Raw genomic sequence first — 72,089 nt, 5'->3', positions numbered from 1 at the left:
CTTCTCGACTAACACTGCCAATGGATCCATCATGCTCAGCTGTAGTGAGTTTGTCTGGGCTTTTTTGATAAAGACGCAGATGCACGTGAAATATCACGTAATTACTGCAGCAGGGCACACATGAAGTGTATAATTCTGGCAGTTTGGTTATCCCGTCTGTATGTGCTCTTGCTGCAATGCCAAGCTTGTGGAAGTCTATGAGGAAGTCCTGCTGATTAGTTGTGGACCTCACTGTACTTACTTATTAGTTGTTCCTTCCTTCTCTGTAAGAGCTGACTCAAAATATTATTTTAAAGTTGTCACAAAAAATACTTCAGTTGAAGGACCAGCACTTAGCTCAAGACATTCAAACCTTTGCTGTTCACAAATTTTGTCCTTTAATGGGAGTGTGAAAAGCAAGTAAAACCATCTTTTGGCACTTCTTGATTTTCAGCTCCACTTTGCTATCAGCTAATGAGTAATCCCTTCACAACTGAGCTTGTTAATGAGTGTCTGGCAGGAAACACTGAAAAACATGTAGCAGCAAATGTTCATGACGTGGATTCATACAATGCTTGGATTTGATCTCCTAGAACAGGAGTTCACAGGGTTTGCCTCACTTTTAATTATCCCCAGAATGAAACACCGAGATGTGTTTAAACAGCTCTRTTCTGACAGAAACTGATTGCACTCAATAGTGTGCCTATATGTGCTAATATACCTTACGATGACTGTGCTTCTTATTCTGTCAATACTGAGCCCTGGAACAAAGCATAATGGCAGCTGTGTATATAAGCATGTGTGTAAAAGCTCATTCTGATGAGATCTATACTGAGTGGATCAAAAAAACAGGATCCTTCCCACATGAAAAGAAGCATGATTACAGTTTTATTTTGATTTGGAAATCAATTGTCCTAGCTAACCAACAGCATCAGACTTCTGTTCTTTTGTGCTTCAGACTCTGGAAAGTCCAGTCTTGGATTGGCGCCTCTGGGTAATGGCTAAAGACTGCCACTGATCCAAAAACCAGACAGAATTGACATAATGGCAGGGTTGGAGCTAACCAGACTAAATGAACCTCTGTTCTTCAGCTGTGACTTGGACGGAGCTGTGGAAAGAGTGAGCAGATAGTCCAGTCTCATACTGAAACTAGGGCAGGCTTCTGATGACATATCCACAAAGATCTGAAACTGATGTCAAATGCTGGTTATAATTTGTATGACGTGTCTTCCAAAAAATCTCATTTCCTATTAGGAGAGTAGGTCTTCATTCTAGGATGCTCTTATAATTCAAATAGACCTTATTCGAAGCAACGGTGAGTAGATAAGCAAATTTTGTGGCTCCGAGTAGCTGTATCCTCTTATTTTTCACGATCTGTTGTAAAAAGCTTGTTCTGAAAGTAAAGAGTTTTCAGARTTTTTCTGTTTTCAAGAGCTGTAACTTTATAAGAATGGAACTCAGTAATAAAGCAGCATTTCCATTTTGGTGATATTCATGCATTTTGATGGGCTCTTATGCCTTACAAAGGAGTTTTTCTGAAGCTCTTTCATTTTGGCATTTCGTCACACTGAACATTCAATTCCTGATATCAAAACCACTGGAATCTGTGCGTCTTTGATGAGCACCTCCAGATCTATCCAATTGGGTATATGTTAGCCTGCTGAGAACAGGCTACATGACAACTACATGAATTCTGTGTGGACTAKGCATAAATAAAGACTATAATTAAAGCAGCACTTCTAATGTTCTGTGGTGTCTACCTCTATTAGATTGATATGGTCAAAATGCTTCAATTTTTAAATAATGTATTTTTTGGAGAGTATATGGATTTTTCCAGTGTTGTAATTTCCACCACCAAGTGTAGCCAGTTGGCTGGTCTAGGCCCATTTTTGATCACTTGAGTGTCTATGAATCAGCTGATTAACCACTACTGTCATCATCACACATTATAGTGGATATTCAGGAAGGGTATGTTTTCCCCTGGTAGGAACTCATGTTCTGTAGAAGWTTCATCTCATTTTTTTCCTTTCTCAAGCCCATTTTTTATAATTCTTGAGATAAAAGGACATCCAAACTATCACCTATGTTTACCTTTTTCATTATTACTCTACCAGTGACCAGCACTCTGGAAAGTATCCTGCGGAGTTCATGTGAACTTAACATTAATGGTTCAAGAAGTCATCACACTATTTTACCCAGATGGTCTTCATTCTCCATGCTGTGAGATTTTGTTATTGGTCTACTTATTAYTATTACATGATGCTCTGTTATTTTATATTCTGGAGTGGACAGTGAATGGGTTTATTTTTTAGTATCTTCAGTTGTTGTAAGAAGACCTGAGGCCAAGTTCAATCCCAAAGAATATCCATCCCCGTGCCCTCATTTGCTAAGTTCACAATTAGTTAAGGACATTTGTGCTATTTAATCTAACTAGCTTTTATGACCTTATAACGAGGCAGGCAGTTTCCTCCACTTTTCTTTATTCTCTCCTGAAGCATGATTTTTTCCTGGTTTTGTTCATATGACAGTAATAATCCATCATTATAAATTTCAGCTACAGTCCTGTGCTCTTTTTCATGCCAAGCCTCCCCACATATATCTTTGCCAACTTTTTTATAGGACTTATTTCCCAAAATATACATAAGAAGGTGGTTTGAAGGTTCCATGACTTTTCTGAGCCCACTTTCCCTGTGCTTATACTGCTAGAGAGAGATATGCAAAAGCATTACATAATACACTGAAAATTGGAACTGATCCATATAGTCCTTCTCCTTTCATTACACTGCTCATCTGAGCTCAGCAGTGATCASAGAAATGCTGGTGGTCTTGAACATAAACTAGTATGTTTTTTCCAGTTGTCAATTTTTGACTGGGAACACAACTGGCCCAATAATGCTKCTTCTGGGCAGAATTTTTGCATGCAAAGCAACAAATGCCACCTCTGGTCAAAAAATAATGTAACCATTTTCAGTCAGCTATTTCATCCTTATGCAACTATCTTTCAACACTGCTGTGTGGTACAAGATGACACTTGGATGGTTTCAAACAGATTTGTTTTTATCATTCTGATTATGACACAGCTGAGGACTTTGATCAGCACAGTAGGCAAAAAGATTGCTAGCAGTATGGAGAAGCCATTTTTTTAAAAAAAATGCTCATAAAATAACAAGCTGTGAATCCCAAATTAATCTTCTGACTCCCAGAACCCCCATATGACCCTCAGTTATAGTCATAATTCTTGAAGAAATAACATAACATACTAACACAGGAACTAGAAMTAAAATCACCTTCCATTCATTAAACTTACAGCTCATGCTCCTGTCTCCATCTCCAAAGCCCTACCAAGTGGCAGAACACAGAGAAGAGAAGAGACAGCAATGCACTGCCTCCTCCTATGTGTTTGCTTAGTAGAATAGGACTTGCTTCTTGGCTGGGCCACTGATCATGACTGTAGCTTAAATATTAATGTGCTTTTAAGCATCCTCTTCTAATTTTGACATTGATTCACCAGAATTCACTTCAGGAAGATATGTTTTTCCACCATCAAGCTCTTACAGAAGAAGGGGTTGCCACTGTGCAGCTCCACTAGTGCCCTAAACCAGCCTCTATCCCCCGTAACAAAAACATTTGCCCACCTTCGGTATGGACACATGGAGTTTCTGTGGCAAATTGCCTGCCATTTCTCCAGGGAGAGCAGGAGTGGGCTCTAGCCAAAGTGGACAAAAAGSCAACAAGTCTTCTCTTATGGTAGGCCAACCTCATGAGGAAGAACAGCAGCTGCTGTGTAATCAACCAAGGCAGAGGCTCTCCCAGGAATGGCCATTCTATTTGCCAAAGTTATTCTCTTGGTGTTTTACTCTGYCTGTGACCACATCTGAATTGTCATTTCAAAGCAAAATCAGACAGTCTGTCTTCCGGGACAGGTCCTACCCTTGCAACGCCCCACCGTACTGTTTGCTTGCCACCACAGAAAGCCCTCTCTGGCTCTGTGACAGTACCAACAGTAGCACCAGCCTTGCTGGTGAGTGCTCACATGCKAAGTATCATCCACTGGTGGTTCAAGATTTGGCTGCTCATTTGGGGCTGAAGCAACAATGTCGGGTTAGATCAGATCCCACTTGCTTTCCAAACCCACATGGAGGAAATTGCAAGAGATGCACCTAGATCTGCAGTGTGGGCATATGCTTGCTAGTTTGACAACAGCCCTGACAAGGCTTTGAAATGAAAACTTCTGAGGCAGGGAAGGCATTCACACTTCTGCTGCTCCTGCTCTTTTTTTCAGTTGAGAAAATTTTCACTGCATCTGAGACAATGGGCAGCAGAAAGCACTTGTCCTTCCAAGCATTTTTACAATGTGTTTATGTGATTCTTAAGGAGGAGAGGGCTCTTTTCCTTAATTGACACGTTGCACCCCATTGCATTTCATTTGACTTTGCAGACAAGCTCAAGTAGCTGCCCTTGCTAACAGGAGAAAGTGCTAAAAGTCATCCTTGCCACTTTCAGCCTGTGGTGGGGTTTGAAAATCTCTGAAGGTGCCTTCGGCTTCCTCCTCATCACTCCTCCACCTACTGGAAGGGAATAGAGGACAGTGAGCCTGCAGAGGGGGAGAGAAGCACCAGAAGGCTTGAGAGAAAGTGCAGCTAGAAGAGGCAGAGTGAGAAGCCTGGCTAGGGAAAGGAAAAATAGGTATGCAGAAATACAGGGGGAAAAATAGAAGGACTTTTGGAAATGAATGAGGGAGAAAGTAGGAATAAGAATTGAGCATTTCTGGTCTGTATGTTCCTCAGGCCAGGCACTTTACCTGTCTCTGTGACTTTATAGTGTCCTGCCCAGGTACTCTGAATACTGTTTTATCATATAGATRTCTCAAAAAGACAGCAGGAACTAGTGGGTCTGAGATGAAGGGCTATAGCAGTACATATAGTTCCATTTTGCTAGGGAATATGTGGATATAACACATTTTTCCTTTGCATTGCTTGATCTGTTGAGAGCTTTAACCCAGGTAAAAACTGTTATCTGCACTTAGATAGGGAAAGACATCACAGAATTGGTCCTCATGAGTGAGAATTASGGGGAAGAGAGGCTGAAAATAACACAGGAAGGTAAACTAGAAAATTATCATGAAAAGAGTGAGATAATACCTGCCACAGAACTTAGAAAAAATGTGCCACTGCTCCTGTACTGAGTTATTAATTGAACTGCCTGTTTTTGAGGAGGGTTTCATGATATGTACTGATCATATTCTTCCCTCTTAGCCCCCTTTTCACTTCCTAGCAAAGTACTGTATCTGCTCCTGCTCTGTATTCAGCAAGCTGGATGAGTGGATGAAAAAATAAAGCTTATATGCAGCATGAAATGCTAAAAACAAACTTTCATAAATGGATTCCAGTCTATAATTGTCTAATTAAGAAATTGCAGCAGCTTTACAAATCAAGTGATACTAGACTTGGGCAAGCCAAACAATCGAAGGTACAGCCAAGCCATAGCAAAACAAGCCAAAAAATAGAAGACCAGCCAAAGAAGCTGACTAAATACATAGAGTATGAAAAAGAAAATACATAATAGTTGTATGAGGTCACTGTGGCTGCCAGAAAATGATGCCAAAATATCCCTGCTAGCTTGGCTTCCCTTGGCTCAGACCTACATGCGGATGCTGAGCTGAGCCCAAACTAGGCATCAAGCATGAGCCTGGCTTGATCTATCATTGGCTTAACAGCTCRTCCCTGAAAGGCTGTGTGTGAGTCTTTTGTTAGGGGGATCTGCTCACACAAAAATAAAAAAGCTGAAAGGTCTTGATCTGATCTCTCTTCATCATCCCTGCAATGAGAGGACCTTTCAAGGTTTCATCAGGATCAAACCTACTGCTGCAATAACAGTAATTTCCGTTTCTGAGATTTCAGCTGTGATCTGGTTCCTGAGTGCTAGAGCTAATGAAAACAGCCAGATCTGGCTGTCTTTTTCATTTGTAGTTCTTCCTTCTCACCTCCCACAAATGTTGCAAGATTTGAAAATTGCTGAAATACAGACTTTTTTTTGTAGTATTGAGGCTAAAGTATTTTATTAGTAAACACTAATTTCTTTATTAATTTCGTTAATAAGGATGAGGAAGAGCTTTCATCCTGTTCTGTAGATGACATTAGGTTACTTTCCCATGGGGTATTTTAMCAAAGTACTTATGTGTTAGGGCATATGCTTGTTTGTCCAAGGGGTTCTGTGAAGATCCTCCTTGTATGCCGGGAAACGGAYCCCCTGCAGGATCCAGCTGGAAGGTACTAGATACCAGTCTCTGAGGATCTGGGTAAAGGACTGAGTGATACCTGGGGTATTTTATGGCTGTAGACAAAACTGTTGACCAAATGCTTTACTATGAATACTAGCAAGCTAAGAAATATCACATGTATGAGCTGTGAAGCAACAGTAAAGTATATCAGCTTTTGATATTTGCCCATCTCTGTAGTCACTCAGTTTCCTGCTCCTTGCCTGTTTGCACGAGTGGCTAGTGACATAAAAATAGATTTTAAAAAGGCAAATAAAGAAAAGAAAAACAAAAAATACACCCAAGATCTGAATCAGCAGGACTAAACTCTAGGGGTTCTTTCCTTTGCTGTCAATGAGTTTTGGAGAAAGACTTTCCTGATTTAGAAATGAGTCAAATATATAATGTTTGGCTCTGAATTTAGATTTCAGATACCTCAAGAAAAAGGGCACCCAGATTTGATACTGATATGCAAAATGAATTTTTAAATATWTAAGATTACTTATGTGATAATTGATTTTCTTCAGGGCAAAATGGCAATTGGAAAAAACAAGAGCTATGACTGATCATTTGGTTTGTAATTACCTTTAAAGGTACACGACTGCATGTTTGGTTCTGCCAATTGAAGTTGTTTTATTTGCTTTTCTTTGTGTGTTGTYTGTAATTACTGCATCTGAGTGCAGAAGACTCTACAATGTTGTTTTGTAAGACCAAAAGGACTGGGGGGTGCTTGTGATTTAGTTGCTGGAAAATTTCAAAGAGATGTCGACTATAAGATAATTCTTAAGGAATTGCCTGTTTTGTTAAGTTTCTTTTATTATATTTCTTGTCCTTTTTAAAAAAATGTTCTTAAGGGTGCAATGTGGGAAGAGAGATGGCAAGAGCTTGTTGGCTTATTTACTACTCCCAGAGGAGTTCAAGCATTTTTCCATGGAATTATGGAATGTTGCTAACAATTGTAAATAATTTTCTGCTTATTTTGCAGCGCACTTGAGCTGCACGACTGAAATCAGTGGTTGTTTTGCTATTGTCATGAATGGATGGGGGTAGAGCTCTTAAACAAAAATGTGCTGTTGAAGTGTATATCCCTTCCAGTCATGGGCAAGCAGTCTTAGTCCAGCAGACAAAGTCAGTGGCACCTTCCTCTGCTCTTTCCTGACTTTTGGTAAACAGAGGGTTGAATAGAGAGAATTGGACAAAACATGAGGATTAAAACTTAGGATGGACAATCTAGCAATGATGGCATCATGCTAATGTTTTGTATTTTCACTTTCCCTTGACTTATTTTGAATGTTCATAGAATAGAAGAATTTTGTTCTGTGATCTGGCTCTGTTACAAATACTCATAGCATACAGTAAAGATGTCCAGTGGTTTACTTACTCAAATACTTTTATTTTTAATTTTCTAAATGGAAAGGTCTCTTTACAGCATTCTGGCATGATGAAATGATTCCAACATAGGCATTGTTTTTAAGGACTCCTGACTGATGTCCAGACTTGTCTCATRTTTATACAAAGCACAGGCTTATTTGTATGGACTATCATTTTGCCTTTTTGCCAGGAGAGAACTTTCCTCCATAAAAAAAAGGCTCATGTGTGCCTTTCTTAGACAGCGGAATAAATTCCTCCAAAAACTGATATCCTGCACAGACTTAATCACTGCCTGTCTGCCTTCTTCAAGTGCAAAGCTATTCTTTGACCTGGTCTTCTCTGATCTRAATACGTATTAACATATATAACAACAATTTAAAATAATCCCCTCCAAAAAACCCACTTCACTGCTCATGTCTCTCCTCCTTGGGAATGGTTAGAAAACAGGCAATATGTGCCAGATGTTACATGGGAAGCTTTTAGAAACTGCTCAGATGCTATGGTGGAGGGTGCAGAGAACAGGCAGAGATCCTCTGTACTGCATCTGCTGCTTGCTGTCAGTATGCAAAGCTTTTGGCTAACTTAGGACTCAGGCACTTCTTTGACAGAATCTCCCCCTAAACTAATAAAAGTTTTCGGTTACACATGGCAATATCTAATACATTCTGCCTTCTCTTTGGCTTCATGACAGCCAGATGGGATTTAAATGAGGGGAAGGGCGACCTCCACGTCTTCTCATAGCAGCTTTTGTGGACTTTGAGAAGCTGGTTTCAGAACAGGGTAAACTGAATGGGAATCAAATAGGTAAACTGAATTTACTGGGTAAACTAAATCATATATGACTTTCAATAACCTAGATATCAGTAATAAGCAATTACATTGACTTCCAGCAAATTCCTCGATAGTTGCATCTCAGACATCAGATGCAATCAAAGTCTGTAAATCTGCATTTGTTGCTCTCCTCAGCTACATGTCATTTATAGGGTTCATTGTCTTGAAGTTTGTGTTGGWGTAACATAGCAGTAGCTCTGCTAACTTCTGTACAGTCTTATGAGTGCAGGTTCCTTTGAGAGAGCTGCACGTACAAAAGCAAAGGCTTATTGGGAGACAGTTTCCTGTGTATCCATCCAAATAGGATACATCCTCTCTGCATGTGGGAAAAATGCCAATCAGTTGTAGCTACAGAGGAAGCTGAAGTTTCTCTCAACTCTTCACCTGGGCCTTGCTGTGTCTTTGTATGGACACGACCCATACATGATAGGAGCAAGGAAAGGAAGAAGTGCAACCTATGGCTATAAAACATCCAACTTTCTGCTGTTCTTTGTCTCTCTATTTTCTCTAGGTGGATTTAGAGAATTTCTGTGAATGTCCAGAAAATTCTTAGGAGACATATGATAGCCCTAGGAAAACAGGTAAAAGAAGAGATAAAGGAAAGCTAAATGCAACCACATTGCATTTGGTTATTTACTTCTACCCAAAGCTGTTTCTTTGGCTGTGCCAGTGACAGGTGGAGAGCCCCAGGTAACATAAGCTTTAATGAAACTGCTCCAGGCATCCACAGAGATGCTGTGCCAAGTTTGTGGGCCACACAGAGATTCCCTGCCAGCAGGACAAGGGAAATGCCTTGAGGGAAAAGAAGGATTTTTCCTTAGGTTGTACTTAATAGTATCTGGTTTTGTRTTATTAGTGCACCTTCAGATAGCTTATCTTCAGTCTGTATATATGTGTTTCTCTTTTGCCAGCCCAACATTTTTTCATCTGAATGTGTGAATACTAATCCCTTGAGTAGATATGGATAAAATAAAAGCACATCAAAATCCCAAAATATTCAAGGAAAGATTTTATCTTTTGTTACATGGAAAGATGTCTCCAGTCTGGTTTCAATAAAGGAATAACTTAAAAGGCAGAAAAATAAGCAGTAGTACATCAGCTCTCACTTCAGTGTGTAAACTTTGGAAAGGCCACCTGTCAGATCCCTGGTGGAAAGCAGCATTTTGTTTGGCATCTGGCTGATTGCCACGATGAAATGTTGAAGTGTTTGGAAACTTGTGGGACTTTCTTCAAAAGGCACACTTCCCATCCCCCTTCTCCAAATAATTAAATCCTAAATTTTCTGGCTTGCAGTGAAGGAAAGATAAAACACAACTGCAGGATTATTTCAAACACACTACCTAATAATGTGTAGGCCTTTCATGCTATTTATTTTAGCTTTCCTCACGTGAAATACAAAAGAAATTGCCTCAATGTCACCTTAACATTTCATCCCAAGCAGCCACAGATTGGTATCAGTAACAGTGAAGCAAATTTGAAGTAACTCCAGTGAAATCTGACCTAGTTGCAGTGCATTTCGTACTTATGCCTGTGTAAAATTGGTGCATGAACATGATTCTGATCTTATTAGTCTTATCCTATCATAATGCATATCACTCACTGAAGCTACTCCAGATTTCAGTTACTCATTTGGGCTCTGATCATTCATTTTGACTGTTTTTCCTAGCTTTATATTGTGTTTCAGGGTCCTGTTGGAAGCAAGATGCTTTTGGAAGCAAGATGCTTCATGACTCCAGTACTTTTAGGAATGTAAAGCTCCAGATTAACACCATCTGTTGTTTGAAAACAAAAGTGAAGATGCTGATGTTAGTAGCTAGTTCTCTTTGTAACTGTGTTTCTTTTAAGTAGTAGACTAACACTAAGATAGTCTTGCCTCAGTGGATACCCATTGGGCTCTCAGCAACAGCTTGAGAATAGAGGTTGGATACAAGTTCTGTTACATTTCTTTGTGTTACAGAAAAATTCCCTCACTTTTCATGCTGGATTTAGTGCCCATGAAGACTGAGCAAACAAAAGCCTCCAGGCCTGGAGTTCTCTTCAGCCACAAAGCACAAATGAGGCTGCCAATATATAGGCTCCTCCAGTATGTCTCACTAAAATGTCTCAAACCTTTCTGGGAGAGAAGCATGAGAAGTTAATCTTGTTCTGTTCAGTCATGTCATTTCCAGAAGGGAGGTCACAGAGTAGAGTCTACAGAGACAACTATGCACTGTTGAAATACTCCTCCCCATTTTCCAATGAGTGTTATGCATACAGGGTAGCAGGGTGAGCTTCTGTTTTTTTGAGRGATCTAATTCTTTGTCTTGCATATGTGAGTTGCAAGAGTGCAGAGAACAGTCAGAGGGTGAGTGATCTCATCCCACATGCTAGTTAGCAGTACTGAAACAAGAAATGAATTTGCTCTAGGTGTAGGAGCATGGGAAGAACCAGAAACAAGGCTGTGATTCTCCAGCTATCTCTGCACAGGTCTGACAGTGCTTTGGCCTAAATCCCCTAGAACTCGGAAAGACCCTCTCTGACTCTTCCAGACAACACTCAGCTACAGCTTAGGGATAGCATGGGACAGGGACTGCTTTCAGTAGTGCTTTTTAGTGCAACCTACCCTGTTTGGAGAGCAAGCAATTCAGTTTACCCTATAGTTGTGCTGTGTGAGCTAATCTGAGAGAATGGTCCAGAGAATGGACATTGAGCAGGGGTGGTTCATTTTATTTACAGTCTCAGAGGCGGGTTAGGGGCTCTTGTCTATTTATGGAGCAGCTCAACAACTACAAGAGACTTGTAGCAGAGTCACTTTTGAGCTACATGAGGTATTTCCCATTGGCTCCCATGAGCTATAAGTCAGGTTCAGCTCCCATTAATGCCTTGAGTCAGTGCTGAGAAGTATTAGTTTTATTTGAGATTCAGGCAGATGAAGATGCATGCAATCAGATGGTGACCACCAAACTGAACTCACAAGGAACTACTGACATTTGCTGAACTTCATCCAGGAATCTTGGGGTCCCATATCTGCCTCTGTCATACATCTTCTGATAAAATTTTAGTTTTTAATTTTTTAATATCAAGTCAATTCTTTTCTGTTTTCAGTGAGGTCCATTAGTTTTAAGAGAAGATTTGTCCAAATAAGAAGCAAGGGAGTCCTTCAGGACATGAATGTTCCTCAGTATTTCAAAACTACTGATATTTCCATTATTTTAAATAAAAGCAGAGTATTTCATTGCTACAACATGATTTAAAATCTTTCTGCATAACAAAAAATGTCAGAAGCAAAAATCCATTTATCACATACTGATGTATGTGGTCTGATGTATTACAAAATCTTTGGAATACAGAAAACATTGAGAAACTCTTCACTTTAGTATAATCTCTTGCCAACTCTTGGAATGCTTACTTGGGCAAAGCCAGTGAAACTCATGAGAGGCTTGTTTAAGTCGGGTCTGAAAGTCAGTCAATTCACCTAAAATTTCCTAAGGAAGTGCACAAATGGCTCCTGAGTGGAACCAAACACAGAGTAGTTGCTTGCTCACATTGTCWTAAATTCTCTCTCACTTATTTTCAAACTCTACATTCTCTGCTGGATTTTTTTTGTTTTGTTTTGTTTTTTTAATCCCCATGGAAGGGAATGGCTCTAAGTTAACCGCATCAAACTACTTTTCCTCTTTGACCATCCTTTACTTCCTCTTTGAACACACAAGGGTAAGGAGAACCCCAGTCTCTCATAATTGGCTTTCATGGGAATTATGCTGCTACTATTTTGTAGGGAAAACTGATGGGCAGATTAAAGGACTTCTGCCCAGTTTAGGATTTGGAGACAAACCTTGTGGCATAGCCTCTGGAGAGAAAGCCAGTGCCCCTTGTGTAAAAAAAGCCCTAAGCTCCCCCAAAGTTGTGTGAGGGTCTTTCCTCACAAAGGTTTCCTTCTGAAGAGCCGCTTCCTTTGGGTTTAAACTACAATTGGCATAGTCCAGAGCACTGTAAATGTTGATACAATTGAAGGAAAACAAGAATCCAGTTTGTCCTTTCCTGTCATGGAGTCATTTCTTCACTCTGAAAGTGATGATTGAGCCATGGTCCAAAGAAATCCTGAATAGTCAGCAATTCACATTAAGAAGCAGAACAACAAGCAAAATCCCTCCTTTATTCTGGCATGGCATTTTGGTAGCTTTTCAACATGCTGTCATCTGGTGACAACAAAGACTCCATATCTCTTTTCAAAAACCTTCCTTTTGACCTTGTACTAATTAGAGTACATGTAAAAACAATTATGAATTAAAATGCAGAATAATCTCTGTGTTAGCTAAGGAAGACATTTCTGAAAATACAGAGGAATGGCAAAAAGGAATATCAAGAMAACAGCCTAGCATAAGCTGCTTGTGATTTGTAGATGCCTGTGGTTAGCCTGCAAACTCGCACACATTTTCTGACCTTTATGAGATCATGTTTTCCTATGATTGCTAGTCATGTGCCTAAAAAAGTATTATATTGACTTTGTTTTCAAAGTAAGTATGGAATATACAACTCCAAGGCATATTTTCATCATTCAGTACAAGGTTGTATACATTCCAGGAGGTACTACTTAAAAAGATATTACTTGAGAACAAGACATGGACTTGCTGGAGTTTYGTGTGTTGTGAGAGAACGCGTGTGTCCCAGAAGGAGTGATGTAACACCAATATTTGGGGTTTTCCCTGAGGTTAGTGTAACACTATGTCCTCCTGAGGTTCACTGAAGAAATGCCTAGCTTCCACTGTGTTCGTTAGGCACTTAGGACATATAAGCACCTAATTATGATTAAATTTATAGGAACTTGATTCTTAACAGCTAGTTTTGAAATGTTAAGTCCTAACACTGTAGTGATTGTTACAATGTGATAGCACAAGCAGAATAGGGTCCTATTCACTTCTTGAAGGATGAGGGTGAAAATTCCTTGAGACAAAACCTAATTATCTACTTCAGTTATGCATATATCTCTCACTATTTCTCATTGCTATGACTTGTAATTTTTCACTTTTATTCTCACAAGGTCCCTGTGAAATAAAGGGTTGGTACCTAATTTCTGCTCATTACAGTAAACAGTTGAGGTATGCTTCTGGCTGAGATTTCAGGCCTGAATAGCCTAACTCAAAAAAATTGTGGTTGTGACAGGAATTTGCCATCACCTGATGTTTCATTTTATGGTCTGCAAGTTATAAGGATTCAAGTAAGTATAGCAAGATCCTTATCCAAGAAAGACTCCAATGATCAAGCAAACAATGATCCAGATCCACAATGGTACCTATCAACTCACTGTTTTTGGCCAGTGGAAATTAATGGCAGCTGTGAGAGCTCAGCACTTCAGATGGTTATACTTTCACTTGGAGATACTCAGTTCTCTCACTCATCTGTCCCACTCTTCTGGCCTGTGTCTCTATGTGATAAAGATGTATCTAGTCTTCTGAAGGCAACCTAGGGAAATAAGCAGCCCAGGAGCAGGTGGTTGTCCCTGAAAAAAACTCATCTGGCCCACCAGCCTGCCTGGAACCTGCTCGTGATGACCTGAGGGCCAAAAATCAGTTGCCATGGCAGCAAAAATGTGCTTGTCCGCTTTACTGAGTCACCTGGGAGTTGCTCATGGGCAGCTAAGGAGCAAGCACATCACTTCAGATTATTTATGCATTTGCAGATTAGCAGTAGATCTATTCATGTAGTAAGCGACTGGCCATGGCTCAAAACTACCCGTTCATATCAGTTTATGTACCATGTGGATAGACAGGCTGAGTATCTTTCATTTAATGCTACAGCTGACTTTAGAGACATCTAGAAGCAAGATGAAGCAAGGTGAAGAAGAAAAGCAATATTACCCTGAAGMTGCAACTTAAATGTTGTCTTTTTCTGTTCTGTATCATGTGGTATGAAGACTGGAACTAGCCTATCTCAGATGCTTCAAATTCACAAACTCAAATTTACAGCACACTAAGGTCAACATTTAAACACAGCAAAAAGGCAAGCTTTCCTGATCCCGACTGGTGAACAGATTATGCCCTGAAGCACAAGGATTGGTGGGCCTCATCTTCTTTTATCTTCTTTGGCATAACTACAAATACTGTTCTTATTCTCAGAAGTGTCTAATCCTCATTTTAATCTTGCAAAGTCACTTTTTTCCATAATATCCTGTAGCAGGATATTAGCTTGACTTTATTGTACACTGGTACATTTTCTAGGAATCAGAAGCTTGTCAGGTAAGATTAAATAATACAATGTGAACGTAAAGCAAATTTTCTGCTCTCCAGCCTTCTATGCTATTGTATCCCTAGAAGTCACAAAACAGTTATAAAATACCAGGATACTGATTTTTGTCTTAAAAAAAGAAAAAAGAGAGAAAACACGCTGAGGACACTTTACTCCAGGTGGAGCCATCTCTTTTAGCAATTAAATTTAAACAATTGTATTAGGACAAATATTCAGACCATTAACAACAGCAAATTGAATACAGACTTGAAAAGTTTGAAAAAGGAGCACTCACTGTCACAAAATCTCTCAGGCAAACCTATTCTTAGTTCACTTCCATGCATGGTGTTCTGGGTCACTTTAGCACGATGAACTGCTCCACTGTACAAACCTATACTACTGTGCAAAGCTGGTCTGTTTGGCACGAGGAACCCTTGCTAGTAAGATTTACGGTCTTTCTACTGCTTGCTAAACAACTTGTTCCATTGGTTGTTTAATGCAGGGACCAGGAAGTTTTYGGAACTTTGCAATGGATAAAAGGAAAGACCTGAATAGCAGTTAGACCCTGCTTAAAAGTGGTGACTGTAGATGTTAGAAGAAATTGACTGGAGAAAAATACTTTCTTCTCCATTTTTCYTCTCCTGATGAAAAGCTTATTTAATCTGTGTGGTTGATGCTGAGATTGCGCATGGTCCTCAGTACCTTCTCTGATATTAGACAGTAATGAGGCAACACTTCCTAAAGGGAATGCAGGAAAGATCCCACCCTCCCCAACACCAACTCCTGCATCTAACTGCTGAATAGGATGCAAATAGAATCAGTCAGTGTATCAAATGAAGTTGATTGTATCCCATAAAGCTTTTTTAGATACTGTTGATGGACAAATAGATTGCAGTGCAGCTCCATCATGGATTTTATGCTTATGTTCACCTGAATTTGTTGAGTAATTTGAYCTAAGGGAACAAACTTCCAACAAACCTGAAGGATAAAGACCTTCAGGCACTGGCCTTCAGTTCAGATGTCTTAATTTAGATATCCATAACCTATWCCCAAGATCATGCCATCATTACAGAGGAGGGGGGAGGAGATACTTTTGTGTAAATTGATGAAAAATAAATACATATTTCTTATTTCWTCTGCATTTGATCATGAAGGAAATCCAATAGCTTCTTATTGAATTTGGAATCTGGCTCAGTGCTAGAACACATGTATTCAAGTCACCTGTTCCAAATACAATACACTCAAAGTAACTGCATAATTCTGTCTTGCTGATAACACAAGTAAGTTCTTTGCAAATGAATAGATAACATACTGCTTCTACAAAGCTGTTCTATCATGCTTTTTGCTGCTTTCCAACCTTTGCCTTCTTTCTTTTCTTTTGTGTTAGTTTTGATTCACACATTCCTCGTTGTTGTTTCTTAAATTTATCATTCTTCCATTACTTATTCTGAAACTGTAAAATGAAAGACCTAATACAGTATTAGAGTTAGGATATTTTGTGTGTATATGTGTAAAATGTGTGTATAAAATGGTAAATAAATACAGAAATAGTCCAAGTTTAACATGGCACCTTCCCTGGACTACTTTTCCACTGTGCAGTCATTGCCATTTGTATATAGCTTTGCCAGGCTTTGACTACTGAGGTCAAAGCTTGCTTGGACAACTTTAAATATCATTCTTCTGAACTTCAAAGTACTTGACATTGCAGCTTAAGCTTCTTTAACATAGGTTTTTATATGTTTGTTTGTAATGTAGCAAGCATTTTCTGCAAAGATACCTTTACATCTATACTATAATAACCTCTGAAAGCTCAGAGCTAAAATCTAAAACTTGTTAGGCCTAATTGTTCTAATGGCTGTATAAAGGTACAATAAATGTCCTTTTCCAAATCCAGAAGAGAAGAGAAATACGAAGAGATGGATGAGACAAAAAACTAAACCAAAAACAAATTTAATAGGTTATGCCCAATTCTTAGAAGTCTATGGTCAAAACTTTTCATTCCATGGCCATTTCATTCAATGGCTTTTTCATGGCYATTATTCAGCTGACAGCAGACACTTAGGGTAAAAATATAAGAATAGTGAAATTATAGATTGACCTATTGACTGCATTACCTTCCCAGTTTCCATTAATAACCCGGTTAGGGACTTAAGCCAGAAGTTATATCTACATTGCTGCATTTAGCAATGTTGTATAAGCTCTTTTACCATGAATTTGTCTATTTACTTTTTAAATGTAATTTTGGACTCCTCAACATCTTTGGTAACGAGATGAATATTTTAATTATTGCAGAAAATGTATTTCATTTTGTTTGCTTTAAACCACTTGCCCAAAACTTCATTAGTTGGCAATAAATTCTTACACTTAATTGTTCCCTATTTACTTTTTCTGAACCAACTCACTTCGTATCATGAGATCCTTCTACAATTCTTTGCAGTCTGCTTTAGTTTTGGCCTGAATAATTCTGTATCACTTACAAACTTCATCACCTCACTCTTCAATCCCTTTCCAGTTCATTTAATGAAGAGCATGAGTTCAGTATAGCTCCGTTGGGCCTTATTGGTAACCTCTCTCAATTGCAAAAGCCAGACATTTGTTCTTACACACAGATTAATAATCTATCTGAACACTCCTRTGACAGCTTAGTTTCTTTAAGTATCTCTGTTGAGAGATCTTATCAAAAGCTTGTTGATAAAATCACTATGTCAGCTGAGTCAATGTTACTCACAAATTCAATGACTGCATCAAAGAACTGTAATAGATTTATAAGGTAATACTTTTCCTCTAAAAGGCTTTATTCTCCACTTCAAGCCCTTCCTAAATAGATCATATTTATCCGTATGTGTACTAACTCTGTTCTTTTTAAATTTTCCATTCTATTCAGCACCTTATATTTCTTTGGTGCCGAGGATGATTTAAGTAATAGATTATACACCACAGTTAGTTCATAGCCTTCACTGAGAGTTCCTCTGGAGCACTTAGGTAAATACCACATGATCCTGATTAACAGTTATTGTGTGGTTTACATTTTGTTCTAGGCACRAAAGTCTTTGTATCAACACTTCAGCTTGGGATAAATCCTCAGACTCTTTCTCTCTAAAGAATGGCCCTGGGATGAGAAACTCCACAAACTTCTCTGCAGTGAACGGCAAAGCCTTGGTGGTGACCTCAAGTTTTCTGCTCTACTATGATCTTTCTTGAGTATGCCTTTTACACTGAGATCATTTTTCAGTCTCACCAGTTCTCTGGCATGTTTCCTGCTTTTGATGTTTGAAATGTTTCTATTATTACTTTTAATATCTTTGGTAAATGGCATGCTTCTTATTGGCCTTCCTTATTATGGCTTTATGTTTATTTTGCCAGTATTTATGTTTTTTTTCCATTTACCTCTTAAACATATCCCCTATTTTTGAAGGATATAATTTTACTCCTCATAGCTTCCTTTTCTTTTCTTTTTTTCTTAAAACTACATTGGTTTCTTTGGTTTTGACTTAAGATTTTTGATTGGTAGAAATCCTTAAGTATTCTAATATTAAACTATGCTCTCATTCTCAYAAGTATTCTACCTTTCAGTTGCTCCCTTTAATTAGCTTGCTCATTTCTGTTACTGACTCTTCTGATGTCCACTGAAAATTTTGTTTTTTTAGAGGGGAGGGTGTTATATTTTTTGGCTATCTTCTCCTGTCTGAGAAGAATATTAGATTTCAACACATTAGTGTCATTTCCTCTGAATGATTTTCAATTACATCTTAGAACAGCTCCTGATGACTTCTTAGGTCTAAATCAAGCATTGCTTCTCTTCTTTGGATTTTTTATTTTCGCAAAGCACTGCCATTTTCATTTTTTAAATTTAATCTCCTCAACATTCCCTAGTATGATATATAGTCTGTATGATGTCTATGTCTGTAGTAGTGYGATTGAAATTTCCAATTACTATTGTGTTTTTGCTCTGACAGCTTCTCCCACCTTCCATAGCACAATTAGTTGATTGCAATTATCAGGATTTTGAACGCGTGTTTTCCCACAATTTATGCCTCCTCCAGCAACTATATGAGCTGCTTACCTCCTATTAATATATTTCCATGCTTATTTTTTATTATATTCAGCACAGCTTTAGGAATAGTCTTTGTGTTAGCTCCACAACTGTGTGTTCAAATACAGTAACAACTGTAGGGGCAATCTTGTGCCACTGGTTTTGGTATACTGCCTGTAGCAACGGGCAATGCAGGTTCCCAGAAGAATGAGAAGCCGTGTGCATTTAATCATTTTGTTCAATATTTTGGAGGAAAGAAYTCTTCATAAAGCTCTATATACACTGCCAAATGATCAGAGCCAAATTATTGCCGAGTGTACATKAATACTGGAACTGATCTGCTTTTTTATGTCTTTGTGCCAGAATATTTATATGAATGTAGCTAAGAAACATTCCAAAGCAGATTATAGTAAGCTTAAAAAAGGTCAATTCTGGATATAAGATTCTTAGCAATGTACCTTTAAACTTATAATAAGTTTTATAATAATTAAAATAATAATAACAACAAACAAACCTACTGGCCTTAACTGTCTTTTCATTGATGCATCTAAACCTTGAAGCTGTGGTAAGACTTCACATTAGATTTATAAATGGAGGGCTCATGCTTTGAAAGGATTAGCAATAGAAGACATTGTTTGATTAATTTGTTTGTGAGAACAGTGACCGGAATTGATTCGGTTACTTCTTGTCATGTTACAGCTGGCTCAGTGTCATGGTTGAAGATGAAGGGAGTACATTTAAAAATAGGAAAATACAGAGTTAGGGAAGTGGAGAGAAAAATATTCAAGGCTAAAGTATTTTTGAATAGTAATAGAAAGGAAGTATCCTCATATGTGTGTATCTTAACTAGTACTGACCTTAGTGGGGAACATCAAACAAAAGTATTTTATTAACTGTTAAATGGGAAGCAAATGTATCATCTTAAGTAATTTTTTTTACCATCTGGTATCAGCTGTAATATTGTATTCTCCCCTCTCCCCCTACTGCACACAGTAAACTCGATCTAGAGCTTTACTTTTTAATCTCGTTTAATGCCAAAAGGGAGTAGATTCCAAAATGGAGTATTTCCATTGATGCCATTCATCCACCATATGGTWTTTTTTCACACTAGGTGCACTGCAATGATTTGTACATCTCACTTTTCTGGGGTTATATTACATGGACCCTAGGATTTATCTAAGCAGACTCTCTGGAATGAAAAAAAGAGGCATGCACAACTATAAGTAGAGGAAGGGGGAGTGAGAGAAAACAGTATAAGTCAAGAGGATGAGGATAAATGAAAATAGCAAGAATGTTAAACACTAGTTAACCTACATATATATACATTTGCTTGTGTTCAAATCCAGTAAATTAACTCTAGTTAATTAATTCTCTAATAAACTCTAGTAAATTAATTCTGGGTCTACTACCAGAAAGGGATCACACAACCTAGGTCTYACGATTTTGGGAAATYTTTTCAAAATTTTCATGTCATCTCAGTTAKCTGCAGCAGTATTTCAAGCACAAAYGTACTTCCTTTACACATATGATAGTGCTGTGCTACTCCCAATTTTAATCTCTCAGAAAAAGACACTTGTTTTATTCTCTGCAGAAAATCTCTTCCTTGTATTTCAATCACCCAGTGCATTTTGTTTTTCATGTCCATATCAAAGGTCTTATGACCACCAGACTGAAAACAAATGGGTGGTTTAGAATTGCATTTTTCAGTCAACAGTTCTTACTGCTGTAGATGAAGYTGAGTCATAAGCTATAGAGGTCACAAAGGGACCTAATTCCATACGTTCTGCCTTCAGTAGCTCTGTTAGTTTAGGTTGAAATTCATCGATTCAAGTGACTTTAGCCATTTTGCAACTGAGTTGCAGAATTTGAGTGCAAACACTTCTTCCTTTTGCCTTTGCCTGAAGATCCAGCTTCCCCTGGACAGAAGGTAAGAGCTAGCCAGTAAAACAGTGGAGGATTAGGGAACAGAAGTCTGAGCAAGAGCTAAGCCTTGAGCTATTGTGACAACTCAGAYGCAGGCACAAAGCTGTGATGCTCTACCCTAATACTCTTCCATCTCTTTTTATGCACTCAGAGGTACATCCTGTGGAAGCAAAGCTTTCCCTGCTGTCTTAATGTTTAACAGGAGTTAAGGCAGGACAATTCTGGGAGTGCTGAAGTCCCAGGTACACTGCCAGCTCCTGTCTGTGACCACAAACATGCACATTTTCTGATAGCACACTAGAGAACATACTAGACTGTCTCCACTCTGAGAAATTCCCAGCGCTTATATGATGTAAATTACAAAACATGTCTTGTGGAGAGCTGCATAAGAGCCATGCRCAGAGAGGGCATCAGATTTTTTTTAATGAGATTTTTTTCAGGTAACTCAGAGCTTCACAGTTACTGAATCAGATATTATTGGATTTGATGTCGTAGGTTGCATGACCCAATTTTGCCTCTCTGTGAGATCAGTAAAATGCAGGCTGCTCTCAGGGAATTATACTTGGCTTATGACTACCTTCATCATCTTTCATGTGCAGTGCCAGGGGAGGYTGTGAGTCACTATCTGGTCCTAGGCTGAGAGACAGGTAGGATGTCTATAACAGGAGGTAGGTCTCTACTGCAATTTCAGGAAGGATATATTCAAGCTGGTAGCTGATATTCACTGTGGAATGCAAAATGCACTTGAGAAAGACAGTAAATTAAACCTATGTTGCGCTCTCTCCTGCCATTACGAGTCTGGCTCCCGTAGCCATTGCTAGCTTGATACCCATATCTGAGCCAGATTGTTTAAATCTAGTTCAAGTATTTGTGCATAACAGAGCAACATAGAAGTATCCAGGAACTCTTATTACATTGAACAGACAAGCTATTTCATATTTTTAGTGGAAAGAAGAAAAAACTCTGCAGTCTAAAAAATATTTATATAGGACATAGCAATTATTGTTCAGAATTAATGAGTTTTATCCCCTCCTTTTGGCTTAAAGAACACAAAATCCCAATGAAAGGAAACAGATGTAGTTGTTTTAAGCATTTCCAAAGGAAACTGCAGTAAAGTCTGAAACATCACTGTATAAAAGCCTTGTGTGTCATGGAGATGTTCTGATATTGTTTTCATTTGCCAGCTGTGTGTAAAGAGGGAGTTATGTCTGTGGCCAATAGGTCTTCCCACATCAGAGCAGTAACAACAACAAAGCAACGGAAATATCAGGAAAATGCTAACTTTACCTCTAAATACACTTGATTTTCCTAAACAAGAAATGTGGATTAGGAATCAGTTCAAAGGAAAATGGTCAGAATTTACAACACTCTACTGAGAGAGACAATAATAGGAAGAAGGAGCATTAATAAAGTGAACCAGTCTCAAGTCAGTGCGGCCAATAAATAAGAAATCAAAACGTTACCTCCTGGCTCTCCTTCTTAGCTGGGACTTGTCAACCTCTCTCCTCCAAGAAAAATAACAGCACTTTCAGTAGGTCTGAAGAGATACTGCATAATAAAGCAGTAAGGAACTTCTGGGACAGCAAATAAGGTGATTCAGTATTATTATTTGTCTTATGGCCACACCTAGAAATCCCAATCCCAATGTAGCAGCCATTTCTACAGCTGACTCGTAAAAATATAGTCTTCTCTGGAAACACCTGCAGTCTGGTGATATGAGCTTCCTGTGCTTTGGTTTCCCAATGACTCAAATAGGGAATTTCTGTTTGACCAGGATGTTTGTATGACTCTACTGTGGCTTTCTGACTGAYGTTCTTTTCCACCTACTGCTCACTACACTGGGAAAACCACAGTTTGAAGGAGACACTGCAGTCCACAGGATCATAGGTCCCAGTTTTGCATTCAGTGCCACACATTGCAGTGTCATGCTTTAATCTTACTACATACAGAGCCTAAGCTACAGAACACATTGGAAAAAAATAAAACAAACCTTGAAGGAATCAAACTTCTTAGAATTCCTTTGAATCACACCACTGCATGGTAGAATGACACTTTTAAATTACTGACATTTTCACATGGGAATACTGCAGAAGTGACAAATACATTCTGTGAGCTTAAAAAAAAAAAGCGCATGCTCAGCTAATACAAAAATATTGGCTAAGATCAGGAGTGGAAAAGTTGATAGTTTCCTGTAAAACTCTTGCTTATAGCAATGATTTCTATTTTCTCAATTTAGCCTGTCTTTCCCCATTCAGTTGAGAGGGTGACACTGACAGTCATTTTGCTAACTGAATTTTTCTGTTTATTCTAACCACCTGTTGCAAGAGACATTTCGAAGAATTATCCCTCAATACTCAAGAACTATAGTATTGCCTGGGTGCAATTAAACCACGAGATTTTTAAAACCCTCAACCTTAAAAAAATATTTCAAACAACTTTTAAAAAAAGTGTAAAAAAGCCTAATATCCAATGAAGGAGTATARGGGAATAAACTTCTAGTGACCCAAAAGAACGAAAATATTGCACACAATTTCAGTAAATAAATACCTTGTTCATCAAATACCATCTACAGCATTAATAAAATACAGGAAGTCTGTTAAAACTCACCTGCTGAACAAAAGCTCTGCAAAAGAGGACTGTCATTTTTACACCAAGGGAGGGTGCAACCCCAGGTGAAGAGAGAGGTGGGTTATGTAATCACATGGGGGCTAGTACTTAATGCAGGTAGAGGAGAAAAAGGAAGAGAGGGAATGGAAAAGGGAGAGAGTGAYAGGGAAAGAAGAAAAATTATTGTCTTTGGGCAATTTGTATATGAGCATCATCCACCAAAGATGGTTAGGCCTGGAGGAATGGATACCCTTGATATTTTCATCTTGGTTTCATCAGGCTGTAATCATCCATAGGAGTTAGGAGGCTGAGAGAAGGAAAGTAGACTGGCAGCTGTGGAAATGCAAAGCTCACCTGCGTGTGGGATATAGCAGCCAAGAGCACAGGAGCAAGCTCAGCTCTGCTTATTGCACATCTGTAAGGTAAATGTTGTAAAGGTGAGGATTTTTCATATATACAATAAGGAATCTTTGGCATGGACTTCTGATTACATAAATCCACATAGGATGGGCCTAAGTAGGACAGGAATTAACATAAAGGGTATGTTCACACAGCAGTGCTACATGAATTCATTTGTCAGGCAGGTTTCTGTTGAGCTCATTGCTCTAAATCCAACATGCTTTCTGATATGCTTACGACATCCTGTGCATATTATGTATTTGTATAGGATTACTGGGATATATATGCACTTTATGGCTTCAGGAACTAAAGATCAGAATGATCCACTGCACATAGCTGACTTGTCAATTCAGTTGTTATGTATTTGAATGCACAGCAAACTATTTTCCCAAAGAAAGATATTAGCATTTTTGTCTGAAAATTCATCTTGATAATGTTTTTGCAGAAAAAAGTGAGTGGCAGTGTCACTGTTTTGCACAAGGTCAAGATGCCATGGATCAGCTGATCAACAAGAGTCTTCTATTTGCAGGATCTTACAGGAGCCACAACGAAAGAATCTACATGAGTAGTAACTGACAGTCAGTGGATCTGCAGTTGCCTGAGCTGTATCTGGACAATGTCTCCTGTCTCCCGCATCTTCTCTGYTGTCCTGCAGAAACTCAGCCAGCATCAGGATCTCCAATCCCATCTAAGAATGTACAATTGAAAACAAGACAGCATTCACTTAAGAAGAGGCAGAAGAGCCTTGGAGAAATAGGCCTGCACAGAAAATGTCTGCACAGCCCTGGTTTGACAGTGTGTGTGCGTTTGGGAGAGGATGTGTGTGCTGCAATGTGGTTAGAGGACAAAGGTAGAGGGTAAGAGTCATCCTACACTCGTGGTCAAACTCTTTCAAAATCTTAGAATAAACAASCGTCATCTTGTATTCATGATCATCTTATTCTGCAACAAATACAGTATCCATTCAGTCCTTTCCCTTTTCTAGCTTTTATAGCTGTCATTTACAATGCAAGAGTGAACTGCAAAGCATTTTATATTTATTAGTTAMAACTCAATGTGTAATATCTTAACATCCCTTTTTTTCTCTGTTACCTGTACCTTGCAGTTCTGCATTTTGGATCCATATCTGCCTGTTTTCAAAAGCATTGCCAGAAAGTTGTCCCCTAAAAAGACCTCAGGAGATTCCTCTCRGTAGTCAGCTCTGTGTTCCCCATGTTGTTCATCTATAGCTTGACTACGCGAGGTAGTCAAGTCTGGCCTACCTTGTACAATATATATGCAATACTAATCTTATACAATGTCTTGTACAACACTTTTCTGCTGACTACAACTTAAAACTCCATCAGTCCCTGGGATAAGATCAGCAGAGAAGGTGTTGCTCTTCTGTGGTGTTATCAGCAGAAGCTCAGCAGAGCTGAGAATCTGGATTTTTAGGAAGGCATTTAATTTTCAAGTTTTCAATTTTCTCCTTTTCCTTCCAATTTTAATAACTGAAGAAAATGTTTGAAAGAAATTTCAGACTGAGGGACTAATTGTTTGGTTAAGGCACCAGTTTAGGCCAAGTTCTTTTTCTGCTGTGTACTTCCTAGGAGAAATTCGGCCAGCCCTGTGAATATCTCCATTCACTCTCCATCAAATTTAGAAAGTGAGAGGGCTATTGTAAGAATAAATCAATGAGCAACTGTTCATAGATATTATGGGATTGAGGCCAAATAAATTCATAGAGCTGAAAATCTAGAGGCTGGAAAAAAGCAAGTAGAAGATAAGCAAGACAGCATCATTTATATTGTCCCATCAGTGCACCCCATTAGCACAGATCAGGAGAAAACCCCTTCAGAGGTGAGAGGGTTCTTCCCTAGACTGATAAAATCCTTCCCCTTGTTTAGCAGGAGTGCCCAGGGAGGTCATGTCCTTATGTGATGGAAAATATTCCTTACTATGGATAACCTTGAGACAAGCTATTTGCTTCCCACAGGCCACTAATAATTTTGCAAGCTGAAACCGCTTGATCTTTAACTCTTTGGCTAAATTCATTTAGGGACTGTTGCTTGGGTTCGGTTTCTGGATCAATCATATTTATCTGAGATAAGTTTGTGAGTGGACTCCGAAATGAAAGACAAAGAGGTGTTCTAACAAAAATCTCCAAGGGATGATCCAGAATCTACATAGAAATAAAACATTATTAGCCTGTCTTCCTACATACAGACTGCAAATACTTAATTTAAATATTTTTTTATGGCAAGGCACAGAAGTATCTGTACATTGAAATCTGTATATTGAAACTACAAGACATTATGGGGTTTCTCTAGTATAATGATACCATCACCGTTTTATTGTTTTTAATCATCTTAGCAAGCCTTCAAGACTTATCTTTTCTACATTCAAATTTAACCTCCTATCAAGGAGTTGCCTAGAGGAAAAAAAAATGAAGCCTGATTTCTTTTCCATCAGCTGAATTCCAAGTTGTTATTTATAACAAACAATTTTGTCCTTACCCTTCCAGACACATGCTGCAGGCCAGGGAAGAACATACATAGTAGATTGYCATACTCTGATACTATGTCTCATTTCCCTTTACACTTACCAGACTGCCTTGCTTTCCAATGAAAGCTGCTGAAAGCATTTTTTTAATAGACAGAGGGCAATTTTCTTTGTCTATGCCCTCTGTAAGAACTTAAGATATTAGTGGTATAGCTCTGTGAAAAGTGTCTTTCTTGCTGCTGCATTTTATTCTCCACTAATCAGCATTTCCCTGTCAAATACAGCATTGTAAGTATAGTCAGCTGGCATTCAAAGTAGTGGTGACTGAAGTATCTGACAACGCCACAGCGGTGTGAGAGAGACAGCACTCAGACAGAGATTCGGTCTTTCTGTGTTGAGAGACTAGAAGTGACAAGGGCCAAGAAGAGAGAACTGTTGTGAGACAGGAGAAAAGCATGCTTGACCCAACCTTCCATTTCTCATATAGAAGATACATTTAGAAGACTGTTTCCTTTTCATTTTTGTTATTTTATTACTCATTTGAAAGATGGCAAAGCTGTTAATACCCTTGCGATTCCACGGCTGAATACCTATGCCTCCCCAAACTCTCAGGTCTTTAATATACTAGCACCAGGTAGATGCCTGTAAGGAAAATATTCCACTGTGCGCGAAATATGCACAGAAGTGCATGATAGCTGCACCCATACACATGGTGCACACAGCTAGGCATATCCAAGGAGCACAAGGGCATTGGGTTTGTTTCTGATGTGTATATGAGAGATACTTGTGTAAGAAAGAAACCTGAATGATCTGCAATCCTAACATGAAACTTATTAAAACTTAATTCTACCTAGAGTGGTTGAACTCCAAAATTGWGCAAAAGGCCAGCAAATCACTTAAATCTACTTAAGCTCTTCCAGTATATGTGTTCTAAAGCCTTATGTAAGAGTTAAACAGTACATGAACCCTATTTTGGCATAAAAGCTATTTCACATCTGGAGAGACCAGAATACTTACAGTCCTTTGACTCAAACTGTTCACAGCTACAAGGGATGTAGTGTATATAAAAGCTGCCTTTGAAGACTGCAAAGCTACTAAGAGCAAACTGTTTTCAGTATCAGTGCTAAATATCTATGTCTCTGGATCAGTATCCTTCCCGAGAGAGAACTCGACTGGGTATCTTGGGTAGCATTCGGTTTCAAGAATGTACACTATCGGCACCAGCTATTGAAACAGGATTGTATATTAAAGCATTGCCAAGTTAAGCATGTCATGCCAATCCCACTCTCAGGACTTTGCACCAGGAAACTAGTAAGTCCATAAAATTGCTGCTGGCATATTGGGAGAAAGGGAAAGGCTGTTCAGTGTCTCTTCCAGGACAAGAATCAGGGGAATCAAATAAAGACACTAAAATCCAGGATCAAAATAAGCTGAAGAAGATAGTTCTTCATACAATAGGTAGATGAGCTGTGGAATACCTCTTCAGAGGATGTCATGGYTGTGTTACGTAGCTTGTATGTTGTTACTTAGGTGTAAGGGAGCATGCAAACCTTCATGGAAGAGAAATCCATCACAGCTTCAAAGGCTTGAAATTTACAGAAACTAAACTCCACCTAGAAAATCTCCAAACCAAAAATGTTTGGAGGCCAGTGGAGTACAATGGGAAGTATGATATATGTTTGCCCTGTTATATTGTTTCCTAGGTATCTGCTTTTGGCCACTGTTGAAGAGTATAAGACTGGAGGAGATGGTTCTTTTGTCTAACCAGGTGTGATCTTTCTTATTGTCTGCTAATTCTCTTCAGCTTAAGATTTGTCATGCATAGCTTTAAAGCCAGCAATCTTTTCTTTTTGTAATGTGAAAAAAAAAATTGTGAGTTAAAATATAATGTCAAAGGATCATTTTAAAAAGTAAGGACTTTGAAAAGAAATTATAATGCAAAAGCTGTGAGGTTTTTTTCCACTTGCTCTATTATCAGGGATATAAAAGTTTTTCACCTAAAAAATAAAAAGCGCATTAATTGCCTCTAAATTGCCATGATTTAACAAAATACAGTGTCAATTGCTCCAAGTAAATGCATGGGAAAATAGAGAACAACTGTTTTGCTGCTGTTCCATGTTATAAAGAGACATTTGTAACTGTGGCAGATGAAAAATTTTCAAATGGACATATGATTTTCAAGCTGTCTGTGAGGGCAGAGGAGCACAATGACCTCGTGGAAGGTTGCAGAACCATCATAAATGTGGCTGTGTTAATACCTATTGGACAGCACCTAGCTGGCCCTGTATATCGTGCCATCTAACCTTTATTACAATAGTCTTTCTTATAGTTTTTCTTATTAAGAATACTCTTTCTCAAGAATAGTACCTGTACCTGTAACTGCTTCTACTGCTTGTCCAAACTTTCCACTGCTAAACTGGCATTACTTTTCCCACTAGTTGAAAGAACAGTTCACAAGCTGTCTTGACTCCCATCCCTGCAGGATAGCTGAAATGAGCAAAATTCAGTAGTGACGGAAAATTCAATATATAGGGTGAACATCCCTTAAACATTCTTCCTAAATCTTGTTTAAATAGGTTTCCCGTCTGTGCTACGTAACAAATGTGTTATTTCCCTGAGTCTTCCTCTTTGGAGAAACTCAACAAACATTAAATGATGAAATGGCAGAAAGCAATCCTTACTACAGTGTTTTCATTGTTTGTGTCTTTTTTTTACATGCTGAGATTAATATGCTATGGAGAGCTTAGAAAGCCAAGATACTTGTGGTTCATCAAAATGGAAGCAGTGATTGGATGTTTTGCTATATAAATGTGTCTGCAGGCCAGATTTATTTAGCAATCCCACAGCTGTAACATATTCATTTTCTTGGTATGTTTCTGGACAGTCAGAAAATACAGAGCGTCTTCCAATATGTATGTACAACTATCAATCTGAGCTATTTCAATAGAACTTATAATAAATGTCTCAAGACAATATTTTTCCTGGTACTCTTAATGAAAGACTAGATGATGATCTGAATTAAGATTTAACCCAGAGTCTTGATTCAAACTTCAGTGAACTAGGATTATATTTTCATCCAAATATAGGTCAGAAGTTTGCATATTGTGACCTGTTTCTGTAATGAGCCAAATCCCCACATTCAAAAAGCACMAACCTTTGCAGAAAATTCTGATTTCAGAGCTTGGGTCAGTCTCAGCCACTGACAGCACGTCCATCATTCCCTGGCTGCTCTGTTTGTACATGTGTACATATGTGTCTTGAATTGTTTTTTGTAACACTGCTCACTATAAAGAAATGATAACCCTCTTGTCAAGAACAGCACGCCTGTAACATAACGAAATAATCTTTTCACACTGACTAGCTGTACTTTATAGCACTGATTCAAAGGATAATATGCCTTTACTACTATAGTCAGTACTCCTTCATCATTAACTTTTCAAAGGAAGAAGAAAGAACACTAGTAGTATTGTCTACTCGATGTCTACTCAGTCAAAATATATTCTTCAGAAGGAAAAACAGATTATGAAATAATTACCTGGGATAAAAACTGCATTCCAGAAATCATATGTTATATTCTTTCCTTCCAAAAGGATTTGTAAACGAAAACATCATTTGCTATGTCACTGTACGTTTATACTTCTTGGCAAAAGAAAAGCCCTGAAGGAAAAAAAAACCCCCAAACCTCTAATTATAATAAAATCAAACTATAACCACCAGCCTGCTGGAGGTGGTGTTAACATGAAAGGTTTAAACATTAAAGTCAAATAACATTATAATGTAAAGGTTATTTGGACTAGACAGCTGGTGTTGCTTACTTGTGGTGCTCATGTGCGGACTTATACTGTTGAATCAGGATTATTACATTCTAAAGGATTATTCCAAGAATCTTGTACAGTTCTTCATCCTATTACAGTAACCTTACCTTAGATTTCTGATTTGGTTAAAGCATTACCTTTTCATGGAGTATTCCAAAGTAGCTTGATCTTGGTGTTTCTATCAACAAAACTCCTTCATTACTCACAACAGCTAGAATTGATGTCTTCTGATTTTTAACACCTACATTAATCTTTCCAGGCTCCCTACTGAACAATGTAAACATCTGCAAGTGTGGTTCAGATCTCAACTGCTTCAGAAACTGCCTATTTTTGTCCACGGATTGTAAATAAAGCCTAATGCAAAAAACTCCTACTATGGGCTCTTCTTCTAGATACTCAGATTTAGACAGGAAAAATACAGCTCAGCACCTTCCTTTTCCACATACAACATCGTTCCTTCTCACTGCAAGATGTTAGAATAAAATCCCATATGCAGAGAGTCAAAGTTAACAGGAGTGAACAAGCCTCACTCTTGTGTGAGTAAGCACAGGAGAGGTGGCCAGAAACACCTCAGCAAAATGACATTCTTTCACAGATGGATGGACATCCTTTTTTAGATGGACAAGGAAACTGTGACTTCCCTTTATTTATTATCACTATCATTGCTAATCATTACCACCACTGTTGTAACCTAAGTTAGAGAAATCCTTTTTCTTGCCTGGCCACTACATCTTTTGCAGCAGAAACATTTCATTTACCCTCCACTTCTTTTCACAGATATTAATTGCCCAGTAAATAGGGTGAGGGACGACAGAAGCTAGATGAAGAGGATATAGTACTGCCTGATGYGAGAGACATGCTTGTTCACGCAGCATGTGATACAGCAGTATCAAGCATGGGCAAGTATGGTCCCTGCCCTAAGGGACTTGCASGGATATTGCAATGGTGCAGTAAACTTGCTTGCTAAAGTCTTTTTGTGTCTGTGAAGGAATGACCAAAATCTTATTATGCAATAGTCCCATTTTGGTCCATTCTGCCTGTATTCTCCATTTGTTTCCATGGTAGCAATGTGGAAAAATCTGGATTTGTAATGTAAAATCAAGGAAGGAAGGCATTTTCACTGTCAGAAACCAGCTTGTATTGTAGCATGATATATTTGTGATAGCTAAACATAAATGTGTTTCATAAAGAACAGACACATTTAGTATGAATGATAGAATCAGGAATTTTATTTTGTATGTTTTCATAACGGGCCACTTGAGCTGGCCTTGTGTAACTTATTTTGATGTTTCTATTTTAATTTTACATTTATTTTAGCATAGAGCTATCTTAATACTTTTAGACTTATATAGACCAACATATGATCAAAATAAYATGGAAAATTCATAGCAAATAATTAAGAATGTTCTACTTCTCTAAATTACACTGCAATTTAACTTAAGGTTGTGTAACACTAGAATATTTTGTTTGGCACCACCCTAAGTGCTTCGCAATACATGTTCAAATGGAGCCCTCTTGTGTGTGCTAGATTTCATTACATCTCTAAATAAATCAAAGAGTTATTTTATTGATCCCACATTCACAAGATTTAACTCCAGAAGGGACAGTCAAACTCCACTTTTTTGACCTTTACATAACATGGGTTGTTGAATTCCTCTTTATTATATGAAGCTCTAAGAACAGATCTTTTAAAAGAGATTCGGTTTTGATCTGAAGATGACAAATGAGAAAGAATTCACCACTAGCTCTATATTAGTTAATCCACTGTTCAGTAATAGCCATTGTAAATAATAATAGCTTTGTTATGACTACTACGATTACTCATTAGGATATTTATGATTCTATCCCTACTTGCTTGCTTCTTATATTGAGACATTCAAAAACGAGTTGGATGTGGTCTTGAGCAATCTGCTGTCTTTGACCCTGCTTTGAGCAGAGGGGCATTGGACAAGACAATCCCTACAGGTGCCTTCCAATCTCTAATATTCTGTGATTCTATAAATCCGTGATGTATCTCATATATGCTTTTTAAACTTATGGGTGATTTTCAGAATTACATGGGAATATGTGGTATCCCTCAGCATTTTGTAATCTWACTTTAGGAGCCACAGGTGAAGTAGGGAGTTGAACTTAAAATATTGTTTTTCTTCCCTACTCTTACCGTAGCCTCTTCTCCATCAATGTGGAAAAGACCACACGTTCAGTGCACCAATCTGATTTTTTTTTCTCTTCTGTAGACACACACATTGGTCTAATGCTACTACTGGAGAATATCTTTCCTCTAAGCAGCACTTAGAAGAAAAAGGGAATACAGAGAAAGCAGCCACCATGTGAAAAACAAAATCAAAACCAGAAACAAGATGAACCAAACGGGAAGGAGCAGAAAGGAACAGTGTAAAAAAAGTAGGAGGTAGAAAGAAAATGCACAACAGAGAAGTGGTGGGTGTCACAGTACTGTGCAAYACTTTGAGGACAAAAGGTATGTATGAAGTACATCTACCATAGGCAAGATCTGGCACACAGAACTGTAAGGAAATACTATCTTGAGTTACCTTTTCTCCTCTGAAAGTGCATCTGTAATGTTTATTAATAATGCATGCAGAGGGTAAGCAGATCTCTAAGTGCAGTGATTGTTCCTTGTTGAGCAGACTTAGAGGCAAGAAAGTATCTGTATGTTGTAGCTTAAAAGAAAGAAYTGGTAGATGATTTATGTCTACAGTTCCTGAAAATAAAAATTTGAGAGCTATCTCCATCTCCTAAATTCCTTTTCGTCATCATCAGTAAATGTCAAGAATATGATTTTAACAAGGCAGCTTTAATCCTTCCAGTTTAAGATTTTCCCATTTGCACTTTCAGAGAAGATGACATTAAAGGGAATGACACTTAAGTCATTCCTATGCTCACTGTAATTGTTTTCACATATGGGAAAAACTTTTATTATCTATCTGTTTAATTATGTATGGTCCAAAGAYTGGCTAGCCTGATCTTTCAGATCACTTTCACATAATATTTAGCATGGTCTTTTCCTGAGAAAACTGTCTCTGGATTCTCTCCTACATGTACCACCACACAGGATCACATGTCCCATATATCAAATTGAATAGCACAAAGATAAGTCTGTGGTTTTATCAAAATAAGAGAGACAGAAAAGGAGGATGATATGAAAATGTATACATTATAAATATTCAGTTTTATGAAGCTCAGGTGAAATACAAAGCCTTAGTTGAACTAATAGGAAAAATGAATGTGATTTAGAAAGTATTATAGCAAAGGAAATTGTGTTTGCTAAAGCTTTATCTGTGTTTGAAAGGAAATTCATGGATATGCCATAGCTAACTATTCTGAATAATCCAAGTCAGTTATTCTGCTCTAAATGTTGGTCATCAGCTCACATGAACTGCTTATGATATTGTGGTAGTTTGTCACTATCACACAAGCAATGAARTATTTCTGAATGCCAATTCTCACATGTTCAATGGTGTATGCAAATTCTTCTGTGATAGGAAACAGGTATCAACATTGTGCTCTACAGAAGAATAAAAAGAAAAAAAGAATAAATGTGCAGTGCAACTATTCATTTGAAATGTTCAAATAGTACAAGCTCCATATATTTCAGGGAGCTGACAGACCAGTATCAGTTTGTATATTGTTTAATATTCTATTTAAAACATATCTATGAAGCAAAAGCCTGTACAAAAGCATGGAGATATGTTCGGTGCCTTTTGCTTTAGGTGGAAATTGGCTATCCCACTGAAGGCCTGATTTAGAGAGGTTGTGGAGTCTCCTTCTCTGGAAATGCAAGACCCACCTGGATGCAACCCTGTCTAACATGCTCTGGGTGACCCTGCTGAGCAGGGAGGTTGGACTGGATGATCTCCAGAGGTCCCTTCCAACCTTACTGATTCTATGACTTCCTTTCTTCTTCTTGCTGGCCTGATGCTAAGTTGTCTTTTTTCTCCGTAGAACTTTCAGAGAGCAGAAACACTATTATTTTGTGATWCATTAGATAAAAGGCTATTGACATTACTCATCTACAGTTAGTCTGTTTTTCCTCAGTCACTTATCTTCAATACCAGCTTTATTATACTGAGTAACTACTGTTTGCCTGTATAATTTTATTTCCATATAGCAGACAGTATCCAAATGAGACCATATTATCAAGGTACTGGGTCCTGTACAGTCTTGAAATGACAAATCGTAACAGTCCCAAGGAGATTCTGCTCTACAGAACAGTTATACATATATAGACCTGGTAGGGAATTGAAATAGCTAGACATGGAGTCATTTCACAGAGGCTRTTTGGAAAGTGTTTGGCAGAGCAATGAACAGAATGGAGGTACCCTAAGTCTTAATTCAGTCTCAGAATCCCCTCCACACATTCTTATTTGAGAGACCTGTGCTAGGAGAAGTGACACGATATAAGTACGTGTGAAAAAATGRTATAGAACGTCTAATTTCTGCCTARACTTGTAAAGATTTTTTTTTCTGGAAGGAAACTAATAAAAAGCTTTAAAGGTAAACAGCAGATTAAGAATGAGGCTAGTGGGAATGCACATTGTGAACAYTCCTTCTAGCCCTTCTCACCAATTTTTAGAAGGTGCATAACCACAAGTGAAACCAAAYTAGGTGTCAGAGTGTGTGCTTAGATGAAGAAGCCCACTGAATTCTTCTTAGAACTTTTAATTGTATTCATTCATGAGGAGGAGTTGGAGGGGTTTGAGCTTTTATAAAGGATGGAAACTTCAAATCACTTTGGTTACTTGAAGGAGATTTTTGCAGTCCACGGACTCWAAATGAGTTTTTCATTACCTTTGCCTAGGGACCAACAGTTAATATACAGATGCAGGCTTTGTAAGCAATTAAGGGGTCATTAGACCRCACAAACAAGTGGAATCTTGTCATCAAATTCTCTTTTAAGATTTTTAAAACTATCTCAAGGCTATATTTGAGATTAAGAATCACCAGTTTTAATAGYGATAAAGCAGCTGAAGGGTTTATTTCCTTCTGATGTTTGCACTGAGAACAGTATTACCTCACTTCTCAGTCAGCCAGGCTGCCCATGAACAGAGTTTAGGACATTACAAAGCCTTGAACAGCGTATCTACATGGAGGCCACATCATTTTTGATAATCAACTCTTTCACAAAAGACTTTCACAAAAGTGTACAGTTGAGGTTGTTGCAGACACATACTGCAGCAGTGTGATAACAGTGTGTGAAAATAACTCGGAATGGGAGAATTGGCTATTTCACAGAGCCAATATGCTCTGATATTATTATCTAATGAATGGTGATATCAGGTAGAAAAGTCAGATACAAGATCAAAGTGATTAATCTCAGAAAGTATTTTAGGCTGAGAAAAAAAAATTGTATGTTGGGAGAATGCAGCAGATGTGATTACCTCATGGCACCATTCTGGACAGTTAGCATACTAAAAACCACACACTCATCTGTATTTTCTTTTTTTTCTTTTCTTTCTTTCTTTTTTTTGGAAACTTTGCATGCTATGAAAATGAACTCAACTGAGAGATTTACTAGCAGTGTCTCTGTCAGCATCAAAACACTAATAAGTTTCATTATTAGCTCAAAATAGGAGAATGTTGTGTAGCAGATGCTGTTCAGGATTGCCCTCCTGGTTAAAAAGCAATCAAGTAAGATGCCAAAACAGCTACACATTCTCTTCCGAAGCAGACTAAGGAGAAATGATGTAGACAAAGTAAGGCTAAAAATAAGGAATCTGTTATCACTCCTTTGCAAATCTTGCTTCAGGAGTGCAAAACCATGCAGTTGCCACATGTAACCAAAAGCTTAGACAGACTTAYTGCTTTAATTGAACTTCAGTGATCAGGCCACTGGAGAGAAAATCTCTAATTTCTGTTTCCTCATTTCCTATTTCATGGATATAGAGTATGAGCTGGTATCTGGAAGAATCATTCATTGTGCAGTTTGGCAATACTGCAGAAAAGTGAAAACAGCTAATCAAGCTTTCAAAATTTGTGAACACAGATGTTTTCCTGCCTGTGTTCTGGGATCTATTTCAAACACCGTTCTCAGTGACAGATTGAAGGATACATGCTTCTGTCATGTTATGAATATCATTTGATTGGGAAACAATGCCACGTTTTAAACTTCATTTTTCATGTTACTTTTAATAAGGAACTGAGCATGGACTTTGCATCTTGTGGAGAAACTGCTTGCAAAGCAATGAAAAAGCCATCAAGAGCTCATTCATACTGTATGGATACACTGAGAGGAATAACAAGCTTTCTACTGAGAGAGTCTGGTGTGAGAGCCTTCTGTTAAAAATGCTTCAGAATAAAGGGGAAGAGGACAGAAAGGGAAGAGCTTTCCATAGATTCTGGAGTGGGAAGGCTGAAAATTGTCAATATTGACAGTCATCAGTGCATACCGAGAGCAAAATCAAACATTCTAGATGCCAGTCGAGACTGAGAGTTATTGATGGCTATATATAGGCACCAAGATTACTCCCTGATCACCTCAGGTTTGAATATGCCTGAGATTGGAGGCAGGATAGTGGTAGGGGCAGGGGTTAAGATTAGGGTTAAGAGAGATAGAAAGCATAGAGCCCCACGTGGAGTGGGCCCACAAAGGAAATGCTAAAGGAAATGCCGTGCTGCACCAATGTTGCTCTCGGCACAACTTTTTTCATTTTGGACAGAAAGAGGGCTCGAGGGCGAAAGGTTCAGGCCACACCTAAACTTAGCGTCTGTGTCAGGGCTGGGGTTACGGTTAGGAGAGAGAGAGAAAGTGTAAAGTCCCACATGGAGTGCGGCTGCGAAGGGCATCCCAAAGGAAATGCATGCCTGCACCAACATTGCTCCCAACACAACTTTTTCATTTTGGTCAGGAAGAGGACTGGAGCACTCAGGTTCAGGCCCTGCCTAATATTAGGGTCCATATTACACAGTTGGGGTTAAGGTTGGGGTTAGGAGAGAGAAAAAGAGCAGAGCCCCATGTGGGGTGGGGCTGTAAAGGGCATGCCAAAGGAAAGACGAGGCTGCACCATAATTTCTCTCTGGACTACTTTTGCCTCTTTGTTACRAATGGGCCTGCAGGATTAGTTCTGGAAATCATTACTTTGAGTCTTTTCAATACAGACAATGGTCAATGTTGATATTTGTCAGTGCCTATGGGCAGCGAAATTGGTCTGAGAGGGAAAGCTATAGATGCCTGTTGACAATGAGAGGTCTCGACGTGTATTGATGCTGATCTCTTACAACAACAGCACTCTGAAAGAAGCCCAGGCTGTCTTTAAAGCAGCTGTGGATGGGCCCAGCCATAATGCTGAAGATGTTGTCCACCAGCTGCCCATCTCCAGCCTTTTGCCAGAGCTAGGGCCCTGTCAAATCTACATAGGTGATTTTTAATTTATTTCAGACAAAATGAGCTGTTAGTTTATGCCTTTCATTTTTGTCAGTCTGGTGCCTTTGGTTAAAATGGCTCACATCTGGAAATTTTTAGATCACAGACAGAAACTCTCTAGGGACTGGTGATGAGTGTCTGAAGACTGACTAAAGGTGAATGACTTATTGCAGAGTTGTTTACCTAGTAAACAAAATGTGTAAGACATACTGAAAGGTTGTGGTTTTCAATGCTATCGCTTTGTGTTTTTTCACATTGTACCTGGACATTTTTAAACAACCAAATTATAATTCACAGCTCAGCAGGAGATGCTGTGATATGACACTTCCCAGATGTAAATCTCCAGAGGTTTCATTTCTACAAAAGAAAAGCTACCCAGGAATACCCTATTTCATTAAAAACTAGTCTTCAGATCTTTCATCTGGTCATTCCAGTATGAAGTGTAACCAGACAGTGCATATGAGTAGTTTCATCAGAAACTGAATAACTATTTATAAGCCAGGGAACACAGCAGGCAACACACTAACACAAATAAAGTAAATAAATCAATCATTAATGGGGGGKTTTAGAAGCATTCTCTGAGATTATTCTCCCCCTTTAATACAGCAGCTCTATGATTTCATTTTCACAACACAAACTTTTCTTTTTTTGAAACACATTGCAGCAAGGTCACAGTTACATAGCCAAATCTATTCTGGCAAGGGAAAAGACATAGTGACAAAAGAATCTCACCAATCATAGCTTCCTATAATTTTTAGCTACTACCAGTGAACATTTGCCAGCAACTTTCTTGAATATGTATTATGCAAGATGTCTCATTAGCTTTTTTTTTTTTTCCCCAGTGGTCCCTCAATCACTCTGTTCTACTTTTGAAAGGACAAGAAAACCACTCTATATCCTTTTTTTTACTTTGTTCTAGGATACAGAAGGCAAYTCAGAACCCTGAGTTTGATGGCTACAACGTATGAAATAAAGCATGTAAATACTGCCTTTTTTTTCCAGTTAAGGTAGCAACAGTCACRAAGTTCTGATTCCTGTAAGTAATATGGACTTTGAATGGCTCCTATGGTCTGTTACGGAGTTTTTCAAGTTTAACCAGCTTCTGCCTTTGCTTTCTGCTCTGCTATGTTGATGAATATTTTTCACATTTAGATTATTGAGAGACAGTAATCATGCCCAAGTTTGGAGAATAAACACTTTTCYGGGCCCATTCAATTACATCTTCTGTTATTCAAGGAAAATAAGGAGTAGAGGAAASTCAATACATATGAACTACAGAACAAGTTTTTTTTACTAAAGTAGAACGGGAAGCACTTGAGATAGCTTATACAAATGTTTTCATCACTCTCATGTTTACCTTCGGAGTAAATTCTATGGGAACATCTGAATGGCTGAGGCAACTCCAGTACAACAGTTTTGTCTCAGAACACATATGTAAGAGACACATGGTTCCTAACTTACAAAGCTTTGTTTTCAGATTTTGCTTTGTTTTCAGTGCAAATCTAGTATAGGAATGCATAAGGAATGCTGTCTTAAAAAAAAAAAAAAAAAAGAGAGAGAGAGAGAGACCTTACATTTGAGCTCTCTATATTGAAATGGGCTTGAGGGCAAAAATTTCACTTTAACACTTAAAAGGAACAGCAGGGCCAGGGTTATTTGCATTTCAGTGACAGGTGTAATTGCACAGATGYAGGCATGATAAAATTGGTTTACTGCAGAGTGATACTAAAACTAGCAAAGGGGTAGTAACAAAGATTTTAGTGTTTTAGTTCAGCTACTGAGTGTATTACTGAGGTAAAGTATGCAATTGAGTAGCCTGTATTAGCTACTCAGGCATGCCCAGCCACCACTCATGCTTTCAACTTCAGATTTCCAGGCAGCCACCTTAACTGGAAACAGCCTCTGCTTTTTACAGATACTAAATTAGCTAGAAGAGAATGTCTCAGTAAAAACACCTCTGGAGACTTGTTAGAGAGCAGGGCAAGTTGCGATTTTGATCCATTAATTGTACATTTTTTACACACAAGTGGCCTGCAAAATGGCTGCAACACAACCAAAAATCCACGTTCCCWCACAGGCCAACCAAGAAATAATACTAGGTGGAAGAAGGAGGTAAGAAGGCGAGTTGTAATCTCTGCAAGAACAGCCSAGCCCTAGTTTGATAAGGAAGGTCATTCCATTTTAAAGCTCTGGGAAGCATGGGCCTGTGCTCGCTTACATTTTCTAAGCAGCTTCTGTTGGTTTTAGGGATGACAGGGCTTGAGACTCGAGGCACRGAAGTGCCTTCCAGCTCTCCACCACTAAAATAGGGCTGTGGCACCACACGGCCTCAGGCCCTCCACTCCCACCAAAGTGGACAGCCAGTCACCTGCCCAAGCACCAACAARCGACACCACAGATAAGGGCGCCCGGGGAAGGGCCGAGCACTTTCCTCAGGCAGACACCTGGGAAGCAAACACGCAGCCCCTTCAGCCGCCACGGTACGACCTCCGCCACGCTGCCCCGCCCCGAGGCTGCAGCAGCTGCTCCTGCAACGGCCGTAACGGCCGCGCTGAAGCAACGCCCCGCCACGCGCTAAGCCCCGCCCCGCGCCGCCGCGGTTAGGACCCGGAAGCTCGCGTGCCTCCCCCCCTCCCTCGCTGTGCCGTGGGCCCCGCGGCGTTCCGTAGCGCGAGCGGGGGCGGTTCCGTAGCGCGCGTGCGCCCACGTCGCCCGTCTGCGGAGGGCTGGGGAGATGGCGGCGCAGAAGATAAACGAGGCGCTGGAGCACATCGCTAAGGCGGAGAAATAGTGAGTGCCGAAAGGGCGGAGGGATAGGGAGAAGAAGCTGGCAAGCGACGGAGGCGGCTGCCGGCTCTGTGGCCGGACTACCAGGCCCGACTGCCCCGCGGAGGCGCTGTATCGTTTGCTGCCCGAGCGGGGCCCCGCGGAGTGCGTTGCTGGCCGCCGCGGCCGCGTAATGGTGGAGCTGCTGCCTGCCGCATTAGTGCAGCAGCTTGTAACTCTCACCGCGCCGCTGGCCCGCGGCGGCGGGGGGGGGGGGGGGGGGGTGCGGGCAAGGTGTCCTGGGAGCTGTAGTGCTCCCTGGCGCTCTGCTGGGGGCGGGAATCTCGCACGGACTACAACTCCCAGAATGCCCCTGGCGGGGCCTGGCAGGCGGTGGGGAGATGGCGGCGTCATGGGGGGCCCGAGCGGCAGAGCCGGGCTGGAGTCGGCTGCTCGGCGCCCGTCCCGCTTCGGGGCACACCCTGCCCGCCGGGAGTGGGTGCAGAAAGGCTCTTCGCTGTCCCAAATGCTGAGAGTAAAGCGGTCCCGAGACTAGGAGGTGGTGGAGACCGTAGGGCTTGGGGGCCTTGAGCCTGAGCAGGTCCTTAAAGACCGCGTAGGGTCCTTGCTCTACAAGTGGGTGGACGTCACGGGGAGTCACTGCTGCCCACTTGATAAAGTTATTAAGAAAAAAGACAAAAGGGAGAAAAGAGAGATCTGTGCTGATGTTTACCTTAGAAAGTTTAACATCTGTCTATGCTAACCTTTGAATGTGGATTTTAATAGAGAATACAGCCATTTTGCTTATAAGTTTCARTTTCACAGACTGTAGTAATGGAGTTGATTGTTTCACAGATGTTGTAGTTTTAATAACAATAATTGCAAGCAACCTAAAAATCAAGAGTCAGAAGTATAAAGTGCCRTAGAGGTGAGAACCTTCAACATAACAAACCCTTACCAGAGCATCATCTTCAAACTGCCTGACCAAAAGTGTCATTTAGCAGAGTTCACTTGAGCTTATCCTGAAACACACTTGAAACAAATACTCTTAACTCGAATGTTGTATGTAGATTTCGAAGAGTGTATTTCAGTTCAATGTATTTGTGCCTCTACCTATGATAAAAATAACACAATATAAAGGCTTACTTTAGAAACAGTGTACAGTGGCTTTCCCCCAGTGAAAATGGCAAAGCTAATATAGAATGTATACAGCCATTTTTCCAAATATAAGTGTGTTTTGCATCTGAAGTGTCTGGCTACAACAAATGTGGATATGAACTCTTAATTTTATTAACTTTATGTATGTATATAAATATATTTTAATGAGGAAGTAATATTGAAGTCATTCTTGCCTGATGACTTACCTTATTTTGATAGGTGTATTTTTACCCTGCTAAATATGTAGCATCACTTAGTGTCATGATCTATTGTGTATGTATCCATGAGCAATATATGAGGCTTTGTCTTTGTGTTGGTAGGTAAGTTCTTTTGTTTGTTTGTATGTGGAATGGAGATTGATGATTCTTGTAAGCAAAAAAATGACTCCGGAGGAACACTGGAAACCTTCATGATATTTACCACAATCCCTGGTAATATATTTTGTTRTTAGAAATCTTGAAATACCAGGTTGGTATAGGTGGATGTATTCTTCTTTTGTTGACTGCCTACTATTGGAGAGCAGGTAAGTGGACTTGTGCGGAGTAGAGGTAGGAGCATGTTAAGACAGGGCAGGTAACTATTAGAGATGGCTGCAGTGCTTAATGCTGGCATTGTTTGGAATTGCACATATTTTTGTTGCAGTGCCACAGTCGTATTGGCATATGGCTAATTCATCTTTTTCAGAGATTGTTTAAAGTTTTAAATATGCATAAGTTCTTTGAAGGTAAAACATAAAAATATTACTAGTTTTTAATGGGTCTTTTTCTTGCATTTTAGTCTGAAAACTGGATTCTTAAAGTGGAGACCAGATTATGACAGTGCAGCTACGGAATATGGGAAGGCAGGTATGGATGGCTGTAAATATGGGAACATGCTTTAGATTTTCAAAATACTTTTTTATCTTAGTCTCAAATAATTTGTGTCTTTTCAATTTGTTATTATGTAAGTAAAACTGTTATGAAGCCTAAAGTTAAAAGAAAAAAGGGAAACAATCTTCTTAGCAGCACTGTAAAATAAATTTTAAATTATACTTGGAGAAATGGAATAGTTGTAAGCTTGAAAAAAATTTATTGTGAYGTCTACCATGGATATTACTATGTATTGTAAAACTAAACTTTCCTTTGTTCACTTATCCACTCCTAAATCTTATGCCTTATCCAACAACAAATATTCTAGCTGTTTTTAAAACTTTGCTTTTTCATCACCTTTTGAAGCATCACCCAACTGAGACTGTCTCAGTAAAGTAGAGATGCTGCCATGTTTTTTAGACATAGTAAAACTGTTCTCTGCTTTTGCAAGTGTCATACCAAATACAAAATTCTTSTGTATTGTTTTCTTTTTTTCCCCACCATCTTAAACTGTTTCCTTCTTTCTGCTCATAGTAATTTATCTTTGGGGGGAGCAGAAATGCTCGTAACACTAGGCATTCCTACTATTTGTTTAAGCCTGAATTAAAAAAAAATAGTTGGAAGAGCAAGTTATTGATAGCAGTTGGAAGTCACTGGAACATTTTGAAATAAAAAGGAAAAAAAAAATCAAGTCCTACTTGAACATGTAATCTCTATAAGAGGTGCACATTTGCATCCTGAAGTAGCTGAGGGAGATGTTCCAAGTATTGTTGCAGGTGTTGTAGGTATTGTTGATGGCATGCTTTTCTAACATGCAGTTTGAAATCAGAATAAAGCACCRTTTCTTACATTCTAGAAACTATAATGCTGTAGCAGTTTTGTATAACCTTTAATGATTAAATATATATATGTACGTATTCTTGCAATTCTGTAACTAATATGTAGAATGAGTGATATTCCAGTATTCAGCTAAAGGCAGTGTGTGTGAGGTATGGTACCAAAGTGCAGTTGACAAATGTTTTTAATGGTAGCTAAGTGACTAATGAAGCAAGGAACACTGTCATGGGATCTTTTGGAAGAGCTTGTTAAACTGTAACCACTCATCTGAAGAGTCTGTTTCTCTGAGTGGCTAAATACTTGAGCAGAAGTGCTTAAAAAAGGAAAAATAACAAACTGTAATTGAGAACTTTTTTTTTTTTTTTCTTTCTTGCAGCTGTTGCTTTTAAGAATGCCAAGCAGTTTGACCAGGCAAGGGAAGCCTGTTTACGGGAAGCTGAGGCACATGAAAACAATAAAGCGTATCTTTTCATTGATTGTTACTCCTTTTTCCAAGAGGATGACTAGTTGCTACTTAGAACTGGGTAATAAGGGTTGGTAGAAGATGTATTTAATATGTTTTCGCATTTCATCAACCTAACAAAGTTCTTACAGGACTCTTCTTGTGTGCAGTGAGTGGGAAAACTGAAAAAAAACTTTTTGTAGAAAACTTGTGGTGTTTGGAATAATACCTGGAGTGATAAGGTCCTGACCAGTGCTTGAGATGTCTAGGTGCTGCTGCAGAAATGARTGTTTTTTCAGAATGCCTACAAACATAAACTAATTGCAATTCTGGCATTATTATGGTGTTTGTAGTTCTACTTAGTAGCCAGGAGCACCTTTTAAATGGGCTCTTACGACTTTACGCACACATTTATACTTCAGCATTTGTGTTTATGACATCCTTAGATCTGTTTATTTTTGAAACTTTGCTTGCATACTTAGATTTACCTTTGTGAGATTCATCTCTTTGAACTTAGTACTTGTATAATATTTTCTCCCCTAATTTATTAATCTGCATTTACATTTTTATGGCTTTTGTCCTTGACTTTGACTCTGTTACTTCTAGTCTCTTCCATGCTGCCAAGTAAGTACAGATGCACTGAGTGATCTGAAACTGGTTTTCCAGAACATGATATATAATTTTGCTGTAGCAAGTGGTATGGTTTGGCTTGTTTCACTAGTTCAAAATCTGTTCACTGAAAGCATGGGCTAGGAAAGTCTGAAAAACTGCAGTAGAAGAAACTGAAGAAACTGATAATCTTGACATCTTCCACCACCTTTTAATGTCAATTATTTTTTTCTTAAATAAACTGTATTTGCAATTTTCTACTGTTGACTTTACTTACATGTTTCTTTAAAGCAAGCAAGTAATGACTAACAATCTAAATGTTGCCAGTGGATTGGATTGTAAGAATAGATTTTCATGGGAGAGTGGAAAGTCCGGTTGAAATACTTCATTGATGAAGGATCGTCTTACTGATGTGTTGTCTCATCAAATCAAATCAAATACTAATGTTTTGGGGATGTGCAAGCTTCAGGTATTAACAGGAAAGTGATAGCTGATGCAGGTTGCTGCATAACAAGACACATGTTACAGCTTATTGATATACACCATGTCTAACTAAATCTTAACTTTCTCTTTACAGAGCTTATGAACAAGCTGGCATGATGTTAAAGGTATTTTTGTTGACTAGTTTTTATCAAAAAGCTTTCTTTACAGTGAAGAATATTGTRCATTGAACTATTTCAAAATATATGTAAATGAATTGCATGTTAAAGTAGTTGTGGTCTTTTGACTCATAGTCCCCATGAAAACCCTCACTAGTTTAGGGAAGTTGCATTATAATTGCAAGATTTCTTTCTTTTTTTTTTCTTTTGTTCTTTAGAAAGAAAGATGAAGGCCTTATCAGAGGGTAGCAAAAGGGTGGTAGTTCTACTTTAAACTTCCGCAAGTTCATGCATTACATGGGGGGGGAAAAAAGTAATTGTGCACTCAAGTCAGGCTAGATCGAAGTAAGGGATGTAAGGTCATATTCGAGTTCTCGATTTACCACATAATGCTAAGTTTTTTTTTCTGATAGTGTCAGTAAAAGAGCAGCTCTGAAGAGAGGATTGGGAGGGTCAGGTTTCGTTAGAGGATTGTGTTGATCTTTTTATTTCTGTTGGGATCACTAAAATAAAAGTGTATCCAGCAATATTTAGAAGTTGTACTGTGACAAGACCATTTTGTTTTGCCTGTCTGTGCCAGCAGTACTTGCTTTATAGGCTGTTGAAATTGCATTCTTGGTCAAAGTATTTTATTCATGTGAGAGAAATGTTTTTTTCCTATATTTTACATAGGGTAGTATATATTTTACGTAATTCTTAAATGCATATTTGCTAAATACTGACTTGACAATCCAATAACCCTGTGATATCATGTATATAGTTAGGTGTTGCCTAACCTTTCAGTAAAGTTTTGGTGACATCTCCAAGCTTCATGCAGTAGATCGTTATAAACCTTATGATCRTTAACTCTGCTGGTCTAATTTGGTTGCTTATCAGAATCCTGATAGTGATCTTTTTGAGTGTGCTTTAGTTACTCAGTAGTTGTGTAGATTACTAGGCGAAATAATTTGAGCTTTATTTAAATCAGTGCATATTAAGGTTGCTACTTACAAGTCACTTTTATGGAATTTGTCAACTTCCGCTAGCTCCTCAAATCTGTGAATAAAAATTGAAATCATAATCTAGTGTTTGATGCTCTAGGGGAAGCTCAGTAGATCTGTGACTGCTGTTTAGATGCGCTCTAGCTGCTTGTTTAATTAGACTACTATTAACATATTTACTGCCTAATTGAAATCTGCAGAGGGAGAACTAGTTGGACTGACTGTATCACTGTAAGTGACTGCCTGTGTGGTTACTTACCTCTATGCTTAATTGAAAGAATATAAGGAGTTTGCTGAACTGAATGCTTGACTTGTCCCTTTACAAATGCATGGTAATGCAGAAGGCACATTTTTACATGTCTGTATGATTATATATGTTCYGTTATTTTGTCTCCTTACAAGTCAAGACATCTAAATAAATACAGTATTACAGCTTGCCTTCATTTGGTKCATTATACATGAGCAGAGTTCCTGATAGTGATGTCCTTCCAACTCTGTCTTGCAGGAGATGCAGAGGCTTCCTGAAGCRGTTCAGCTGATTGAGAAAGCCAGCATGATGTACCTGGAGAATGGAACACCAGACACAGCAGCTATTGCACTGGAACGGGCTGGAAAGTAAGTCATTGGTGGCTAGAATGCATGCTTGGTGTTGGTATTGCTCTGTTTTTATCCCTGTCTTGTTGATGCTTTTAGGTAAAGATATCTTAATTTGATCTAAAGATAAATGATTAATATTCATTACAGGTTAATTGAAAATGTGAGCCCAGAGAAGGCTGTACAGCTCTATCAACAGGCAGCATCAGTGTTTGAAGTAAGTTTAACTGTTTCTTATTTTGCAAGCAAAGAAATTTACAATGTCTGAAAGTAGACTGACTTGAAGGAATTGGTGTTTAGGATCAGCTGTAAGTTTAAGTAAAACCTGAGCTTGGATTTTAAATTATTTTTTCATTCCTTTCACAACAGTGGCCAGGTAATGGAGCTGAAGACTTCTTAAATTATAGAAGTGAGGAGTTGATTTTCTTTGTGTATGTTTTTCTCAGTTTTGCAGTTAGAATCTGCATTTTCATATGTTGTAAGCTTTCCTCTCTTTTATCAGGCAGTGTGGAGAGGGAAGGAGTATTATCCAGAGGAAATTTAAACAGAGACTTTCTCCTATCTACTGTCAGTCTGGATGCTGTACATGTCTTGATGTGAATGACACATACAGGCAGATTTTACCAAGATGTAGAACAGATCTCACAGCTGTAACATTTTGGGGGGGAATTTTTTTTGCTTTGCTTTCTAGATCCATATGGGAGGGAGCTGGCTGTGGGACTTGTGTACCCCAATACTCTTCATGTTTCCTTTCAGTTTGAGAGCTATAGCAGAAAAGTTGTTTGAGCGACAGACAGCATACTTAGGTTAAGATCTAGTGGTCTTAATCCTATGGAAATGAAATACGAATGTATGAAATTTTTTGTTCTTCTCTAGAATGAAGAACGTTTACGGCAAGCTTTAGAAATGCTAGGGAAGGCGTCAAGACTTCTAGTCAGAGGACGCAGGTATAGCTTTATACCTATCTTTTTGAAATACAATTTAATAGTGAATTTCGCTGACTGCTGTTASGTTTGTATACTATTACTCGAAGTTATTTTCTGAGAAGTGCCTAATACTAAATTTCGGTTTCTGTGGGAGGATATACTGGACTACCACATTCATCCAGGAATTACTGTTTTGTGTTCTGGGATGGCAGAAGGTGCAAACTGTAAAACTTTTGTGTTTAGTGAAGAATATCTAGAAAGGACATACCCCAATATTTATTAATTCTTAAACTACTTCATGAAATTATTTTTTCATCCAACTGTGCTTTGTAGTAAGTTCTTGAAAGTCTTTTATAGCTGGGGAATATAAAATAGGGGAATTAAGGGACTAACCTGAGGGAAGAAAGGCTGTAACAGTTTGATTCTAGACTTCTTAGAGTATGACTTAGAGCCTCAATAGCAATTTCTTGTTGGTTGCTGTCACAAAACTTGACCTTCAGTTTAGCATAGACTTGCTTAACTGAATTGCACAGCTCCTTTAAGAAATTGTCCTAGTTTGTATTTCTAACTGTTTTCTGAGCTGTGTTTCATGGTATGGTTGCAGTCAAAAAAGAAACTTGCAAAGAAACTTGAAAATCTTTTCAGTAAAAGAGCAAGTCAGCATATCTTCTGAACTTCTGAAATATTTGGTTGCTTTGCTACTTTATAGTTCGTATGCTGAATCATTTCTAAAAGTTTGGAACACAGTGATTAAAAGGGRTATTCAAACTAGAAACTGGTTTCTATGACTATCTTGATAATTYGTGAATATCAGATGTATTGATAGCTTATATTAAACAAAATCTTTAGTAACCTAATGACATAGAGAAATCTATTGGGGATATTCTACAAGCTTTCATCTTGTGAATTGTTATGAAATGCACGTGAATAAATACGATACGTTCTTGGCTTGCATGTATACAAAAGGACTTGTTGGTTGTGTGTGTGTTTTTTTTTTTTTCTTTAAATCTACTCTGTCAGTAAGACCTGTGGTGTATTTTAGCTGTGTTGTTTTTTTTGATTGAGGCAAACTTGCAGGTGAATTAGTTTAGTTAAATAACTTGGATTTTGCCACCTATGAAGACTTAGTAGCTTGTGGTTCACTATGCTGATTTCATAGTACTGATTGTCGTAACTGGTTTTTGTTTTTTAGATTAGATGAGGCTGCATTGTCTCTGCAAAAGGAAAAAAGTATTTATAAGGAAATTGAAAATTATCCAACATGCTATAAGGTAAAAATCTAGGTGACATTTTCTGGTGATGTATTTTCAGTTTTTCTGGGGAACCTGTAGATAACAGTATCTTGCCAAAACTACTGGACTATAATAGTTAATGGATGAGCCTTCAAACTGATTTGGTCTTCTGTTTTGGAAGGTGAACTAATTTGTCTTGAAACTGGAAGGAAGAGGAAAAAGAGAAGGCATGGGCATTTTCTGATTGTATTTTTTTATAGGATTATCTGGTCTGCATTAGTCTAGAGGTTGTTTTTTCCACCATTCRTACTAGAATTACTTGCTTTTGAATTCTGAATAAGAATTTTAGCTAGTTGTGAGGTTTTAGCCTTACAAACCACAGAAAGAGAAAAACATAAAATAAAATAGGCCTTGCTTGGTGCAACAGTTGATCACAATGTTACAGGAGCTAATCTGTTTTAATACCAGATGGGAATCTGGCTTACAACCATTTTCCTGCATTGTTCTGACCCACTTGTTCCACTAAGTATGATCATTACAGASTCTACTGATCTTTTCATGCTAAATATTAACAGTCCAGCAACTTCCTCATGATTCTTTAGAGGAACAAACAGTAAATTATAAGGATGTTTTTTTGTTTTTTTCCAGAAGACTATTGCTCAAGTCTTGGTTCATCTTCACAGAAATGATTATGTTGCTGCAGAAAGATGTGTGAGGGAAAGCTATAGGTAAATCTGCTTTACTGTTTTCTAAATTTAAGCTGAGTGTTTATTCATGTAGATCTAGCCTTATTAAAGAGGTCTGGAAGCGTTCTCTTGAAATAAGTTTTAAGCCTGTACTTCTGTTGACTTAATGTTCTAGTAAGAACATTATGTTCTAATGTTCTCTAGTAGGTAACAACTGGGAAATGGTTTTTCAGTCYTTAGATTTAGCTCTAATTGCTATGATGATACTTTTATGAACCTAAAACAAAAGGTTAGTTATAAATGGGTACTTACATGTGACAAGTAAAATGAGAGGGAAAATAGACRTTCTTCAAATCTCTTCATTGATAARAACTGAATAGAATACTATTATGGTTGGAGTTCTTGCCTTACTGATGTCCTGCAATGTTTTCTGTCTTCRAGTTGTTTATTTTTCAGACTGAACAGAGATGCAGAGATGCATTAACAGTTGTAAACAAATGTTCAGAATTAAAGGGGGGACTTTCTGGAAATTGCTAACTGAGTTTACTTTTTCCAGATTTTTTTTCTGTCATGTTAGGTGTTGCCCCCCTTTAAAAGTTGAAATTCTAACTTGTGATTACTRTGTTTTATTATGATTTGAGGATAGAAATGTGGATTGCAGTCTTAAAATACACAGTAGTTTAATTGATTACTCATGGATACCGCTATCTAGTGTGGTAATTTGATTGAGGAAAAGRTTCATCTGAGTATATTTTTTTAAAAAAAAAAATCTTTGCTTGTGAATTATTGTGGCTGGGCTGAAGTAGGAGATCTTACCCTTGTGCTTGGATTTTAGTCAYGGTGGAAGAAGAGAAGCATTCCTTTTTTTGTGTTCTTTGAACACTTGATTGAACTGAAAAATGATTAAGAAAGCAGGAACTAGTCCAATTGAATACATTGAAATGAAGAAGATAACTTTTTGTGCATTCAAGAGAGTGTTCTGCTATCAGTATCTGGATTAGTACTTAAACCATGGTTCCAGATGCTTTTCCAGCAACTTTCTTCATTTCAGCTTTCRTTAGAACTTCAGTGACAAAATACTCAAACTACATATTTTTACTTATACTACATTTTTAGGGAAATGACTTGAACATGTGTTCAAGTTAAACATACTTTATTTTTAGTAATAAGTTTAAGATCCATCTTTAAACAGCTTGATCATATTTTCCAAGTGCTCAATATGTAATTTGTATAGAAATTCAGTACAAAATTTTTCTGTATGTACAGTGGAAGAAAAGTTTATTGACTAGTCAGCAAAAATTGAAAATGCCAATATTGTGTCTCAGAACTCTGATTAATTTGCATGTAGAAAATTATAATATTGAGGAAAGTTAAAGTTTCTAGGTACCTAGGGAAATCAAAGTGATTGGACAGTTTAATAGAATGAGCAGGTCATCAGATTCTTACAAGCTGCCTACTCTTCTGATATTAATGAGCAATATTTAAAGACAAAYAGCTAGGTGTTGAGTGGATGTCTGAAATATCTTAAATGAACTTTGAATTTTYTGAAGTATACCAGGGTTTAATGGAAGTGAAGACTGTGCTGCACTAGAGCAACTTTTAGAAGGGTATGACCAGCAAGATCAGGATCAAGTTTCTGAAGTTTGTAATTTACCACTTTTCAAGTACATGGACAATGATGTAAGTAGACAGTTCTTGTATTTTTTTCATAATCTTTTATTCAGAAGAAAAAGTAGAGAGAGAGATTCATGTATTTTTTTGCAGCTTACTCTTTCCTCTTATCTTGTGCCCATGAACTTTTCATATTTTTCACTTTGCTGCCTGCAGCTGTGAAGTCTTGCATTGTTGCAACTTTTTGATGGTGGAAGACTTGGATGAAAAAGCAGTTTGTAGTGGATATGCTGAGTGTGTAAAGAATTGATTAAGTTCCATTTTGCCTTGTTCCTTTTGATGATGGAACGCTTCACTGCAAATGCTTTAGCTCAGAAATACCATATAGCCAGTATGCTTGTGTAATCATTTTACGGTTGGAATGTGATGTCTRCAGGATAGTGTTGGTGGGTGGGGTTTTTAAGCACTTACTCCCTTACAAATTACCAATGTTACTTACTAATTAGTAAAAGATTTTTTTTTCTATTTGAAGAAAGTAGCAGCCATGAAGTAAAGGAGACATCCAGCCATCTACATTTTATATGTTGTCTAGTTTTACCCAATCTTTACAATTTAGCATTATAGTAAAGGTATTAATTTTACTGTAAAACATCTGTAAGACTCTTTATATGAACTATCACTAGGTAGTGTGCACCAAGCTACACACTGAAGGTGCTTTTTACATAGAACTTGAATGAAAATCTGAAACTGTGATGTGGCCAGATTGTTTTATAAAGTAGTCTATAATTTTATAATAGACAGATCTTATTTCTCACTTACCAAAGCATTAGATGGAAAAGTGAAGCAATGTTAGTCTTATTCTAAACCTGAAAAATATACTCTGAGAGCATCTTCAGTCAGTTTTCTGTACTGAATGTGACTCACTTTATGTGTGTATTGTTAACTCCAGTGAATTCTGTGTAGTGTAATTCAAGTAAACTTTACTACTGTGTGAGTATAGAAGTTAAAATTGTCTTGTWTTTTTTAGTATGCCAAACTAGGTCTTACTTTGGTGGTCCCAGGAGGTGGAATCAAGAAGAAATCACCAAATGCTGCACAAGACAAAGCAAGAGGACCAGCCACTGTGGGCTCTCAKGCTGAGGAGGAGGAAGATGAATATTCTGGTGGACTCTGCTAGTTGCAGACATAGGTTATCTTAAATACCTGACTTGTTTGTGATGTTGAGCTTATCCAAAGGTACTAGATTTATCAGTACTTCATTGCAATCATGATATGAGAATGCTAATATTAACTTGGCAGCTTTTGGGTACAAAATAGGAAAAAAAGCATGATTGTACCTATCATCTTGAAGYGCTTTTGGTTTCAATTTCTTACCCAGTAGGAGTTTCCTCAGAGCCCTTCCTTCAGTTGATGGGAAAAATGAAAGAGGAATTTTTTATTATAAGCATAGTTAGAAAGAAACCAAAACTTTGGACAGAAGCACTGAGGTAGGGAGAGAGGAACAAAATTTAAAATGCTGGATTTTGACAGCTGGCACTTCTTAGACCCTAGAACAGGTTTGTGATTATTTTCTGCAAGTTAAAAAGAYCATTCATCTTGACATTTATCTCCTGTTTAACACTATTTGAGGAAGACTGACTGTACCAGATAGTTCTTGCAAACAAAATAAGATGTTAAAATAATATTCATCAGTGGGTAAAATTATGTTCAAAATAAACAATGCTCCCACTGGAGATTTTTCTGCTGGTATAAGTACTATCTGCATGAGTCTGGAAAATACTAGGTTAACTAGTTTGATGTTGTTTTACAAGCTTGAAAGTACATACACATGCATCTTTCATTCCAAGAACATTATTGACCTGAAATCTGGAATTACATGTTTGTGTAGTGTTTATAATGTGTATCTTGGGATGAAAGGATTGACAGCCAGCCTTTCTTGTGTTAGTAGTCTTTCCTAAGAAGAGCATGCCATAATCAAAACAGAAACTGAAGGTTGCAGTTAATACGCATTGAAAATAAAGCTCTTCAGACAAGGTTTAGCAAAAACCTAGGTGAAATGTTTGTGAATGTGTTTGAGCTTTATGAGTATTTCAGGTGTTAATTTCTCATCAATACTGTAGGCTATGAAGACATTTCTTTTATATTTTCAAGGCATAAAGCAGCTATTGTTTGGAAATGACACTTTTCAAATTAGCTTAGAATTTATTAACAATAACAAAGTTACATGAAACATCTACTGTGTAGTCTTCCAAAGTAACCAAATTTTTAAAGTATCTTCTGCATTTTTAATTTGATTTCAAGTTGTCATGTCTTGTGCAAGCTTCCATAGTGTCTTAATTTGTCAATTTTATGCCTAAAAGTTGGAGACCCTAGAAATGGTACCTGCAGTCTGCTTTTCAGAAGTAGCTAATGAAGATCTGCACTAGAGTGATGTCACTTGGTATCCAGCTGGGACATACGTATGGGTGGTGTGTAATGCCCAGATTTCAGTAAAAGTAGACCAAAAGCACAGTATAAGTGTCAATACAGTTTCTGCTATGTTAAGGAATTAACTGTTTTCAAAAATGTCAAGTGTGTCTGACATAATTCAGAAGCTGGTAAATTTTTAAAAGACTTGCATTAACTTCCCTTGCAGCAGAAGTTCTTAGCAGCATTGTGATGAGGGTACAAGCTACACTTAAGATTCTTATTCAGCATGAGTTTGATAACAATGACAGCTGCTTAGAAGTCACATTCAATTTCCTGGATGTTTGAAGAACTTTTTTTTTTTTTCCCTTTGACTTAGTAATGGCTTGGATTTTAGAGCTACTTGAAAGTACACTGGTGGTTCCTTGTGTGCCAGATAGTTTCCATTTATTATTTAGGAAGATGCTCTTCCACAAAATAGCCTAAATGAAATGTAGCGAGTTGCTTTTATGTMGGAACGATTAGGAATTTACAGGAAGGATGATTTTGAAGACCCTCCTGCAACTTTACTTTTCTTACCATTGAAGCAACTCACTGCAGTTTACTGAAACTTCTGCCATCTGGATTTGTTCATGCAGATCATGATGCACTTATGGGGATCTTTAAACGTAATTAAAAAAGGTTACACATTTAGAAGCACTGGGAACATTAAGTAATTTTCTTCAAGCTTTTCCTGCTGCAGATGGCATTTGTACCACTAAGCATTTCGAGTTCTGAAATTAATTTTGTTCAGTAATTCAAAGGAGTCTACTTATTTTTGTGTGTAAACAGTTGCATATATCTGAGAAGACAACATGCGTAGGGGAATAAAACTAATAAAACAGTCTTGTGTCTGTTTGTGCAAGGAATTGCAGATTTGATCAAAATTGTCCTTAAAACACTAATGAGCTCTTAAAAGAAACATTCAAGTTTATGCATTCRGTTTTTAAACAAAGACTACTTTTCGTGTTGCCCTCAAAGAATTTTAGATATGCAATGCTGTCTGTCGTCTTCACTCCCACAGCTTTTTTTTTTTTTCCTGGGTATCAAACATCCCTGTGCCAAATATAGAAAATCTGGGACAGAAATAATTTGTACTAAACACATTAAGCTGCCATTGAACTAAAAGGGGCTTGTCTCAATCTTAGAAAAATAATCTTAATATTTGACTGCAGTGTTGCTTCAAAGACCAAATCTGCAGAAATGGAAGAGGCTGAAAATGAGATGGTCTATTTTATATAACTTATTCTCTTATTTTAGGTAATGAAAGTGTAATTAAAAATGTTAACTGCCTTTTAGTAAGTGTTTAACTGTAAACCAAGCTGTCTGTATATTGTGTTAGTGTTGTTTCTATCTTTCCAAACAATTTGCACACTTTTGTAATTATTCAAGTAATTTAAAGTGAAAATATACCGTTTAGAGCAGGTAAAAGTTTCCAAAAACATTGGGGACTGTAAGGAAAAGTAAAATGAATTTGTGCATGAAGACTGAGATGATCAATGTATATGTAAAATCAGATTATTTCTAAATTATCTCTTATTTAAGACTCAGTATACCCAAATGTTGGTATGAAGTGTTCAAGCAATGTGGAAACCTGTGCTTTTTGCTCCTTTTCTGAATCTCTGTGGTGTATTAGAGTATGAAATGTTTTTGTAACAGCTCTGCAGATGCTGCCACTGTGAGAAGAGGTTCTATGTTCCACCAGTATCAAAATAAAACTTGAAATTGATGTTTGTGCTTTCTCCTTTCTTTCGATCAGATCCTGCTGAGCCCTACTACTTGAGAATTGACTGTTATTCTGTAATTTCAAACAGATTTTACAGTGAATGTCTAAGTTTTTGTTTTTGTTTTTGTTTTTTTTTTAAAAAAAAAGTGCAGATGTTACAATCAGGGACTAGGTCTTGGGAGCCTACTGGTTTAATTTTGGATGTTGCATGTTAGTGCTGTCTTAGCAAGTGTCAAACAAACAAACAAACAACCTGCAATGACCCATCACGTTTATCCTGTGTTTTTTCTCACTAATATTTTGGTGCTTATCTGCTGGCTTTCATTCTGAAGATAGCATAACATAATCTATCTTAGGCAATTCTGCTCACTCAGAATAGGAAAATACTTATGCATTTCACCTTTCAAAGTCTGTAACATCTTGGTGATTCCTTGTCACTTCACTTCTCTGAAGGCTTATACTCAGAAAATGTTTTTTTTATATCAGATGATTGACAGATCTGAATTTGTCATCTTCAACAAACTCAGGAGGAGGGAGGGATGGAACATCAGTTCTGACTTATGCAACTATGCCTTGCATGTAACTGGTTAGGCAAGATTAATATTTGAAAAATGGCTGTGTTTCTAGTGTTTAGTAAGGACATACAGATTCTTAGATTGGATGTGGAGACTTGTTTCTGTAGCTGGGCTGGTGAAATGTGTAACTAACTCTTGAAGTCTTCTGAAAGAATGCCCTAGTATGGTGCATGGTTTAACTGAATGTGCTGAAATCTAGAAAGGATTGGGAATGTTGGTGGGAGAGCATAAATGGTTAGAAAAAGCCCTCCTTGCACCAAAAGGAGTGCCTTGACTATCAACACTGATCATAACAGATACACCATGCAAGCTTCTGGTCTCTGCTAAAGGGTAAAAGGACTGCCCCAAACAAAACAAAATGAGGATCAGTTTAATTTCTAGTATAGATAAATATTTTGAAGTGATACTGTTGCTGTCTGGAAGGAAAGCATATGTAAAAATGACTTAATCACCATTTAGGTCGTAAAATTTGATGATTTAAAACAGACTTAAGGGGGGAGTGTGTTTGGAGAGGGTTAATTTGTTTTTTGAATGATTCATACCTTTATGTCATTATTTGCATGCATGCTGATGTGCATTTAGGCAACTCCACAGCTTAACATAAATTTTCTCTCAATTAGTTTGTGTATCTGTTGCAGTTATTTTCTAGATTTTTTTTAAGGTTGGTGTTTTCTATTTGAATAGAAATAGATTCAGTTTAAAGTACACAGAATAGTACTGTATCTTGTCAGATTTGTTCATGTGCTGAAGAAAAAGTGATGGGGATATTTGAGGTGCTATAATTGTGAATCTTAAAATTACCGTGTTCATTARATTTACTTAACCGGACTTGCTACTTGGTTCAGATTTTCAAAGCAATACTGGTCTATAAGATTGCAAGCTTGTAGTTTTTCACTTGGATCTGATGAGGATTAAAAAAGAAACACACAAGTTGGAGCCTAACTTTAAATTAAATTCATGAGAATTGGACTTTACAAAGAATTTTTTTCAGAGGTATCTAGGTATCTTAACTGCATTCGAGTGCCTAAGGAACTTGCACTGTGTCCTTCACTAAAGCGACTGGATTGAATACCAGATGAATCTGTCCCATTTAATTTCTCTTTGTTGACTTTAAGTCCTTTTAGTTTTGGATGAGTCACTTAAAATACAGAAAACACTGCAACCTTTATATCTCTTGGCTATTGTAGAGAAAAGGTTTTTACGTCAATAAATGTTTTCATGTTTGGACTAAGGGAAATCCTGTACAACCATTACTACCTTTCATAAAAATAACTTGAAAAAGTGTGCAACTTGTTGACTTCTGTGATGAGATGACTGGCTTTGTGCATGAGGGGAGAGCAGTGAATATTTATCTCGTACTTCTGTAAGATTTCTGAACATCTCCCATAACATCATCATAGACAAGTTGATGGAGCGTGGGCTAGATAAGTGGTAAGTGAAGTGGACTAAAAACTGGTTGATCTGTTGGGCTCAGTGTTGTGATCAGAGGCACAAAACGTAGTTGGAGGGCACTAGTATCTCCCAGGGTTGATACTGCRGCCAATACTTGCTTAAAGGGATCTCAACAGGCTGGAGAAATGGGCAGAGAGGAACTTCATGATGTTCAACAGAAAAATGTCGAGCTGGCACCTGGGGAGGAATACCCAGTAGAGCCTGGGAGCTGACTGGTTGGAGAGCAGCTTTACAGAGAAGGACCTCGGAGTCTTCGTGGATACCAACTTGAACAAACATAATGTGCCTTTGGGACAAAGATGGCCATCAGCATCCTAAAAAGTGTAGCCAGTAGGTTGAGAGAGATGATTCTTGCCCTCTGCTTAGCACTGATGAGACACACCTGGAGTGCTGTACTCAGTGCTGGAATCYGCAGGACAAGAGCATCACAGACCTGCTTTTAAGAGGAGAAGAACATATTCCAAGCTATCAGTGAGCAAAATATCCTGGATTCATTCTGTTGTAGCTTAATAATGTGAGCTTTGAATTTCAGCTTTAGAAATGCGACTCTCACCTCTCAGAAAACCAGTTTGCAATTCCCTTTTTTTATTTGAGTGCCTATATTATTTTTAAAGAATAATTGTAATTAAAAGACTGCTATCTATCAGTCTGAGATGCTGCTGTTCTTTTTGAGTATCTTATTTAAATGTCTTGCTGAACTTTTAAAACATCCTAATTGTTAAAAATATCATTTCTGTTAGTCTGTGTTGGCAGCAGGAACAAAGCTGGGCTTGGATGTCTCAGATGTCTTCAAGTTCGGTAAAGAGGTTGAATGATTAGGTAGAGGTTAATGGGTCCATTGCACCCCTTCATTTGGGGAATATAGTGCTCTACTGGGTTCCTTTACTTTTTACTGTAGTAGCAATGTATTTAGATCACAGTCAGTGCATCCCAGTCTGCGTTAGTTTTCAAGCCATCAATAGCTCTAATACTGGAAATAAAAGTGAAGGGAAAGGTTGTTATTTCTCATCAATATTGTGTCAGCTATGATAGTTACACCAGAATGCTCATAAATAATCCACATAGACCGGATGCTTGAGTATCTGTGAGAAAAATCAAAAATGTTCTTTATAGATAAACTATTTCCGTTGCTAGAAAATAGGAATGCTTTTTGACAGGGCTCCTTTACAGTAGCAGTTCTTACACGTTAGCAAACTGAGCAAGGTCCCTGATATCTGGAAACRTAGCTACTTTTTAAGACTACAGCTACTGTATACAGCATATACCTTTCCACAAATATATTTGCTATGATATGATCTTGTGAAGTAAGGATCGTATTACAGCTAGCTCCTTTGATAAATGTAGAGCTACCTCTGCTGTATAAGTAATGAAGAGGATAGCGTGTTGCTATGAGAACAGAGGGACGAGAATGGAGGGACTGACCTGTAAATTTATGGYAGTGTCTTCCTGAGCTCTCTTTGTTCTCATTTGATATTAAAGATCATAGCGCATATATGTTTACACAGTTTAAGGATGTGAACTATATAACTGCTGGAAGCTGTCATCCCTAAAGAAAAATCGCCTTTTCTGATGTATTGAAAAGTCAAACTTGCTGGAATACCTGAAGGCTGAAGAATCTTTGGCACTAAGCTTCTCCAGCGTGAGGCTAATCATCCCTTTGATGCTGTGAATAAGCAGTTGTACAGACAGTAAGAAGTAAGTTTTACTTAAAAAAAATGTTTTCTAATCATCTAGATTTACAGTGAGTAGTGAACATTTTTATGATGTAGAAAATAGCAAAAAAGAAGCACAAACCTCTTTCCCCCCAAAACAACTAGTGGCAAGTAGATTGGAGCAAGCAGATGCAAATTCCCAGAGCAGGAGGGAACTACTTATGATCTGTGGTTATTTGAATTTTGTAAGAGCTTGAGCAGGAACATCAAGCTCTAAGGTAATGGTCTGTGGAGGTCAGCAACTCCATAAAATAGACTCATTTCTTCCTGGTTGTGACACTTAGCACCTGCTGGAGATGATGCATATGACTGCTGTATCTGGTCATCCTCTAAAAAACTGCCTGGTCTTTTTTTTTTTGGAGGTGTTGAAGATTCATTTTTACTACTCTTTCACTCTGAGTGCCGGTCTGTATGGTCTCCAGCCTGGAATATGAGTAAGARGCAATTGTAAATCCACATATATATATTTAAAGAAAAAATGGCTGTTGATGGTACTTATAGAAGTAACTGATACTTCCAGAAATAGTGGCAATCAAAGTGTCCATACTCAGAGGTGCATGCTGCTGTGGTGGTAGCTGTGGCAGAGCGCGGTGTAGCAACCAGCTCTCTCCACCCAAGTAAATCTAACCCTGACAAGGTAACTTGACAGAAAAAAATTGATTCTGGAGAGAAAGAATAAGCCTTGCATGTTTAAATTGAAAATGAGCCATCATCAACTTGCTTGCATGCTTTGGATATGTATTTGTACGGATGTGTTTAGTTTGCTTTAATTCTAAACTCCCAAGAGCGTTGTTACTTTATTAGCGCTAGATGGTGCCACAGAGCAAGCAAAGAGTTTTCCTSTACTAGTTGAAAGCATTCGTTTCATGTTTAGGATAGCTTTTACATTTAAATATGCTCAGCTGGAGCACTGGTTTGGTTAGAAATCTCTCCATACGGGCCTACTGTCCCTGCCACCTCTCGTGACTTGAAGCAGCTGCCCAGAAGTCAGTGAGGAAAGACAAGTCCTGTAGCGCCCGCCCGTCGCCTTCCCCGCAGAGAGGGCCCCTGCGCGGCCTCTGCCATGCCTTGTCACGCTGAGGGCAAAATCCTGAGCTACCGCAGGGCCGATTCACGGGGCACAGAGGTACGTGGGGCAGGTACTAAACACGGGCTTGCTGCAGTGTGACCGACTGCTACTGTTTGCCTAGTCCCTGAGCTAAGCGYGGGCTGAAACGTTTCCCAGCCTAAAGGCCGCTCTGACTCACGAGCGCTGGAGGGTTTCCTGGAGCGGGGCTCATGCCAGCGGCCTGGCAGAGCTCGCTGCCAGGTACCGCTCCCGCTCCCTGCCTGAAGAGCTAGCGGAGRGCTGGCTGGCTGGCTTGGCTGCGTCCTGCTGGAGGCTCTCGCTCCATCCGCGCTGCTAATAGACTCTCAGGCAGTCCATTATACCACGGGCAGAAAGAGCGGGAGGCGAGGGGAATTCTCCAAAATAGTGCGGTTTCGGTCAGGAGGAAGAAGACCTAACCATGCGCTTGGTTTTTGGGGAAGATTGGGAATAATGATGGTCACATCGTTATTTCTCTCCTTCTCTCTCCCTTCTTCCCCCCTCTCTACTTTGGAACTTGGCAAATGCCAAGTTTCATGTGTTTTATCACATAATAACAGGCCCTTTAAGAGGCCCAAATCTCCCAGCTGTGATGGGTGCGACGGATTTGCCTTTCTCTCCCCTACTCTGAGCACAGGAATGGGAAATCAGGTGGTTAAAAGCCAGCTTACAGAGGGTGGGTGAGTAAAGAGCGCATAAAGCAGTAGGCGCAGCCAGTGTGCAGTACAATGTGCCAGTGCAGATGTTAAACCCTAGAGCTGGTTCTGCTACAACTGCAGCTTTCCTTGCAGCCACAAACTTTTTATGATAGCACCACCACGGACATTTAACAGCCTCTGCCTGCTGATAGCCTGAAAAATCATAACCATAACTTAGCCATGTGAACCAAGCTGTTTCGAAAGAACATAAATCCAAACCCACTGGCCTTGGCCTAGTAAATGCCCACTGAGGTATTTGTCTCTGAAGGAGGAGAGTTATCCGTTGTCACCTTTTGTATTTGCCCACATTTAGCTTGGCTCCTGGAGAAGACGGCAGGGCTTCTCCGATGTGATTTGGGTCATCTCAGGGAGGGAGATGGGAGCCTTTTTGCTACTTGCCTGGGTAGGGACGAGAGTTTCTAGAAAATTACTTGGGGATACCTGTATCATAATACTCCTTGGCTTTCAAATTCCTTTAGTAAGGGAGGCAGGAGCTGGGGTAGGCTCTCTGGAGAATTCAGGATCCTCAGCCCAAGAGAGTCTGCATAGAGAGCACAAGGGACTGTAACAGAGTAGCTGCAGCCGGTCTAGGACTTAGGGTATTGATGGTCTGTGGCTCCTGAAAACAGATGAAATGCCTTGTGGGCAAAATGTGAAGTTAGGAACAACAATCAACAAGTTGGGGAAAAAAGTTAACTAAAAATGGAAAGACTGAGGAAGTACAGTCATAATGCAATGGTATGTCTAGTGATGGAAGAGAGGGCTCTTACTGGAATTGCCCCAAACCACTAAGCTTAAAAAAAAATCCACTTCCTGATTTCCTGATTCATCTGCAGAGGTGGGGAGGGAGRGGTGAGGACTAAGGTGGCTGCTCTGCTCACACTGGCGAGAGCATCTGCTGCCATGGGCAGTATGAGGCTATATGAAAACACCACCTGGGATCTTCGTCCTTTGCCTGTCACTAACCAACTGCAATTCAAGAATTAAAATGAAAACCTTATTGCCGCAGACAGGGATCCTTTTTTTTTTTTTTTTTTTTTGTATGTGCAGCTGACAGCTTTCTAGCCAACACTTTCTCTGCTGCACTTCTCAACAACTGTCCCAGAGTAATTGTGTTAGTAATAATATAGCAGAGAATTCATGAAGTGTAAAGACCTATGGTACTCCACGTGTCTTACTGGTGCCAAGTGTTTTATTTAACTGACCACCATCCAGTAATTTTCTGGCACCAGTCTTGTGTAAATGTATTAGTTTCCAAGCTGAATAGCTGAAGAAAGAATGAAGATACTCTCAGCTACACTGGAGCCCCAAGCTCAGGCTGGTGTGTAAGGAGTGAGTGRCTAAACCTGCGTGAACTTAGAGAGCAAAGTGGCTGTATAGTGACGCTAAGTGTGGGCAGAGTATTTTAAAGCTTTGATAAGAGATAAGAGAAGTACTACTGTGCTTAAAACTTCACTTTTAAGTGGGACACTCTTCTGGTACTTCAGTAATCTTAATGTTTTTCCATCCAAACATACCAGATACTGCATCCAGAGGGAATTCCTGAGAACTGTTTTTCTGGGAAACACCAGTTGAGAATTATCTCTTTTCCTCCTGTCTTTGAAATACTTCAGCCAGTCCTCATGGAAGACATGAGTCTGGTGGCAAGCCCTGCTATTAAAGAAAATAGGAAATGGGGAAACCCCCGCACCCTCTTCTCTTATTGATTTCAGAGAGAAGATAGATGTGGAAAACTTAGTTTTTTTCACTTAGATCTTAATGTGCTCCAATATAGGGATCAGGATTCTTTCCCTTCATTTACCATGCATGTTACCATGCAGCCTGAAATGCTGATAGCTATTTTTCCTGCATCTGTCATTCTGTAGCCATTAGGGAGTGAGATTTTCCTTGTGCCTGGAACAGGGGGAGGAAGGGAACAGAAAAAGAGCAAGCACATGCCTGCATATGCTAGTCAGTTGTTCGTCTTTGGCTATGTTAACATGGAACTACTTGTGATCTCTTGATGGATAGGCTGTCAAATGACCGCACATGCATACGATTTTGCCGCAAGTTTTTGTCTGGAGATACTAGGATGATGGAACAGGTGTGACTGCCTCATGATTAGTTTAGTGCAGCCAAACAAAATCTAGTATTAATGCTATGCAGCCAACATAGTAAGTGCAAATATTAGCCTTTGCCCATGCTATATATCTCTCCACTTGCATTTATGACTTATAATAATTTTTCTGTTAGAAGATCATGGATATCTAAAACAGGAAACACTGATATTTCAGGGTTAGTGTTTACTCACAAGACTGAAGACTGAAGTGCAATAGTTGTATGGAAAATAGTGTAACTTGAAGTTTCCTGATTTTGGTTAGGTGTTAATTGCTTCAACACTGTTGAAAAGAGATATTTCTGCTGCAAGAGTTGGTATCTTTTTCATGGAGACATGGAGAAATTCTCCACATCTGTAATGAGCACTCCACTATACCTTGAAACAGTTAGTTTTGATACTAAAAATGTGTGTGTGTGGTGGTGGGGATATCCAGAAATGTGTTTTTTTKTTTGTTTGTTTGTTTGTTTGTTTTCCCCAGGACTCTTCAGGACTAGCTTAAAAAATACAAGTCATAAATATGAAGAAGAGAGGTTGTTTGGTTCTTTTTCTTTGGTTTTGCATCATTAATTCACTTTCTTGATTAGGCTGTGTTGCAAATAGCTTTTTGTAGTATCTTTCAGATGCTCAGCAAGGCAGAATATAATAGTTTCTTAACCAGTACATCAGCCAAAGAGAGAAAAAAACCTCTGCCAATTGAGTTTTCCTTAGAGCAAAGTTTACATCATGAATAATTCTACTGATTACTGTATGTAATCTAACTGTGGTCACTTAGTCTTGTATTGCTGTAATAAAAAATACCGGCCACTTTTAAACACAGGTGTTGCAGGTACTACGACTCTAGCCAACATGGTCCAGAAAGTAGGACATTTTAATGAATAGATTCAATACGAAAGAGAGACAAGGAGATAGTCTGTGATCTGGGAAGGAGCGGAGAGCAGGAGTGAACTTAGAAATAAGAATCCAAGGAGGATTCCAGCCTGGTTAATGTCAAATTTATACTGTTCTAATCTAAAATGATTTTTTTCAATGTTATACAGCAAATGAATATAGAGCAAAAAAGGGAATCTTTTTTGCTGTCTGTCACATTGCTTTCTTTCTCCTTAGTGTGTATATTTTCTTTTTTTTTTTCATTTTTTCTCTTTTATTTTTTCTTTTTCTTTTTTCCTTTTCCTTTTCCTTTTCCTTTTCCTTTTCCTTTTCCTTTTCCTTTTCCTTTTTTTCTTTTTCTTTTTCTTTTCTTTGCAGCAGAAAGATTACTTCCTGAGCTCTTTGCTGTATAGAGGGATCCATTTTTGCAGTTTACCCTGAAGTAAAAGCATGTCTTTGCTCTAGTGGGCTATTCCAGTAAGTCTTCACCCTTTTGACTATTTTTTGCTTGATTCTTGGCATCTGATTAAAATCCTTGCTTTTTAAATAACACACTTCCCAACTTGGTTTGTATTCATTGGAGAGAAATGGGTAATAAAATTAATATACTGCAGGACTGGAGCAGACAGAAAGCTACAGATCTCTGTCAGAATTCTGGTGTGTGACATGTTCTGGTGACAAAAATGCAGGAGTTTTGTTATTATTATTTTTTGTTTTTTATCCTTGAATGAATGCAAATAATTTGGTGCACATGATGTATAATCATTAGATTTAGACCATGTCCACATTGGAGCTGTGGTAGAATAAGTAAAGGCTTCAACTTAAAATATGCAGACTGTTCTGCAATAACTTTCCACTCTGAAGCAAAGTTTTAAGGGCCATCATATACCACTGAACTCTTTTCTTTGAGCGTGGAGTTCACGCACCTTTGATTTAACTATGATGTGGTTCACTAGTATAATATATGCCGTATGATATATAAGCACAGCATTTTGAGATGGTTGGGTAGAATGTGAGTTAATTGCCACAAATATGAATGCTCTGTTTCTCGTAAGTCTTCTAAGTTGTTTCAGTATAATTATTTGTGGCTTTGGCTCTCTTCCCARTTTTCCTAAACACCACCTCTAAGTAGTATTTAAAAATGATGGTGTTCTCCTTGATGTCTGAATAAATTGTTCAAAATCTCTGACAGGGATTTATTCTTCAGATGAAGGCTTAAGTTAGTCCTAGACAACTCTGGTGTATTTTTGTTCAGACCATCAATCTCTAAATTAAAATTTCCCCTTCATTTTTTTTCAAGTGATACCATGTTACATGTCAACTCCTTGAGCCAGAACATGGTACTCATTATACGGCTCTCAAAGTGTTCCAGACTTGCTTGGATGAATGATAGGCTTTTCGCCACCTTTGGTAACCCGGATGTGTTCTAGTTTTGGACTATTCCTGATTCTCATCTTGTTTCTACTGGTTGAGATTTTTTAATATAAAAGTCTCAGCAGTAAGCAAGAGACGCTGGCTGAGGAGTCAGGAAGCTGCACATCGCAATTACACTGAAGCTGGAGAATCAAAGGCTGAAACTTCTGTAAGAGGCAGGAGTGAATGAAACAATGCTATATTCTGTGCTCAGATCTGTCCACACCCATGAAAACTCGTATTTCAAAAAAATTACTATGAAGAAAGGACAGAATATATTTTCAGGAAGAAAAATTACAATTTTCTGTTTCTTCAAAGGTGCATTTTTTTTTTGCGAGGGGGTCTTTTGTTATTGTGGAGGTATTTGTAGCCAAGAAACTATAATCACAGAGCTAGGAATAAATACTGAAGTCTAGTTCCAGAAATTGGTCAGGGATTAAACGTCCCTGGAGTTCGATGTAGGAGATAAGTTGGAATCCCACATTCTCCAATGGCATGTCAAAGCTGAAGCAATAAACTCTCCCCTTAATGTCCTTGCTTACAGACATAATGCAGCAGATTCTCAGCTGTGTGCAAGGTGCACTGCCTTGAGGCAACCAGCTGTACCCATAGGCCAAAATTCCAGCAGTGAAGGATTGCAAACTTCTGGTCTTGACTCCTTTCTCCTAGAGAGGCCTCCATGGCAGGCAAGGGCTTGATTAAGACACCTGTAAGTCTTTACCAGTAAAAGACTCCCCCTATTCAGATACCCACTTTACTATTTTGTCAGACTATCTAAACATTGAGTCCTGTCTACTGAGACATTGAAAATTATGGAAAAGAGACAAATGGACAGGAAGATCACATGGTCAAGGATGAGTTAGAGGTCAAAATAACAAGATCACATGGTCAAGGATGAGTTAGAGGTCAAAATAACATTTAATTTTTGTCAAGGCTATTTCACTACAGGCAAATTCTCTTCGAGCTTCTTAAACCCTGTTTTGGGCTATCTGAATTATTACTGCAGCTGTTTCCAGAACTGAAGGTATTAACAACACAGTAATGTGTAGCAACCCTACAGTGCAAGAATGTGAAAAATAACATTCTCTAAGTGATACTGTAAGAAGGATTTGAAGTAGGTTTTTGATATTTAGAGTAATTGCTGGTATGATCAATCTGCAACCATTACCTCTGGTTCTGTTCTTTGCCTTGATTTGAAAGTTTTCTATCAGCTCTTCTCTTTGATCATGAGCATTTATATTTGCATATTGTAGTGATAGTTCTTCTACACTCAATGATCTTCAGCTGGCTTGTTCTCCTTGTGCCTTTTACATACAAATTGTTGTGTTTCACTTTGTTGGTTTAACAGACTGTTAATTAGGCAGTTTCTAACTAGTAGTGCCAGGTAGGAACAAATCTACTAGACAGTAGTGTTGCTGTAGTTCTCCAGTTATAGTGAGTGGGTAACATCAGGTCAAAACCATTTGTCTACTGCATTTAGTAAAACTAGAGCTGAATGAAGTGTCCTGGAAAGGTGTAAACATCTCTGAACTATTATTATTCAGAAATGCAAAAACCCGTCTCAACATCTTGGATTGGAAGCTTTAGCATAATCTGATATACTGTCTATTACAGTCAGTCCTTAGGTAATTGATTGCATTAAAATACTCCAAAGACCTTCACTCTGACATTTTCTGGCTATCCTCCTCTTCTCCATTCCTCCTCTCTCCACCGCTCCCCTCCCCCCCCCCCAAAAAAAATTGTAGTCCTGTAATTTATTAGACCATGGTGAAGTTAGTTGTCCAGCTGCTTGTGACCTGCTGGGTATTGGTTGGAAAAAAATAATGAATTCTAAACGTTTCATGAATCTTAATGTGAACGATTCTCCATCTGAAAGCTTGGACTGAATTGATTATTCCCCAGTTTAAAATATTTCCCTCTTCCATTCCAAGAGTAGTAACATTAACCTATTCTTAGGGAACCCGTCACCCAAAATGCAGATAGTAAAGAGTTGGACAGAAGAGCTGGCAATTTGCCCATAATGTCAAAATGCTATTGGTCTCTGATTACCATGTTAAAGGGAAGCCAGTATCATTTCATGCGTGACTTACTAACCAAAAAAGGAGCTAAATTTAACAGAGGACACCTAAAAAAATTGTTCAACCAATGTGAGGGTGATTTTAATATTTTGAACCGCATATAACTGCAATGTTTCAGTGAACTGGAGTTGGGACTCTGAAGACTGTCTCACTCCTCCATTTTGCAAATAGATAACATGAGGTACAAAGGTGTGCTGAGGAGAGGTATTTCTTTCTTTACGCTTTACTTCTTTACTTTATGATGGGTTTTTACTTTATGATGGGTTTTGACATTCATGTAGGCCTCCCATCATCAGTATCAAGCTGCATAGACAAAACCTCACAAGAATGCTCAATGCACACAGTCTTCTGCTTGTGAGAGGTGTAGGTGCAGTAAAGAAGGATGATGCATGAGGACCAGAGGATGRAAGCATAATGTCAGGTCTGTACTCTTCTAATTTTAAGCTAGGAAATCTCCACTGTATTGCAATGTTCCTGACATGTCCATCCTTCTGAGGGAAAGTGAGAGGAGAGGGAAAGAGTGGTTCAGCTGTCATCTGCTTGTGTCAGCAGAACTTTTCCAAGCCTTCAGGATTTCTTCAGCCCAGCATAAAGAAAGGGAAAAGATCATGCCCTGCATTCTTGAGTTTTGAAGAGATCCTCAGACTCTCTCAGGGAGTTGTCAGGTATATCAGGCTTTGAAAAGTGTGAAAGGATGAAAAGGCCTGCAGCTGCTTTCAGTTTGTGTTTGAGAGTCTCTGGCTAATGTAAGACGTCTGAATTTACAAGTTATTTTTAAACTTTCTATAAAAGAACTTTGAATTTTGACAGTTCAGCTGGACATATTCTTCAAAGGTACGTGAACTGTCCTGTCATAGAGCCGTAGGAAATAAGGCTAGGCAGGAATTTCAAACTCCTTTTTTTTTTTTTTAGCATGTCCATTTTACAGTTAAGAAGTGCTAGAATGATCCACACATACACACACTCTCCTGCCCCAAAGTCAAAATTGTCTATAAGCCTGCAGCCCAAAGCTGTACAACATAGAAAACCCAACCTGTAGTTCATAACCCATGTAATAGGAATTATATTTTCAGGAAGAAAATCTTGCCTCTCTATCTTTCTTTTCATCCTATTTCATTTAGTTTCAGGTACTCAGAGGCATGCATTTGTAATTCATTAAAAATTATAAACTAGGAAACGTACTTCTGTTAATGTATGTATTAAGACAGGACAATGGTTCAGAAGCAATGTGAAAAAAAGGTGCTGAGCCTCCTTCAGACTTACTCTCTTGAGGTGAAGGTCCYGCTTGTTTTAATGCACCTGTTTCCTCCAGTAAAGGTGCCCTGTGTAAGTAACAGCTAGAAGGCACCCTCATTCAAATGAACCGAAGAGCCGAGAGAACCCAGGGCCTGGGGAGAAAATGCTCTGGTGCCTTTCTTACTTTAAAATATGATCACATGGCACTGAGTGGTACCTTAATCTGAAAGACACTTTGCTTTGCTCACTCACTTAACTTCACCTCTCTTCAGCCCCTGCAGACAGATAGAGCACTGAAATCAAGAGAGGGTATTGTGAGAAACTATGCTCCTTGTATGGAGCAGCTGGAGAATTCTAGCATCTGATAGTAATTGATTAGTAAATTAAAGTTTAACAACCTAGAGGCTGCACGCACTCCAGCCCTGCTCCCCTAATATAAATCATTCAAATTTGCAAATATTAAACACATGTTTTCTGTCTGACCTTGTCTTTTATGGAGCAGTGGAGATTGCAAACACAGATGCTCAGGTTTGTCTGCTTTCTTGGCAGTTGCGGCCATAAATGGCGGCTTTGCTCTCAGAGCACACGTTACGTTGACATTGCTTTGCAGACTGGAGAACAGATATGGCAACAAGCAATAAAGCTGTGCTGGATCCTGTTCAAAGAAGCTTTGCTCCCTTTAGACCTTGATCACTGGGGTGCCTGGTTGGGCCAACTGCTCCTGCAGCATCATGCCCTTGCTTTCCTCCTGCCTGGGAGGAAGGAGGATACAAGTTGCCCCAGGTAACTTTGCCAATGGTAGAAGGCAGTCACCTGCTGTCTCTGCTTCCTGCAAAGTGTAAGTTTTGCCTGTTTCTCAACTGGAAACAGATGTGGCTTAAACCTAACTGCCTTAAAGCATTCTGGTTCAACCAGTCTTTGACAGCTGCGGTTACATGCAGGCTCTTTCCCCAGGCTGATTCTCCTATTTGCAAGCTCTGAGACAGACTTTTGGAGCACTACTGCTAACACTGCTTTGCGCTTTTCCCATAGATACTTAAAGAACATGCAAAGTCAGTTTTCCCCTGTATGGCTGAAGTCAGTGTCCACTTATCTCTTGAGAGGAAGCTAGGGCTCCATGTATCGTTTCTTCCCCTTTCTCATTGGAAGGGCATGTCCCAACCTGACACCTAATTTTTAGCACTGTTATTCTGGAGCTGAAGTGGAGACTACATGTTTAAAGCCTCAGATCTACTCTTACTGCAGTCAGTGGGAATTTTCCTATGTAGGTGCTAAGTATTATTCAGTGTAAGCAAGACTTGGCCCGTTAGTTATAACTTATTTTCCATTATAAATCAAATCCCTCCTCTAATTTTTGCCTGAGATCTTTCCTCCAAGAGAGGAATTTGTTGTAGCCATAATGTTGCCATTAAGTATTTCAGCCATGAAAGCCTGAAAATAGAGTTTTCTTCTTTTTTAGAAGTCATGTTTCCTATGGAATCTAACTTGGTTTAAGAACTCTGAATATGATTTATTAATATATTTTGACCTGGAGAGTTTTGATTGTTCTTAGGAGAGTAAATGGGTTGAATTCTCCGGTCAACAGCTTCGTGGGCTGCAGAGTTAGCAAAGCATTTAATGCTCGCTCTAGCTCCTGCTTTGTGGGCTGCAGTGTTAGCAAAGCATTTAGTGCTCTCTCTAGATCCTTGGTGAGCACACATCTTCTAATGTTTGCGTATCACTGCTCTCCAAAGCTTAATATGACTGCATGAAGCATTTAGGTCCTGAGCTTGAACTCTGACACCAAAATATAGTAGGTGTGCTTACTTCCACTGATAGCAGTGGAATCCAGATTGTGCCATCCCTCATGGTATGTTATAGCTTTACAAAGGGCACACCATAGGCCTGTTCTTCAAGGAATGCACAGCAGACCTCTGTGTCCTCAGTTGCACTTGCCTGACAACAAGCCTACTTTACTGAGCTCAAAACACTCTGTACTGGACTCCAGGAGGGACAGGAGGGGCAATGAGATGAAGAAAACAAGAATGAGAAAACTGAAAATGTGCAGAGGTGAAAGGCTGGAGGACCACCAAGGACTCTTGTTGTCATGTGTCTACACTTGTGAGTGGGACAGGGCAGTCACGATGGATCATTGGGGTGAAACAGTCAGTACTGAGGATCTAACATCAATAAAATGTGCATTTCAGGTGTTTCACAGTGGACTAGCTCTAACGTCRTCCCATAGAGCTTTTGTACTTCTCCATGCCTGGCCTTAATCAACCTCCTCCCCAAAAGTAAAAGACAGTCTGTTCCCATGGACTAAGTACATATAAATGGTTACAGCACATTAAGTTCTTAGAGCATGTCTTCCAAATTAGCTTCATATGAGAGGAACTCAGTTTATGTGCTAGAAAACCACTTCACAATGCAAATCAAAGTTTGRGAAGCAGGAATGCTTGGGAGATTGCCTTCAGGACTGCACTGCAGGTCCAGACTACAACACTAACCATTGTGTGCCCATCAGTAACAGAAAAATAGCTATTTAAATCTCACCACAAAGAGAAGCCCCAGGAGAGCCCTGTGATAGCTTTGTGTTTAGCAACACACAACTAGATTTTTTTCCTAGAAATATTACATATCTAAATAGTATCTGGAGAATTAGTTTGAGGTGGAAGGGAATCCTGTCAAACACTTTGAAGTTTTAACTCCATGAAAGACTTTATTCACATGACTAGTGGTACAGTGTGCAGTAAAGCATTGCTTTGGGTGTTCAGAGTTAGTCTTAAATGTTAATGATTTTACTGATCTTTAAATTCTAGCAATTACGTGAGGAATGTGAAGCTACCTCTGTGTGGACTGCAGTCAGCGGGCTTATACGCTTTCATTTACTTCTTTCTTGTTCAGGATGTTCAGCATCCTTTGTGTGTAGTAGCAATTGCTCTTTTATTATTATTTTTAGAGGCTAGAGCTCTCATTTCCAAGCAAATGGAGTTCTTTCCAAGCTTAAAATAAAACGTTGGAGTAGTCAAGCATATGCTGAAAGTAGAAGTTACGTTTACACCTACTGAAAGTTTTTGTTGTCAATGCTAACTTTTTAACACAAGATCCTTGCACCAGCCACTTAATAACATCAGAATATACTAACACTTATTTGGTAATGAAAGGAGCCCTGTCCACTTGTTGCTRTGGCACCTTTTTCAGGGCTGTGCAGTCATTTCTATTAGAGAGCAACAGTGCACATCATAGATACTGATTTTATGCAGGARGTCTAACGTACTTTGTCCTTCAGAGTACCTGGCTTGTGTTACCTGAGTTTTTTATTGCTTATTTGAGGCTTTTAAATCTGAAGATGTTAGTCATGTAATGTCTTTTGCTGTAAAAATTAAATATTAAGGTTCCTGTATGAATTAATGGYGGATGACAAATTCCTGYATTTCTGTAKTGTTTTGATTTGTACRTTGCTACTGTCCAGATRTGATTTGTAGTTCTGCATTCATTTAAAGTAATAACACTGGATTTTTAYACTGCTGAGGGAAGAAGTGTTAACAGTAGTCTTGATCACAGAATGAGGCAGGAACACAGCAGTGCTCTCTYGTGAGGTTCCCTTACAAGCAGCCCTATTTGTAGTGATGTTTGAAACCAAGTGATCTCTTATCCTGTATTGTGCATTGCCACAAGGCTCATGAAAACAGATTTATGATTCAGCAGTTCTGAACTGTTTCCCAGCTTCTAGCTATTGCACAGGCTGGTTCTGTGGTCCTGCTCCAACTGACTAAGTGGCAAGYTCTTGCAGCTGCATTGCCTCTTGTTCAACCACAGGCCGAGCTGAAAAGCTGGCCATTATGTTTACTTGGTCCRAGATTGGCCTGTGTTTGTGTCTGGCTGTGAAGGCTTCATAGCTCTCTCCAGCAGGACCACAGTGGGACTGGACTATCTCAGCAAGAACGCACATAGTGTTGCACAGGGAGGCTCTGCAGTTGCTCCTATACGCTAGCTGGTGGGGAAGAATGGGAGCAAGCCTGTCACCCATACAAGGGGAGACTTTCTTACCTTGTCTCTGTGAAGAGTCCTTGTTGCTGCTCTGTGGCCTTCAGAGGCTCTGGGCCTGGGGACTCCAGGCAGAAGTGGCTCTCTGCAGGCTTGGGGAGCTGACTC

The 72,089-nt window shown here is 38.7% G+C and overlaps 1 protein-coding gene across 1 annotated transcript; it reads left to right on the top strand.

Moving 5' to 3' along the window:
• Positions 1 to 39,912: 39,912 nt before the first annotated feature.
• Positions 39,913 to 54,742, top strand: NAPG (NSF attachment protein gamma). The gene is made up of 12 exons (XM_085322466.1): positions 39,913 to 40,070; positions 41,982 to 42,049; positions 43,266 to 43,350; positions 43,938 to 43,955; positions 44,518 to 44,548; positions 46,025 to 46,134; positions 46,264 to 46,330; positions 46,990 to 47,060; positions 48,232 to 48,310; positions 48,920 to 48,999; positions 50,508 to 50,637; positions 51,596 to 54,742. The coding sequence occupies exons 1-12, from the start codon at positions 40,015 to 40,017 to the stop codon at positions 51,743 to 51,745; spliced, it is 945 nt and encodes a 314-aa protein (XP_085178592.1). The 5' UTR covers positions 39,913 to 40,014; the 3' UTR covers positions 51,746 to 54,742.
• The last annotated feature ends 17,347 nt before the right edge of the window (positions 54,743 to 72,089 follow it).

The sequence above is a fragment of the Rhea americana genome, unplaced genomic scaffold (genome assembly GCF_003343005.1).
Source record: "Rhea americana isolate MKP2758 unplaced genomic scaffold, rheAme1 scaffold_78, whole genome shotgun sequence".
Taxonomy (NCBI): Eukaryota; Metazoa; Chordata; class Aves; order Rheiformes; family Rheidae; genus Rhea; species Rhea americana.
The sequence above is the reverse complement of the archived record's forward strand: the minus strand, read 5'-3'. Positions and strand labels throughout refer to the sequence as shown.